Source organism: Furipterus horrens, unplaced genomic scaffold (assembly GCF_987537825.1).
Source record: "Furipterus horrens unplaced genomic scaffold, mFurHor1.1.pri manual_scaffold_36, whole genome shotgun sequence".
NCBI lineage: Eukaryota > Metazoa > Chordata > Mammalia > Chiroptera > Furipteridae > Furipterus > Furipterus horrens.
In genome coordinates, this window is record NW_028327206.1 from 95276 (window position 1) to 167364 (window position 72089).

General features: G+C 40.2%; 1 pseudogene; it reads right to left on the minus strand.

Moving 5' to 3' along the window:
- Positions 1–10672: 10672 nt before the first annotated feature.
- On the minus strand, positions 10673–50651 carry LOC149990031 (ribosome biogenesis protein NSA2 homolog pseudogene; annotated as a pseudogene).
- Positions 50652–72089: the final 21438 nt, after the last annotated feature.

A 72089-nucleotide genomic window follows, 5' to 3' on the forward strand; every position in this document is an offset into this window, starting at 1 on the left:
CTCTTAATATGGGTACTACGTTCTAGGTGACAGTTGGAGATAGTTGACTTACAGTGGGACCCAGGGGGCTTCAATAGTGGTGTACAGATCCGGCCAGGCACAGGTCCTGCTTGCCCACACTGCTGCGAGATGGCAGGAAGAGCAGGGGCTCTCAAGGCCTCAACAGTCGTGCCTGCCGGGTGGTCATTTTTCGAGATGTTGTTAGGTGGTCCGTTGTCAAGCCGGTGATTTTGGGTTTGCTCTGGAGCTGCGAGAGGAGAAAGTGACACAGACGTTTGGAATGACCCGCCACCACAGGTAAACAGCCAGCACTGCCAGAGAAGCCACACTCAAAACCAATCCCAGAAACCATCCCTGCAGACATGCCAGCAGACAGTTGATCAGAGGCCATTCCCCGCTCCAGGCCAGCCACACTTGGTGCTCCCTGCATGTCTGGCATGCAACTCTCCATGTCAGCTGGTTGTAACTACTCCCCAAATTTGTCCCAGTCTCCCTCAACTCCTCAGCCTTGGACACAGACTCCATAGATGTTAGGTCATCTAATGGGGTTCTCTTACTGTGGCGGCCACTTTCCCGGTGACCACCTGAGTTCATCGACTTGTATTGGAACGTCGCCGGCTTCAATATAGGTGTTCTCTCCTGGGCAGACACACAGCCTGGTCGCCCAAACGGATGGCGGGTGGCAGGCACCGCAGGGGCGATCAGGACCTCAAAACTGGTACCCACCAGGAGATCATTGTTTATGTCATCTCCAGGTTGTCCATCGTTCCGACAGAGCTTTTGGGCTCTAGCTGGCGCTGTGAGAGGACAAAGTGCACACACAGACATCTCGAATGACCCGCCACCAAAAGTAAACCACCAGCACTGCCAGTGAAGCCAAACTAACAACCCTACCTGGAACCCTCCCAGCAGACATTCCAGCACATGTGTGTTCAGAGGGCATTCCTCCACCCAGGCCAGCCACACTTCGTGCTCCCTGTCTGCCTGGCACGCAACTCTCTAGGTACGCTGGTTGTAACTACTCCAACAATTTATCCCAATCTCCCTCCATTCCTCACCGTTGGACACAGACTCCTTATAGTGCAGGCCAGGCCATCTGACTGGGTTCTCTTAATATGGGTACTACGTTCTAGGTGACAGTTGGAGATAGTTGACTTACAGTGGGACCCAGGTGGCTTCAATAGTGGTGTACAGATCCGGCCAGGCACAGGTCCTGGTTGCCCACACTGCTGTGAGATGGCAGGAAGAGCAGGGGCTCTCAGGGCCTCAACAGTCGTGCCTGCCGGGTGGTCATTTTTCGAGATGTTGTTAGGTGGTCCGTTGTCAAGCCGGTGATTTTGGGTTTGCTCTGGAGCTGCGAGAGGAGAAAGTGACACAGACGTTTGGAATGACCCGCCAGCACAAGTAAACAGCCAGCACTGCCAGAGAAGCAACACTCAAAACCAATCCCAGAAACCATCCCTGTAGACATGCCAGCAGACAGTTGATCAGAGGCCATTCCCCGCTCCAGCCCAGCCACACTTGGTGCTCCCTGCATGTCTGGCATGCAACTCTCCATGTCAGCTGGTTGTAACTACTCCCCAAATTTGTCCCAGTCTCCCTCAACTCCTCACCCTTGGACACAGACTCCATAGATGTTAGGTCATCTAATGGGGTTCTCTTACTGTGGCGGCCACTTTCCCGGTGACCACCTGAGTTCATCGACTTGTATTGGAACGTCGCCGGCTTCAATATAGGTGTTCTCTTCTGGGCAGGCACACAGCCTGGTTGCCCAAACGGATGGCGGGTGGCAGGCACCGCAGGGGCGATCAGGACCTCAAAACTGGTACCCACCAGGAGATCATTGTTTATGTCATCTCCAGGTTGTCCATCGTCCCGACGGAGCTTTTGGGCTCTAGCTGGTGCTGTGATAGGACAAAGTGCACACACAGACATCTCGAATGACCTGCCACCAAAAGTAAACCACCAGCACTGCCAGTGAAGCCAAACTAACAACCCTACGTGGAACCCTCCCAGCAGACATTCCAGCACATGTGTGTTCAGAGGGCATTCCTCCACCCAGGCCAGCCACACTTCGTGCTCCCTGTCTGCCTGGCACGCAACTCTCTAGGTAGGCTGGTTGCAACTACTCCCACAATTTATCCCAATCTCCCTCCATTCCTCACCCTTGGACACAGACTCCTTACAGTGCAGACCATCTGACTGGGTTCTCTTAATATGGGTACTACGTTCTAGGTGACAGTTGGAGATAGTTGACTTACTGTGGGACCCAGTTGGCTTCAATAGTGGTGTACAGATCCGGCCAGGCACAGGTCCTGGTTGCCCACACTGCTGCGAGATGGCAGGAAGAGCAGGGGCTCTCAGGGCCGCAACAGTGGTGCCTTCCAGGTGGTCATTGTTCTAGATGTTGTTACGTTGTCCATTGTCAAGCCGGTGATTTTGGGTTTTCTCTGGAGCTGAGAGAGGAGAAAGTGACACAGACGTTTGGAATGACCCGCCACCACAAGTAAACAGCCAGCACTGCCAGAGAAGCCACACTCAAAACCAATCCCAGAAACCATGCCTGCAGACATGCCAGCAGACAGTTGATCAGAGGCCATTCCCCGCTCCAGGCCAGCCACACTTGGTGCTCACTGCATGTCTGTCATGCAACTCTCCATGTCAGCTGGTTGTAACTACTCCCCAAATTTGTCCTGGTCTCCCTCAACTCCTCAGCCTTGGACACAGACTCCATAGATGTTAGGTCATCTAATGGGGTTCTCTTACTGTGGCGGCCACTTTCCCGGTGACCACCTGAGTTCATCGACTTGTATTGGAACGTCGCCGGCTTCAATATAGGTGTTCTCTTCTGGGCAGGCACACACCCTGGTCGCCCAAACGGATGGCGGGTGGGAGGCACCGCAGGGGCGATCAGGACCTCAAAACTGGTACCCACCAGGAGATCATTGTTTAGGTCATCTCCAGGTTGTCCATCGTCCCGACGGAGCTTTTGGGCTCTAGCTGGCGCTGTGAGAGGACAAAGTGCACACACAGACATCTCGTATGACCCGCCACCAAAAGTAAACCACCAGCACTGCCAGTGAAGCCAAACTAACAACCCTACCTGGAACCCTCCCAGCAGACATTCCAGCACATGTGTGTTCAGAGGGCATTCCTCCACCCAGGCCAGCCACACTTCGTGCTCCCTGTCTGCCTGGCACGCAACTCTCTAGGTACGCTGGTTGTAACTACTCCAACAATTTATCCCAATCTCCCTCCATTCCTCACCGTTGGACACAGACTCCTTACAGTGCAGGCCATCTGACTGGGTTCTCTTAATATGGGTACTACGTTCTAGGTGACAGTTGGAGATAGTTGACTTACAGTGGGACCCAGGTGGCTTCAATAGTGGTGTACAGATCCGGCCAGGCACAGGTCCTGCTTGCCCACACTGCTGCGAGATGGCAGGAAGAGCAGGGGCTCTCAGGGCCTCAACAGTCGTGCCTGCCGGGTGGTCATTTTTCGAGATGTTGTTAGGTGGTCCGTTGTCAAGCCGGTGATTTTGGGTTTGCTCTGGAGCTGCGAGAGGAGAAAGTGACACAGACGTTTGGAATGACCCGCCACCACAAGTAAACAGCCAGCACTGCCAGAGAAGCCACACTCAAAACCAATCCCAGAAACCATCCCTGCAGACATGCCAGCAGACAGTTGATCAGAGGCCATTCCCCGCTCCAGCCCAGCCACACTTGGTGCTCCCTGCATGTCTGGCATACAACTCTCCATGTCAGCTGGTTGTAACTACTCCCCAAATTTGTCCCAGTCTCCCTCAACTCCTCAGCCTTGGACACAGACTCCATAGATGTTAGGTCATCTAATGGGGTTCTCTTACTGTGGCGGCCACTTTCCCGGTGACCACCTGAGTTCATCGACTTGTATTGGAACGTCGCCGGCTTCAATATAGGTGTTCTCTTCTGGGCAGGCACACAGCCTGGTCGCCCAAACGGATGGTGGGTGGCAGGCACCGCAGGGGCGATCAGGACCTCAAAACTGGTACCCACCAGGAGATCATTGTTTAGGTCATCTCCAGGTTGTCCATCGTCCCGACGGAGCTTTTGGGCTCTAGCTGGCGCTGTGATAGGACAAAGTGCACACACAGACATCTCGAATGACCCGCCACCAAAAGTAAACCACCAGCACTGCCAGTGAAGCCAAATTAACAACCCTACCTGGAACCCTCCCAGCAGACATTCCAGCACATGTGTGTTCAGAGGGCATTCCTCCACCCAGGCCAGCCACACTTCGTGCTACCTGTCTGCCTGGCACGCAACTCTCTAGGTAGGCTGGTTGTAACTACTCCCACAATTTATCCCAATCTCCCTCCATTCCTCACCCTTGGACACAGACTCCTTACAGTGCAGACCATCTGACTGGGTTCTCTTAATATGGGTACTACTTTCTAGGTGACAGTTGGAGATAGTTGACTTACAGTGGGACCCAGGTGGCTTCAATAGTGGTGTACAGATCCGGCCAGGCACAGGTCCTGCTTGCCCACACTGCTGCGAGATGGCAGGAAGAGCAGGGGCTCTCAGGGCCTCAACAGTGGTGCCAGCCAGGTGGTCATTGTTCTAGATGTTGCTACGTTGTCCGTTGTCAAGCCGGCGATTTTGGGTTTGCTCTGGAGCTGCGAGAGGAGAAAGTGACACAGACGTTTGGAATGACCCGCCACCACAAGTAAACAGCCAGCACTGCCAGAGAAGCCACACTCAAAACCAATCCCAGAAACCATCCCTGCAGACATGCCAGCAGACAGTTGATCAGAGGCCATTCCCCGCTCCAGGCCAGCCACACTTGGTGCTCCCTGCATGTCTGGCATGCAACTCTCCATGTCAGCTGGTTGTAACTACTCCCCAAATTTGTCCCAGTCTCCCTCAACTCCTCACCCTTGGACACAGACTCCATAGATGTTAGGTCATCTAATGGGGTTCTCTTACTGTGGCGGCCACTTTCCCGGTGACCACCTGAGTTCATCGACTTGTATTGGAACGTCGCCGGCTTCAATATAGGTGTTCTCTTCTGGGCAGGCACACAGCCTGGTCGCCCAAACGGATGGCGGGTGGCAGGCACCGCAGGGGCGATCAGGACCTCAAAACTGGTACCCACCAGGAGATCATTGTTTAGGTCATCTCCAGGTTGTCCATCGTCCCGACGGAGCTTTTGAGCTCTAGCTGGCGCTGTGAGAGGACAAAGTGCACACACAGACATCTCGAATGACCCGCCACCAAAAGTAAACCACCAGCACTGCCAGTGAAGCCAAACTAACAACCCTACCTGGAACCCTCCCAGCAGACATTCCAGCACATGTGTGTTAAGAGGGCATTCCTCCACCCAGGCCAGCCACACTTCGTGCTCCCTGTCTGCCTGGCACGCAACTCTCTAGGTAGGCTGGTTGTAACTACTCCCACAATTTATCCCAATCTCCCTCCATTCCTCACCGTTGGACACAGACTCCTTACAGTGCAGGCCATCTGACTGGGTTCTCTTAATACGAATACTACGTTCTAAGTTACAGTTGGAGATAGTTGACTTACAGTGGGACCCAGGTGGCTTCAATAGTGGTGTACAGATCCGGCCAGGCACAGGTGCTGCTTGCCCACACTGCTGCGAGATGGCAGGAAGAGCAGGGGCTCTCAGGGCCTCAACAGTCGTGCCTGCCGGGTGGTCATTTTTCGAGATGTTGTTAGGTGGTCCGTTGTCAAGCCGGTGATTTTGGGTTTGCTCTGGAGCTGCGAGAGGAGAAAGTGACACAGACGTTTGGAATGACCCGCCACCACAAGTAAACAGCCAGCACTGCCAGAGAAGCCACACTCAAAACCAATCCCAGAAACCATCCCTGCAGACATGCCAGCAGACAGTTGATCAGAGGCCATTCCCTGCTCCAACCCAGCCACACTTGGTGCTCCCTGCATGTCTGGCATACAACTCTCCATGTCAGCTGGTTGTAACTACTCCCCAAATTTGTCCCAGTCTCCCTCAACTCCTCAGCCTTGGACACAGACTCCATAGATGTTAGGTCATCTAATGGGGTTCTCTTACTGTGGCGGCCACTTTCCCGGTGACCACCTGAGTTCATCGACTTGTATTGGAACGTCGCCCGCTTCAATATAGGTGTTCTCTCTTGGGCAGGCACACACCCTGGTCACCCAAACGGATGGCAGGTGGCAGGCACCGCAGGGGCGATCAGGACCTCAAAACTGGTACCCACCAGGAGATCATTGTTTAGGTCATCTCCAGGTTGTCCATCGTCCCGACGGAGCTTTTGGGCTCTAGCTGGCGCTGTGAGAGGACAAAGTGCACACACAGACATCTCGTATGACCCGCCACCAAAAGTAAACCTCCAGCACTGCCAGTGAAGCCAAACTAACAACCCTACCTGGAACCCTCCCAGCAGACATTCCAGCACATGTGTGTTCAGAGGGCATTCCTCCACCCAGGCCAGCCACACTTCGTGCTCCCTGTCTGCCTGGCACGCAACTCTCTAGGTAGGCTGGTTGTAACTACTCCCACAATTTATCCCAATCTCCCTCCATTCCTCACCGTTGGACACAGACTCCTTACAGTGCAGGCCATCTGACTGGGTTCTCTTAATATGGGTACTACGTTCTAGGTGACAGTTGGAGATAGTTGACTTACAGTGGGACCCAGGTGGCTTCAATAGTGGTGTACAGATCCGGCCAGGCACAGGTCCTGCTTGCCCACACTGCTGCGAGATGGCAGGAAGAGCAGGGGCTCTCAGGGCCTCAACAGTCGTGCCTGCCGGGTGGTCATTTTTCGAGATGTTGTTAGGTGGTCCGTTGTCAAGCCGGTGATTTTGGGTTTGCTCTGGAGCTGCGAGAGGAGAAAGTGACACAGACGTTTGGAATGACCCGCCACCACAAGTAAACAGCCAGCACTGCCAGAGAAGCCACACTCAAAACCAATCCCAGAAACCATCCCTGCAGACATGCCAGCAGACAGTTGATCAGAGGCCATTCCCTGCTCCAACCCAGCCACACTTGGTGCTCCCTGCATGTCTGGCATACAACTCTCCATGTCAGCTGGTTGTAACTACTCCCCAAATTTGTCCCAGTCTCCCTCAACTCCTCAGCCTTGGACACAGACTCCATAGATGTTAGGTCATCTAATGGGGTTCTCTTACTGTGGCGGCCACTTTCCCGGTGACCACCTGAGTTCATCGACTTGTATTGGAACGTCGCCCGCTTCAATATAGGTGTTCTCTCTTGGGCAGGCACACACCCTGGTCACCCAAACGGATGGCAGGTGGCAGGCACCGCAGGGGCGATCAGGACCTCAAAACTGGTACCCACCAGGAGATCATTGTTTAGGTCATCTCCAGGTTGTCCATCGTCCCGACGGAGCTTTTGGGCTCTAGCTGGCGCTGTGAGAGGACAAAGTGCACACACAGACATCTCGAATGACCCGCCACCAAAAGTAAACCACCAGCACTGCCAGTGAAGCCAAACTAACAACCCTACCTGGAACCCTCCCAGCAGATATTCCAGCACATGTGTGTTCAGAGAGCATTCCTCCACCCAGGCCAGCCACAGTTCGTGCTCCCTGTCTGCCTGGCACTCAACTCTCTAGGTAGGCGGGTTGTAACTACTCCCACAATTTATCCCAATCTCCCTCCATTCCTCACCGTTGGACACAGACTCCTTACAGTGCAGCCCATCTGCCTGGGTTCTCTTAATATGGGTACTACATTCTAGGTGACAGTTGGAGATAGTTGACTTACAGTGGGACCCAGGTGGCTTCAATAGTGGTGTACAGATCCGGCCAGGCACAGGTCCTGGTTGCCCACACTGCTGCGAGATGACAGGAAGAGCAGGGGCTCTCAGGGCCTCAACAGTGGTGCCTGCCGGGTGGTCATTTTTCGAGATGTTGTTAGGTGGTCCATTGTCAAGCCGGAGAGTACTTGACGTCTAAAATTATACCTAGTGTAGGCTAAACACCATCAAACCTATCATAGGGGGATTTGACTTCCTAATGTAGGAATAACTTTAGATAAACAAACTCATTGTGACACTTTTAGTACTGTACTCAACTCACTTTAGATAAATTCCATTAGAATAAATTATTTATTGAAACCCATCTGTGTACTTGACTCTGAACAGCCATAAATGAAAACCTAGGCCTTCCTCATGGGCCCCCAAGCTAGGTTCTGTTGGTTAATATCCTGGTATTATTGGACAATGGATTGGTCTACAGCTCAAAAAAAAAAAAAGAAAGAAAGAAAGAAAAGAAAACCAACTCTGAAGTTCACATTAATCAAAAACCTCGAAAAGTTATAATTTTTGTATTAGCTCTAAGCCAAAATTAGAATCACTTGTTTTTAAGTACCTACTATGGTTGATGGTAAAGCTCTTAGGTTATGCTTCAGAGTAATAATATACGGATAGTCTTGCTTTACTGATTAATGATTGATGATTAAATGAAAGTCATTTGCCTTCCCAAAGGACAACCACATTAGTGCTATGTCTATACTTTCAATGTATGCAATAAACTGGGCCACCAAGGACGTTTTGGTCAGTGTATCAATACTATAAAGCAAAACATTCCAAGTTCAAATGTGTTAACTTTGGCTTTGTGTCCCATCACCTGCAAAGCCACAGCACAGCAGTGTTCTGGGACTTGGCTATGAAAGTGTGGTCTGATTCACCAGCAACTTCAGCACCATCTGGGAGCTTGTGCAGGCCACCCCAGACCTGCTGAATCAGAATCTGTATTTTTAACAAGATCCCTAGATGATTCATATATACTTTCAAGTCTGAGAGATGGTGTGTCCAGTCAAACCTCAAACTGTTAGAGCTGCAAGAGCATGGAGGTCTCTCACCCTCGCTGCGTAGAAAACGAGGCCCAGAAGGCTTAAGATGTTTACTCAGTTACTATAGGCAGGTAATAAGTGGCAGATACATAGTCCAATCAAGTTCTGTGCCCTGTGCTGCTGACATCTGCTTTAATTGTCTGCCCTCGCAGGTCTTTCTCATCCCTCTGTAAGAGCCTCAGCCCTGCCTCTTTGGGGGAGGTCCCATCTGCATTGTCAGTCAAAGGAGACTTCCTCTCATCTCTCCGCTCCACCACCACCCACAGGGTGTGTGGCTTAAGATGGGTCAATCAATTTTTTTGTCTCCAGAGCATGAAATCTTGAGCCAGGACACAACAGGCTTCAAGGAGCTTGGAGTAAAAAAATCTCATGGCAACTCTGCAGAGAAAGGCTCAGGAGCTCTCTCCTCTTCCCCGGGCCCCAGAGGATGAGCTGGTTCCATCGATAATAGAGTTGTTCTACTCCTTAGAAATAATCAATGTAAATTCTTTCTTTATAAAACACATATATTCCTTTCAGAATTTCCAGTCATAAACCAGCATGGGTCTTCTTAAATTGTGCAAACTGGATCATCTTAACAGACCCTATTTTGCATCTTGTATGTTCACTTAGTGTAGACCATGATTCCTTGATGAGGGTCAGTTGAGTTTAGTAATTCAGAATCTTTTGGGTTTTAGAGTAGTGATGCCGTGCACATACCAAATATCACATAACACAGCTGGTGGAATCTGAGGCAGCTCTCCATAATTAAACACATTAAATTGTTTTTCACTGGAAGGAATGAATATTCTATTCACACCAAGTGAGATCAATTAAGACTACATATTTCATGCCAGGACAGGTAGATAGTTGCTGTCACACGAGTTTAGGACTGGTCAGGCTTTTCCACCAATTATGTCTCAAAAGAAGCTTTTAGTAGTTTCTGGAATGTTTTGGTTTTCGAATTGTGGATAAGAAACAGTAGAACATGTAATATATCTTGGAGAAATGACTTCAAAATTAGTACTTATAAACTTACTTCAATCTTTTTCATGTCTGCAGAAGTATTTCATTTTATGGATGCAGCATAATTTGATTTAGCTGTCTTTCCTTGGGTGAAAATTTGTTTGATCCTGTCATATCATTTAGAAAAGTCATAGCATGCAAATTTTATGCATTCTTGTAAAGTTCAAACACATTACCTTTTGTTGGCAGGTACTACTTTGTAGGAGGAAGGCAAAGGAAAAATGGATTCAAGTTACTTAAGTTCAGAAGCATTCTAATTAGTAGATCTCTAATTGGTTTTCCTTTTTTTCTTTCACTTTTGCCCTAGGTCTGTTGATTAGTTACAATTGCTTTGTTAAAGCGCATCTGAAGACGTATTATTGACCTGGGGGAGGAGAACTTGGTTTTGGGGTTTGGTCTTACAAGATGTGAAAACAGCACCATCTAATAGAAATGTAATGGGAGCCACACATGAAACTTTATTTTCTAGTAGTCACACTGAAAAAAAGTAAAAAGAAGTTACGGCAGAGATCACAGTGAGGAGCGGAGTGCGGCCTTCTCCTCTGAGCTCCTCTGGGCCCTCCAGGCCCTCTGGCCTCTGGCCGGCGGGTGAGCTGGGGGGCCCGGGGACAGGCAGCAGACTCTGTGCTGCCAAGACCCAGAGCCCTCCCTGCGGTTGCCCACTGGCTGGGCCCAGGCTTTGAAGCAGCAGCAGCGAACATCTCCCCCCCAACCCCCTCCTCCATCTCCACGACCTGATGACGGTGGCCTCCGAGCCCGCATCCTGCCGTGCGGACCACTGGGTGTCCAGGTCTACCCCTGCAGGGCCTAAGGGAAGCGGCCTCCCTGGCCAGCCACCGAGGGCTGGACCGCACTGCCTTTGAGCACAGGGCGTGGCGGAGCCGGAAGAATGGCAGCCCCTGGAATGCCGCGGAGGGCCCTTAGGGCCTTCCCGGGCGGCGGAGAAGGCGAGTCTACTTGGACGAAAGCTTGCCCACCCTTAGGCCTTGGAACCGCGGGGATGCGGCACCTGGGGTGACCCTTATGCCCCAGTTGGACGAGACCACCTGGTCCTGACAACGATGGACAAAGCCCTTAACAGGCCCGGAAGGTGAGCGGAGCCCCAGTCAGCGACTGGTGGAATGTTAGCCGGACATCGTGCGGTTGGTCTTCGTTCTACTACAGACCTTGATTTCGGAAGAGAGAAATGGCAGAAGAACATACCACATTTGGCTGAATAGGAAGCGCCCACCACCCTTTGGGAAGATTTACTGGCCATTTGTAGAAGGCCTGTGTATATAATATGAAAAAGCTGCTCTCAACTTTCCCCCTAACCTTTGAGAAGAAAACTTTGCTACATCTAGGCCTTCTAGATGTAAAAAGGTTGCCAACGTATGATAAAGTAGAGTTAGGAAACCACACGTCTTGCAAATGCTCATTTAAAAAAAAAAAAGGCAAAAGAAATGTCTTCTGGAAATGACTTTCAAATGGAATCGTTAGAAATCACATGATCATAGCAATAGATGCAGAAAAAGCATTTGATAAAGTACAACACCCATTTATGATGAAAACACTCAGCAAAATGGGAATAGAGGGAGCATACCTTAACATAATCAAGGCTATATATGAGAAGCCTGAGGCCAACATCATACTCAATGGACAAAGACTAAAAGCATTCCCCCTGAATTCAGGAACTAGACAAGGTTGTCCACTCTCTCCACTCCTATTCAACATAGTGTTGGAAGTCCTAGACACAGCAATGAGACAAGAAAAAGAAATAAAAGGCATCCAAATTGGGAAAGAAAAAGTAAAACTATCATTATATGCAGATGACATGATAGTATACCAAGAAAATCCTATAAACTCAACTAAAAGACTACTCGATATAATAAGTGAATTTGGCAAAATAGCAGGGTACAAAATAAATATACAGAAATCTAAGGCATTTCTGTACACCAACAGTAAAATATCAGAGACAGAGACAAAAAAGAAAATACCATTTACTATAGCAACAAGAAAAATAAAGTACCTAGGAGTAAACTTAACCAAAGAGATAAAAGACCTGTACTCTGAAAATTACATAACATTGAAGAAAGAAATTAAGGAAGATACAAATAAATGGAAGCAAATACCATGTTCTTGGATGGGAAGAATCAACATCATCAAAATGGCCATACTACCCAAAGCAATTTACAGATTCAATGCAATCCCTATTAAAATACCAATGACATATTTCACAGACCTAGAACAAATACTCCATAAATTCATATGGAACCAAAAAAGACCCTGAATAGCAAAAGCAATCTTGAGACAGAAGAACACAGCAGGAGGAATCACAACACCAGATGTCAAACAATACTACAAAGCCACTGTGATCAAAACAGTCTGGTACTGGCATAAGAACAGACATATAGATCAGTGGAACAGAATAGAGAGTCCAGAAATAAACCCAGGCCTCTATGGTCAACTAATATTTGATAAAGGAGGAAGGAACATAAAATGGAGTGAGCAGAGCCTCTTTAACAAATGGTGCTGGGAGAACTGGATTGGGACTTGCAAAAAAATGAAACTAGACCACCAACTTACACCACACACGAGAATAAACTCAAGATGGATCAAAGACTTAAATGTAAGCCATAACACCATAAAAGTCCTAGAGGAAAACATAGGCAAGAAAATTTCAGATATCTCATGTAACAATTTCTTCATGGATACATCTAAAGCAAGAGAAATAAAGGAAAAAATAAACAAATGGGATTACATCAAACTAAAGAGTTTCTGCTCAGCAAAAGAAAACATCAGCAAGATGAAAAGGAAACCAACCATATGGGAAAACATATTTGCCAATGACATCACAGACAGGGGACTGATTTCCAAAATATATAAAGAGCTTATACAACTCAACATCAAGAAAATAAACAACCCAATTAAAAAATGGGCAAAGGACCTGAACAAACACTTCTCCAAAGAGGACATACAGGAGGTCCATAGACACATGAAAAAATGCTCAACAACATTAGCCATCAGGGAGATGCAAATAAAAAACCACAATGAGATATCATTTTACACCAGTCAGAATGGCCATCATCAACAAATCAACAAACAACAAGTGCTGGCGAGGATGTGGAGAAACAGGAACCCTACTGCACTGTTGGTGGGAATGCAGACTGGTGCAGCCACTATGGAAAACAGTATGGAATTTCCTCAAAAAACTAAAAATGGAACTGCCTTTTGAACCAGCGATTCCACGACTAGGATTATACCCGAAGAATCTTGAAACACCAATTCAAAAGAACGTAAGCATCCCTATGTTCATTGCAGCACTGTTTACAATAGCTAAGTACTGGAAACAACCTAAGTGCCTGTCTGTAGATGAGTGGATCAAAAAACTGTGGTACATTTACACAATGGAATACTATGTAGCAGAAAGAAAGAAGGAACTCCTGCCATTTGCAACAACATGGATGGAACTAGAGAGAATTATGCTTAGTGAAATAAGCCAGTCAAAGAAAGAAAAATACCATATGATATCATCTAATACAGGAAACTAAACAACACAAACAAAAGAACTAAATAGAACAAAGAGCAGAATAGCAGTCAATAGGGGGGAGGGGGAGGGAGAGAAGGGGGATAAGTAAGGGAAGGGTTTAGTCAAAGAACGTGTATAAATGAGTCATGGATACGGACAACGGGGAGGGATATGATTGCGGGAGAGGGGGTGGGCTGGGTGGGGGAGAGAAATGGAAAAATGGGACAAGTGTAATTGAAAAACCAAAAAAAAAAAAAAAATTATTAAACAAAAAGAAAAGTAAAAAGAAATCAATTAGGTTAACTTTAATAATTGTATTTAAGCTGATATATCCAAAATATTTTATATGCAATCAACATAAGATTAATGAGATATTTAAAATTTTTAATACTGTCTTTGAAATCCAGTGTTTTACACTAACAGCGTAAATTCAATTCAGATGTTAATTTTTCAGTGATTAAAGAGAAATATAGTTCTTCCTAAATGATAAATTTATATTTAATGGAAACATTTTATACTATTTCAGTTTTTTAATTTAAATGTAAGTGAATTAAAATTAAGTGAAATAAAAATTCAGTTTCTCAGTCTGCACTAGCTCCATTGTGAGTGCTCGGTAGCCACCTGTGGCTAGTACTCATTGTATCAGAGAGGACAGCTTTAGACTGTAAGATTCATGAGACTTGAAACCAGGGTTCGATCTTCTGCCAAGGGAGTTCAACCTAACAGGGAATTTGATTATGAATAGCCCCACTCTGTTATTGCTTAAATGCCACTCAGGACTTTGCCTCTTGTGTCTCTCTCTTACCAGTGGTTATCTGGTCTGACCCTCCCACTGCAACTGGCCCCAGTCACCCTGCTGTAGTCTTCTCACCTGCACTAGGCTCTGCAGCTCTGCCCTGTGAGTCTATATCTTGCTCTGGTGCAGACTTCATTGTAGTTTGTTTCTCAGGCAATAATCCTGTGACATCCCCAAGGACCTTAAACTTGAAGATTAGCCTATTAAAGACTCTGAGAATTACTACAGCTAAGGCACTTGCTTTACGGTGCTTAACCCAATGTTTCCCAAATTTAGAAGACCTCAAGTTAAGCATCGTTCTGTCATTCAGACTGCAAAGGCCTTTGGACAATAATAGCCATGATTTCACTTCTGTCTCCCAAAACACAAGTTCTTTTAGTTCAGGCTAACTTGAAACCAAACAGGGCAAGAAATTCTGGAAAATGTAGTTTCTAGCTTCACTAGGTTGACTTTAGAACAACCCAACACAAGGTTCATCTCTGGGTGGTGATACCCAGGCCAACCATGAGCTTTCCACTAAAGGCAGCACCTAGTAACAAGGTACGATGTAGAAATGTCACAATTCTGTATTCTGACTCTTGGGGTCTTTAAGTAGATCCTCCATTTAGATTGTCACCACCACAAAGGAGTTTCTGATCCCACCTGTCACCTTGTTTTCTCTTTGTCATTGTATTGTTAAAGCTTGACATCTGGTTGCCTCCTTTTTGTAACAAAAAATTGTTCAGCAGTGATAACTTGCCCAAGCTCTAATCTAATCCTGTTGGTCCTAGTTGTTTAGTCTGGACCTAGAGAGGCTTGGGATTTCCAAGACTCCTGACAGTGGTTCGTGGCTAAATCCCAACCCCTTCCACAGCTATGACTATAGGGCTTTATCACCTCAGTTTCTGGGGAGGCCAGTCTTTCTTTAAGCTTACCCAATGAGTGTACCAACTTTGGTTTGTGTAGTAGCTTTGACATTGAAACCCTGGTATTATTAGTGATTTTTTCCTGTAGTTAGAACTAAGGAACAAAGGAGTATGAACTAAGTGGATTGATTTGAGGAACATTTGGAGCTGAGGAAAGTGTATGGATTTGGTGCCAACAGACTAACTTCCACATATGTATTATGGAAGTTAGGGAAACAAATAAACAAAAAATAAACAAAATGCAGGAACAATACTCAGCCTGGCTCTAGACCCACCCTTTAGATTATTAAGATATGAGTGAGAATTCAGGGGTGGGATTAGCCTTCTAATAGCAGAAGGTGAAGTAGGAAGGTTAAGGAGTAATATCTTGCTATCTTTCCAAGTAATTTGTACCTTCCTCACACACATTTTATTCAAACTAGACTAATGACTAGATTTGAATCACAATTCTAGCTTTTATTAGTATCACAATTTTGGATGCATCACTTAACCTCTCTAGTCTTAGTTTCTTTGTAGAAAATAAAAAGTTCTTACCTTTTGGCACTGTTGTAAATGTTAGATATTAGTACCAAAGCATCTGCAGTGCCAGGCTCCCAGTAGTTTGTGGCTAAGTTGAAGTCCTTATTGCACTGTCAAATTCTAGGGCCACATCCTTAGCTTGGCAAGTACTGAAACTTCATCACTCAATTTAAGGAAGCTTCTAAGACCTACAGCAACAAAAGTTAGTTCTGGCAGGTCTCTTGATTGTGTAGGCTTGTTTTTGTTGAATGTTCAGAGTCTGGAGTAGAATAAACTGCTCTAGTGAAACAAATAACAGAACTCAAAGCCCCATTTTGACATGAATACTCAAGACTTCATTTGAGCTAGTAAACCAAAGTCTAAGAATTAAATGTCATGATCTGGGGTCTCAGGACTTCCCATGTAAAAAACTCAACTATACTCAGAGTATTTCTCCCCACACTTAGCATGGATTGAGCAAAAGAGTCCCAGAGGACTTAATGACACTACAGTACCAACCCTAAAGGGTTACGTCTGGACTTCCTACAAGGAACTGGCTTAAGCCACTGTTTCCTCAAATTTTATTACAAGCAGCTGCACACAAATCCCACATACAAGATGCATGCTGCTGTGATCCTATATAAATTCTCTTATAGCAGCATTCTGGAGCTGAATTCTCCCATGTGGAAGAAATATCATTGCAACTGAACAACATCTGGATCCCAAAGGCTAAGAAAGAACCAGGCTCTGTAATAAATAGTCTACCATACCTATGTGGAACTTTGAGCATCTGTGTACCGTGTGCAAACTCACCCAGCCCTGACCAGTGTGGCTCATTTGGTTGGATGTCATCCTGCAAAGTGAAAGGTCACTGGTTCAATTCCTGGTCAGGGCACGTGCCTGGGTTGTGGGTTTGGTCCCCTGCTGGGGCACATGCAAAAGGCAACCAATTGATGTTTATCTCACGCATCAATGTTTCTCTTTTTCTTTCTCCCTCCTTTCCCCTCTCTCTAAAAATAAATAAATAAAACCTTAAAAAAAAAAAAAAAGCCTCAGTCAGTGTCAGGGTGACCTGTCCTCTGCCTTCAGAATCCAAATAAAAGTGGAATTCTTAACTTGGCCTGGAGAAACTCTGGCTTGATAATTTGGGCATCATCTAACACCTGCAGTACTGGGCAATTTCTCTAAAGGGATGATAGCAGAATGGCATTTATTCATGCCTAGTATTACTGCTTGATCTCATTGTCATTGAATTTTCAATTAATGCTAACTTTTTCTGCAGGACTATCAGAGGATTTTATTATAGGTGGATTGGCCATAAAATTATAAACTGTCATTTTTAGCTTTCAGTTACTCTTTTATGGTTGATACAATTAACTATAAAACAACTTAAAAATATATGACCTTCAAGTGATGGTGTATATGTCAGAAGGTTAGTAATAACTAATATCTAAAATATATATGTCTGTGGAAAATCTTTCAAATGAACACAGTTTCAATATCATGTTTAATAGATTTAAATTATATTCATTCTGGAACTAACAACAGCATTCTTGATAGGGGCTCACTATAAGATACTGTATTGGAAATTTGTAAATGAAGCAACTGTTTCTTATGATATGCATGATTTTCCTAGTTTGCATATTCATCCAGAGATTTCCTAATACAGTTCTTTCACCTGTCAATTTCTTCTCCAGTAATTTCAGTGATAGGGATGATAATGTTGGAACTACATTGTTTTCTCTGGAATCATGTTTTTTTTTTGTTGTTGTTTGTTTTTCAAATAAATGCAGAGAACATTTAGGACTCTGGAGTTGGTTCATCAGTACATGAAACTTATTTTGGGCATCTGTCAAATATACATAATTGTTCCAAGTTAAGGGTTTAATGTTATAAATGCATAATCTGCTATTGTAAGTTTTGCATAAGAAATTTGACCTAGCAAATAGGATTTTCCAGCATTTGAAAATTCCACTAGGTCTACATCAGCTATAAGTTTTAGATCAAGGTGAACTATTCATTTCTGGCTTTTCAATGGTAAGAAATTTGTAAGAAATTTTCCATAACAAAAATTTAAGGTTCTGGAACATTCTGTTTTCTCATTCTAAAGCAAGGTCTATTGACCTGGTTTAATCTGTCTTCCCATTGTCTGATGATGATTCTGTTGACAAAATCAATAGAAATTATCAGGTTAAGTAGTAGGGCTCTTTCCTTTCTTTCTCTAAATAAAATTATAGTGTACTTGTCAGACTTCAAAGATATGATGGAACATGATATAAGTGTTCCCTAGATAATTGTACTGTGGAAAATAAAAGGTCTAGACAATCAAAGGTAAGAGCCAGAAATATTTTGAACCCAAAATGGATAGGGATATTTTTATAATGTAGGTAGTAGCTAGAAACGGATGGGAAGGAACTCCAGGCATAGCCTAGAATTGGGCTGGCCTGGCAGAGGGTGGCAAATTTATTCTTTGGGTATTCTAGAGGGAACAGGCTCTGAGGCAGGAGCCTGCCATTCTTCCAAAACTGTGTAGCTTTTGTATCTTATGATGTTTCAGTTTATAAACTAACTATTGAAATAAGATAATTAAAACTAACAGGGGGGAAATGCTAGGAGAACCCGGGTGTTAGAGTTTCACCTTAATTGATAGGCTTAAGTAATTAAAGTTGTATCTAAACAGAGTTTTGCCTTAATTATAGGCCTAAGTGACTAATTCATGTGGAAAGCTATTATTCCAAAACTTCACAGTGTTGTAAGGACTCCTTTCCTTTATCACCAAACCTTTGCCTCTGGAATTCTGCCTAGAGGGTGGAGGCAGGCAACGGGACCCCAATTTCTGTTTGGTAACATGGAACAACGCTCCAACCCACTGAGCAACATGGCCAGGGCTGATGTTATCCTCTTGAGCCTCATCACTTAGATCAAATTATGTTCCCACACAAACATATTTATTGATTACCCATTGCCCTCAAGATGAAACCCAAACTTGGTCTGACATCAGGGTATATACCATTATTGTGAGCATTATATAAGATAACATAAATTGATTCATTAATTCACTCATTCTGTATAGATTTATTGACATCTTGCTGGCCCATTCCTTGTGCTAAACTTTAGGCATACATAGAGTTCATGGTTCCTGCCCACCAAGCAAAGTGTTCACTTTTTACAGAGGGAGAGAGATGAGCAAAACATTGTTCCCAATACAATGTGGTAAGGATGTAATAAAAGTTAACTGAGGATACTGTGGCAGTTCAGAGGAAAGATACCAGCTTTTCTAACTTAACTCCCATTACTTCTTTATTCAAACTCTCTGTGCTACATCAATCTATTTGCAGTTCTCCTAAACACTATGCACACTCCCACCTCTCTGACTTTGATAATACTGTGTTTTTCACACTCCAGCTCTCCATTTTCTGTTTATTCAGTCAACCAACATGGACTGAAAGTGCCTTGCATGCTAGAACCTGTGTGCTATGTGCTCTGCTCTCAGTATTGCCAATGGGAGAAGCACAGCCCTGCCCTTACACAGCTGGCAGTGCTGCCTTTCCCAGCCTTTCCCTCCCCCTCTCCACCCTCCTCCCCGGACCACTCACTCAGCCATGTGAACTCTTTCTTCCTGAGCGCCAGTAAACTTACTGTCTGTCACACATCAAATCTTATAGTTATGGGCAGATCAATCAGTATTTACTAGTTGATTGTGCGTAGTAATAGAAGATGCAAGTATCATGGGGGTAATGAAAATTTTAGATTACTTAAAAACTCTGTTTTTATTCCTTTAGTTGAATGATGGTTGTCAATACTTGTGAGACTCAGCCTTCTCATCTGTTAATGAGTGGAATGAACTGGAAATTTAAGTTCTCTTTCAAGTATGCAATTAAATATTTTTTAATCTACAATTTTTGTATGGAGTTAATAAACTAGATTGAATTTCTTTCCTTTTTATTTTTAACGCTCATGGGGAAGAGCAAGGGGAAGGAGGCCAAGGTGGATGAGAAAGAAGATGAAAAAAAGGAGAAGCAGCAAGGGCTCCATCAGGAAGAGGGTTGGGAACTTACTGAAAAAAGAGACTATTTCCTTTTCAGGGTTTTCTTTTTCGTATTCCTCATGTCATATCCTGATAAACAGCTGTATTTGTAGAAGCTCCCAGTCAAGATGGCAGCATTGGTAAATGCAGTACTTAGAACTTCCCACAACCATATCAGAATTACAGAATGAAGAAGCCACATGGAGACTAGTGAGAGGGGCAGAGACTTGGGATGGGCTGGTACCAAGCCCATGTGTGGCAGATAAAAATGGGAGAAATATGATGGCTGCTGAGGTCCCCTTGAGCAAGGAGGGGTCCCAGTCTAACACCAGAACATCCAGCCCAAGGCTCCAGTGCTGGGAAGAGAAGTCCCCATAACTTCTAGCTGTGAAAATGAGTCAGAATTGTGGCAAGTGAAAACATAGGGCTGTGGGAGTCCAAGGCGTTCCTCTTATATGGTCCATGCAGGGACATACTAGGACTCACTCACTCTGAGCTCCCATGCTTGGACAGCAACTCTAAAGGTGTCTGGGACACTGGGGGTGGGGGTAGGGACTGAATTGTCTGGCTTCAGGTTAAGAGCTGGAGGGGCAGCTTTCTCCCAGACTGAAGTACTGGCTGAATTCATTGTTCCGTTTTGAGCCCTCTTTCCACAGAGCCAGCAGGTGGGTGCTATATCTGAGTCTCCATTAACCTGGCTATCACTGTTATCCCTGCCTTGGTGATTCCCTGAGACTCACCCCTCTCCAACTTGCCGGCCCACCTGAACTGTTTCCAGTGGTTTTCATACAAATGGCCTCTCTTGGATTATGCTTTGGACTTCCCTAAAATCTCTCAGACAAGCAGCATCTGGCCTCAGCATACCCCATATCTCTTGCCAAGTGGCCCCAGCCATGGCACTAGTGGCAGCCAGCCCCAGTTTATAGCTTAGCCTCTCCTAGGCATCTCTAAACCCAGCACAAGTATCAGCCATCTGCAGATCTCTGTAGCTCATGCTACAGTGGCTGACTTTGCACCTCTCAGGAGGCCCCAGAGCCAGGGTACCCAGTGGACAGCTTCAGATCATGCCAGATCACAATTCAACCACCTCCATGAGCAACACACTCAAAGGGTTAACTCAGTGGGCATTTAAACCCCACTGAAGCAAGTCCTACTCCACAGGGTTGGCCTCTGCAGAGCAGTTCCTCCACAGTAGTCACAGTTGGTCCTCTAAATCAATTGGTCTTGGGTGACATGCCAACAGCAATCAAGGCTCAGCTGCAACAGGACAGTGCACATAGCTGACACAGGGATGTATCTTGGAGCACTTAGTTCAGTTGACAGGGAAGGCTGTACACTGGGCCCTACAGAACACCTGCTATATAAGGTCACTATACCAAGCCCAGGAGATGTAGAAGCTCTACCTAGTACATAGAAACCAACACAGAGAGGCTGCCAAAATTAGAAGACAAAGAAACATGCCCCATACAAAAGAACAGGAGAAGTCTCCAGAAAAAAAATGAAATGAAATGGAGGCAAGCAAACAACCAGGTACAGAATGAGAAACAATGGTTATAAGGATGCCCAAAGAAATTTGTGAGAACTTCAGCATAAAAAAGGACATAAAAACCATACAAAGGGACCAGTCAGAAATTAAGGATACACTAACTAGCATGAAGAATAATTTACAGGGATTCAACAATAGAGCAGACAAAGCTGAGAATCAAATCAGTTATTTGGAATATAAGGAAGCAGCAAAAACCCAATCAGAAATGCAAGAAGAAAAAGAATCTGAAAAAAGGAAGATAGTTTAAGGACCCTCTAGAACAATTTCAAGCATACCAACATTCACATCATGGGAATGCTGGAAGGAAAACATAGAGAAGAAATTGAAAACCTATTTTAAAAAAATAATGACAGAAAACTTTCCCAACCTGGTGAAGGAAATAGATACACAAGTTCAGGAAGCACAGAGAGTCCCAAACAACATGAACCTGAAGAGGACCACACCAAGACACATCATAATTAAAATGCAAAAGGTAAAAGGCAAAGAGAGTATTTTCAAAGTAGCAAAAGAAAAGCAGTTATTTACCTACAAGGGAGCTCCCATAAGGCCATTGGCTGATTTCTCAACAGAAACTTTGCAGGGTAGAAGGAAGTGGCAAGAAATATTCAAAGTGATTGAGAAAACAAGGGCCTACAACCAAGATTACTGTACCCAGCAAAGCTATCATTTAGAATTGAAGGATAGATAAAGAGCTTCCCAAATCAAGGAAAAGCTAAAGGAGTTAATCACCACCAAACCAGCACAGTATTACAAAAAATGTTAAAGGGTCATGTTAAAGAATAAATAGAAAAAGAAGATTTAAAAAAATGAATAATAAAATGGCAATAAATACACATCTATCAACAATTACTTTATTTTTTTTTGATAGTTCATTTTTTATTTGCATTTTATAATACATGTGAGATTGATTTTTATACGTTAATTAGCTATTCAAAAATGCTATTCTATGATTGGTTGGTACATATTAGTATTTTCTGTTTTTCTATTTCAACATTTTTCCTTAATCTTTTTTTTTTTTTTTGGTTTTTCAATTACAGTTGTCCCCTTTTTCCCCTAATTTCTCTCCCCCACCCAACCCACCCCCTCAACAATTACTTTAAATGCAAATGAATTAAATCCTTTAATTGAAAGATATATGGTGAATGCATGGATAACACAACAAGACACACACATAAGCTGTCTACAAGTCTCACTTCAGATTGAAAGGCATACAGACTGAAAATAAAGGGATGGAAAAAGATATTTCATGAAAATGGAAATCGAACTAAGATAGCTGGGTTACCAATACTTATACCATACAAAATGGACTTTAAAACAAAGGCTGTAACAAGAGATAAAGAAGAACCCAGAAACTCTACTGGGTATTGATCCAAAGGAACCCAAAACAATAAATCTAAAAGACTTATATATCCATATATTTAGTGCAACATTATTTACAAAAGCCAGGATATGAAAGCAACTTAAGTGCCCATCAATAGATGACTATATAAAGAAGTGGTGCATATATACAGTGGAATATGACTCAGCCATTTAAAAAAAATGAAACCTTGCCATCTGCAACAACATGGATGGACCTAGAGGATATTGTGTTGAATGAAATAAGTCAGACAGAGAAAGACAAATGCCAGATGATTTTACTTATATGTGGAACCTAAAAAACAAAATAAACCAACAAGCAGAACAGAAACAAATTCATAGATACAGAGAACATTTTTATGGTTATCAGATGGGAGAGGGGTTGGGGAATGGGTGAAGAAGATGAAGGATTAAGAAATAAAATTGGTAGTTAAAGAATAGTCATAGGGAATACAGGTACTAATATTGTAATGACTATATGGTGTCAGATGGGTACTAGATTTATTGGGATGATCACTTCATATGTTATATAAATGTTTAATCATCTAAAAGTAAAATAATATTGTATGTCAATGGTAATTTAAAATTAAAAATAAAAACAATGGACTTCCGGCCAAGATGGAGGCTTAGACGGACACGCTAGGTCTCCCTCTACAACTAGAGAGGAATACAACTACTTCAAAACAAAGGATAACTAGAAATTCCAGAAAATAAAACTACACGGAAGCCCAACATATGAAGTTATAAACCAGCGGTGCCATTTGGGCAGGTAAGAGTTAAAGAGGGCAGCGCTGTTTGCGGTCGCACCTGGGACAGTGGTGGGGCGGCGAAAAATCCCGGCTGCAGTCAAGCCCCTGGCAGTGCGCGACCCCAGCGCTGGGGAAAGCAGCCACTGCATCGCCTTGAACAGTGAGGCCCAGGGGGGCGGGAGGACGGATCCCGGTCTCCTAGCTGAATAACTGTGTGAATCCATCTTGGACCCCCGCCCCCAAAGAAAGCACCACAGGGCTGCGAAATAGGTCGCGGACAGGCGCCGGTCGCTGAATTGTGACGCATACACAGGCACTGCCCCGGACAGCCGGCCCAAGAAAACAAAACGCATCTGTCAAAATGAGGCAGACAACTATAGAAATCCCGGTGGCACAGCTCACCAGGCAGCAGATAGAGAACCTGACAGATGAACAGATAAGAAACCTGTCAGAGGCTCAGTTCTGGGCCATTGTTATCAGGTGGCTTACAGAATTCACAAAAGAGCAGGAAAAAGATAAGAAAGAAGCGAAAAACTTTCATAACGAAAGGAACAAAGCCACATACGAGACAGATGGTGAGGAAAAAAAATCCAGAGTTCATTTCAACAAACTGGAATATGGAGAAGGAACAAGCAGTCAACCAATGCAGAGAGAGGAAATGGGAAGCAACAATGAGAGGATCAGAAACCTCTGGGACAGCTATAAAAGGCCCAACATAAGAATCATTGGTTTGCCAGAGAGTGAGGAAGATGAACTAGAACTTGAAAAATTGAGTGAAAATATAATAAAGGAGAACTTCCCAGACTTGGGGAAGGGAATAGACTTGCAGGTCCAGGAAGCAAGGAGAGTTCCCAAGAGACTGGACCCAGGGAGAACCACTCCAAGACACATTATAATCAAAATGTCAAAAATTAAAGATAAAGAGAGAATCTTAAAAGCAGCAAGAGAGAAGAAAAGAATTATGTACAAAGGGGTCCCAATTAGACTATCAGCTGACTTCTCAAGGGAGACCCTACAGGCAAGAAATATTCAAAGTAATGAAAATCCAAAACCTACAACCACGAATACTCTATCCAGCGAAATTGTCATTCAGAATAGAAGGACAGAGAAAGTGTTTCCAGGACAAAATAAAACTGAAAGAGTTCATTAGATCCAAACCACTGTTATATGAGATGTTAAAGGGACTGGTTTAAAAAACAGAAGCTAGGGAGATGAAACAAAGGCAAACTAAACAGGCAGCGAGAGTGGAAAAGGAACTGTGGGTACGGGAAGCATATTGGGGGAGGTCAACAGGGAGGGGGAGTGGGGAGAGGGAGGGAGATGATATAGGAATTGGGGATCATGGTAGGAGGGAATGGAATAGACAGAGAGAGGTTGGGAGGAACTGTATGCACAACTAATGGACATAATCTAAAAGGGGGGGACAACGGGAGGGAGGGGGGCCACCAGGTGGAGGGGAGCAGAGGGAAGGGAAATTGGCACAAATGTAATATTTTAATCAATAAAACACATTAAATCTGAAAAAAAAATAAAATAAAAACAATAAATGTTTAAGAAGCTGTATTTGTTGTTAACCCTTTGTACAGAGTTAATATATTGAAAAGCGATGCCTGGATTGTGGAGTGGTAATTGTATGACTGATCTCCTAAGTCATCCCGCATTTCCCATGCGGCTAAGTGAAAGGCGGCTTTTAAGAGACACCCAGAGTATAGCTTTATAAATATATTTCAATAAGATTCCATTGTAAAACCCTTAAAAACAAATAAACAAAATGTTTTGTGTTCTAACATGTTTCTGATATTAAAATAAAAGTTGCCTTCCATCACCATTTATCCCTGCTATATCCTCCTCCACCGCTTTCCACTCTCCTCCCCAGCAATCACCACAGTGTTGTCCATGTCCATGAGTGCCTTTCTTTTTCTTTTTCTTTTTTCTTTTATGCTCAAACCCTCCCTCTCATCTCCTCACCCAGCCTCCCTAACCCCACCCCTGACTTGGGGTGATGAACACACAATACAGGGCACAGATGATGTCTTGTGGGATGGTGCACCTGAAACCTGTATAATTTAGTTAACCAGTGTTACCCCCAAAATTCTATAAAAAGGAAAAATAAATAAAATCAAAGGATCATGAACAAATTCCATTTTTTCTTAGATGTATTATTTTAGACGGGATCTACTGGGTAATTCATTTTATTTTAAAGTTTATTTTATTGAGCACTATTTGCTAGGCAAGGTGTTTATATAACTGGCAAATGAAATGTACTTTCTGTTCTCAAGATGTTTATAATCATTGGGAGGACCTATTAGTCATAAAAACAAGAATGTTATAATTTTATATGTCACGCATATTTACAATTATTTTAAATTTCTTCACGTTTCATGTGTATATATATGCACATACTCACATAGACATATACTCATACATGCATAACATTCTAGTGTACATATGCATACACACATATAAGCATGGAGAAAAAGATTTATTTGTGTATATTTATAAACACCATTCTACATGCCACACAAAAAGACAATTTTCATACTTGAGAGATTATATCAGCGAGGAAAGTTCTGAAAGTTATAAATGGTGTTATTCAAGATTCTATGTATTTTGAATTATGCCCTCTTTGCAAATTTGATGACAGCTATGAAACCTCTCCTAAGAAAGTACCTAATGATGGGAAAATTTAGAAGGTTGTGGACACCTTGAAGTCTACCTTTGTACTCTGGGTTTGCGACCTCAGACAGAGGCAAGAGCAGTTTCCTAGAAGAAATTTTGAAATTGAAAGGTATTGTCCTGTACAACAGCTCGATGCCAGCTTTTAAAAATAAAATGTTCTCAAATCCCTATTAAAATACAGATGGAACACCTAAACCCTGCACAGTTTTAAAGTTCTGGATGTAAATAGCCTAATAAATTGATCATTCACAGGTATATTTAATATTATGTAGATCAGTACATGTAAATCTTATTTTTTCCTGTAGCAAATCAGGTGGACTCATATAGTTGGAAAAATTTGTCTCCTTAGGGGAGAGGTAATTTCACTTGATGGAATTTTGAGAAGTTGATTTATTGCTTGCTATTTTACAGACCCCTTTCTCATAAATTTCCCTGTATCAGATCTAAGCCCTGGAAATCAAGTAGTTTGTCTTCTGTTTTTGATAGCAGCAACTGCTTTTTTGAACTGTCATTTTAGCAGCTTCGTCCTGGTCTCTGATGTTATGCAAAACACACCTGCCTTTTAACTTGCTTGATCTAAACCTCACTTGCCATATTCATTTTCTACTCTTTGATCCCCCTCTGCATTGCTATTTATCAGTATCAAAAAGCTGGAGCTGACTTGTGGGCAAATTCAAAGGCGCCCAAGATTGCTTTGGGCCCTGGATGCACAAAATCAAGTCAGTCACGCGTCTGGTGTGTTTTCTGTACTTACACTTCATGCATCACAAAAGCATAGCTTTCCTCTTTATTTACTGAGTCAGGTAAAGGATTGAATGTGAGTTTTACCTTTAAGATAATACGTAACTTTCCCCTACTCATAGCACACAGCAACTTAGTCTTATATATGAGATTCTTTTCAAAATATCACTGTATAAGTTTCCTTAACAATTATCACGGTTTTAATTTTACATTATATTTGTGCAATTATTTCAGTAATAACTGTCTGTAAGCATCATGTGTTGGGAAGCACGTCTAGATGGCTCATCTTTACATTCCTAGCACTGAGCACAGTGCTGGCATAGAATAGGACAATAGGTGATGATTATTATGTGCTGAATGAATTTAGCTTTACTCAAATATTTTGGAAGTTTCTCCTCTGGAATTTTCTTCAGAGCCTGTATCCCAGAAACAAAAGAACGGCTTTCTTGATTTTCTTTGAAGAACATCAAAGCATCCTGGTCTGCCTGCTGTTTTCTCTCTCTTTTTCCTTTGCTCCACTTGGCTCCTCCCATTGGCCTCCTTTCCCTCCCCTTGCAGTGTTGTTGAATCAACCACTGCTGCTTACCTGGCACAGCTGTGCTGATGCTGACCGGGACCCCAGTGAGGGAGGGACCCTGGGCCAGACTGATGGATGCAGGTCACATAAAGCCCTCGGTGAAATGCTCATTGCACTGACTGAATTCATCTGCGTGCTGCCTACCTGCTGTCATTGCTGAAAAGCCTTAAGGGGGTGCAATTAGCCAAACATTGTAAATGTGCATTGCTGAAGGTTTAGGACTCAAATTTAAGTGAGTTCATTATAATTGAGATTGTTTAAAATGAGTTGATGGTGTTAATAGTAATTATGGCGCAGAGTGGCTGAATTTACTCAGGACTGTACAGTAATTGTCTTTTTTATATATTTATATGCCTCATGTATATTTAATGTTAATTTTTTTACACCAGGGTTATGTTCGCTTTAGTAATTAAAAAGATATATAACTATTTTTTAAATGTTATAGGGACTTGATGCCCTTAAGCCATTTAAAGAATTTATCAATTAAAAACATCTTTAATGGCATAATATAAAGTTGAATAAATTTATAATAAAATATATACAGATAATTAAAGTTACTGAGCTGTCACTATGTTACTATTGTTATTGGTTATTTTATATTTCAAACTATATATGCATAGAGATTTCAAAATGTTAATTATCTCTCATAGCTTATTTCTTATATATACACTTTATAGTTGAAAATAAGGAATGATAACTTTCTTGATATCTATAAAGTTTGTCCTTGTCCCATGATTATAGACATCCTTTATTAAGTAGTACTTCAACATATATATTTAATTGTGGTGTCTACAAATATTTGATCAAAGGAATGGCATAGAGGTTAATCATGTACTCAGAGAAAAAATAGTGGTCTGGCATGATGATGATCACAATGATGATGGCAATGATGACATGAGAGGTTAGATGCCACCTCTACTACTTCTGTACTAGCTGTGTGACCTTGGGCAGATCACTCAGTCTCTCTGAGCCCCTTTTCTCATCTCTGAGACCAAGATATTCTCTATTTCATTCAGCTGCTGTGAAGCGATGTCTGTAAAAGTGCTTTGTGAAGTTTTTATTTCTTAGATTCAGTATGCCTATTCCACCTTAGGAGCCACGTGCCCCCTGTTTTTCTCTAGTCCTGTCACCTACATGTCGCCTTTCCCTTTTCTCCCCTAACCTTTCCCTACTTGTCCTTGTCCTCTTTGAAGTTGTATATTTATTTCAGCCCAAGGCATACAATCATGTATTGATGTAATTTGTCCCAATTTTCTTTCTTACTGGTTCTACCACTAGTTTAAGATGTCAAAAGCCAGGGAAGAAGAAACCGTTTAAAAATTCATTGAAACACACCTTTAGACAAGATGACCTATCTTGTTAACTGGAAAACAATCATGGCAACAATCACTTCTTTATGAGCTAAATGTAACAGTGTTCTCTTTAAGTGAAAGCAATATGCAAACATGGATCTTTAAGAGTTATGAACATCTGTGGGCTTTTCAATATTGACATTAGTTTTATTATTCAGGAAATATTTATCCAACAGTCATGATGGTTCCAGGCAGGGGGATCAAATAGAGAAAACTTAGTCATTTGTGCCTTTTAGTATCCTATATTCAGGTGTAATATTTAGAGACACAAATTCGGGTTCACTGTAGAAAGGGCTGTTAGCATATCAGTACACACAGACACACACACTCATATTATTGTTTTTGGAAAACAAAGCCATGTGAACATGTGGCGATGCTTTTGAGTTCTATAAATATTGTTTAACTCCTTGAACTGGTGGTTTACTTTGCATGCAGTACATAGTACAGGTAAAATGAGTCCAAGTTAAAATGCAAAAGAACGTTTTAAAATAGAAAATACTAACTTTGAAAACCTCATATACAGTTTTCTCATTGTCACAACTTAGTCATTAAGATTGCTTAGACTGTATTCCCAAAATAACCTACTTCACAGGCACTTCTTTTACTTAAAAAAACGTTTATAAATTAAAGGTCCTTGCTCTCTGAGCCTCTGGCCGTACTTACTTACCATTCAAACATAAAGACCCTGAATTTTTTAAATAGTCCATCACAAACGAGACACATAATATTTAAGCTTTCTAACACACACACACATACACACATATTTTCAGAATTCTAAAACCCATCAGAACACCCAGAAGTAATGTCCCATTGCACATTTCCAACTTAAAGGGTCTTATAGTTCATTCTCTTGTAAAGTATGCACCACATTATGTGGCTCACTAGTTTCGCTATTTCGTTTCTTTTTTTAGGTGACCAGGAGTCCACACACATTGTTTCTCTGCATCTCCTTAATCAGCCTTAGAGACTGAAATGACCTGGGGCCCAAGAACACCCAGAGACTGCTTGTGACTTGTCCCGTGGTTTGTGAGTTCCGGTTAATAGATTGTCTTCCTCTTTTTAGTAGATATTCAGAAATTTTTTGCTTAGTAAATTGACAATCCTTGAGGAAATAAGTATAGTTTAGATCAAAATCCAGGCTAAGATGATAAAGAAACACTCCCTGACCAGGAGAGCTAGCTAAGAGATAATAGTTGTGTTAGTGAAGTAAAAGAATGGTTTAAAAAATTCTCTCAAATGATACTGGCAAATGTGTCAAGTTTCAAAAGGATTGGTTTAATTCTACTACTTGGTGGGAGCTATAGATATCTGGTTAAAGGCTGAGTCTGTTAGCGTTGCTGGACAAGCAGCTGTGGTTGGATATTTTTTAGCTCATCTGAGTCAGTATTATGAAGAATAAAAAGAACCATTAATGTGAAGTGTACTTTCTAAGAAACTCTTCAGAAGCAGGGGGGAGGGGGGGACAGGGGGGGGAGAGAGAGAGAGTGAGAGAGAGAGAGAGAGAGAGAGAGAAGGGGCACGAATCAATGAGTGCTCCATGGCTGAAAATGGATAGAGTAAAAGCAGTTGCTCCTTAAGATGACAGCATCTAAATGAGCTTCTAAATGTTGATTTCTCTTTGTGTGGTTAGTGAGCTGATGAATCAGGACACATTGCTATTACTACTAGTGTTCTATTTTTCCAGCTCAAGGTATCTAGTCTGGTTATTCATGCTTTCTTCTTCTCACTTTTTTATTTTTATTTTTATTTTTGGCCTGTAACAATGGAAATGAAGGTCAAAATCAATACATTTTTTTTTTCATTGTTAGCAAGCTTGTAAATATTTGCAGAGGAGGAGATAAAAACTAACTAAAATAAGGTTTTTCAATTATATCTGACATTATTTGCCAATATATTTTCCAATTATAAACTAGTGGATCACTGTAAGTAGTAGTTTGTGGTTTAATATTTGAGTATATGATATTGGTGTGTCCCAATCATACTACTTACTATTGCTTCAGAGGATCACACAACCCTGCAAAATAGTCTCAAAACAAAATTTAAATTAAACTTATTGAATTACTGTACAACCTAAAAGGCATGGCCTATATCTTATAGTACCTTCCCAACCCCTCTGGTTCTTTTGGAATGGGGCTGAATGAAAGAAGACTGTCATGATGTGAACTCAATTTTGTTTTTCCTTCTAGACCATAGAAACCCTTTATTGAAAATCTCCCATGTGCCTGGCAATGTAAGTACATGAGAGATACAGTAACCCTATAACAGAATTTATAAATGAAGAATCTGACACTATGAAACATCCAGACCTCTGGCCCAGGTCATGTAGCTTTAAAGAGCAGTTCTAGAATTTTAACCTAGTTTCTACAATAAAAGTCTTTACTTTTTTTCTAGTACACCATATTCATTCTCTAGCAACTTAAGTTCAGGGACTATGTATATCCCACAGTATAGAAGTGGAAACCCAGATTCAAAGGCAATTTTAAGTAACTGCTTGAGTAAATCACATGGCATCTCTGGGTCTCATATGCTTCATTTATGGCCAGATCACAATAGTTAACATCTATAGACTACTTACTACTCTACAGCATGTATTGTTAAGCACATTACATACATTAGCTTAATTAACCCTCCTGACACTCAATATGTGTCACAGATATAATTAAACTTTTTATACAGAAGACGAATAAAAGACTGGGAGAGCTAATAGTTTGGACAAATTTGCAGAACTAAAATTGTGGGATTTTAATTCAAGTGTAGGCTCTGTGGCCCTAGTCTAGAGCATGGACCCTTAACCACTGTCTCTTACAGCTTTTTGTTTAAGACAGTCTGTGGCCTCTTCCAGCTCTTCAATCTATGGCTACATAGCTGAAGGCACTCTCATCTTTTGATTCCCTAACCCTTGCTTTTTCAAAACATTTAACTGCAATAATTTTAGAGTGTGGAATCCTCTACAATTAAAAGAATTCTCCACAGGTTAACCCCTAGTGCTGCTCTTACATGGCTATCTCATAGTTCCTATCTAGCACAATTTGCTGTTCTCTCCAAATGACCCACACAAGCTGAGTCTTATATTTGTACCATGTTTCTCAGTCTGCAATGCCCCTTTGAAACACATGACACCTGTACCTCCTATCTTTAAAAAAATATGACCCATTGCAGCACAAAGTGTTGCTTTATATCATATCGAGAGACCACATCAGAACTCCTGTTTTTACATTGACAGGCTGTGACACTGCACCATTAGATTATGCTTTAAAGGTGAGGAGTAAGCACTAGGAAAAGATGATGACTTAACAAACAACAGTCCTGTTTTTATTCCATCTGTGTTAAAATCATCTGTCTTAAGAGCAAAAGCAACTGAAAAAATGATAAAAAATAAAAGACTATGCAAGCCAAATATTTATTCCTTCCCTTTAGTGACTGTAAATATACATACTAATTAGCATTTTAAATATTGAAGACACTTGGCAAATAATACTTTATATTGATGTTTCCAACTAAATGTCTGGTCTTAATTTCCAGGATAAGTACAATTATCTAATTAGAGATGATGAAAACACAGACAAATAGTGGAAGAGAAAAACAATAAAACAGTGGGTAGATGATGAAAAATCGTTTTTGTCGAACTAAATGTTCTATATAATTTATTGAGATTCCTTATTAAACAATTGAACATCATTTCTTACATTTAGGATGTTTATTTTAATGGTTAAAATTTAAAAGATGAAAATTTACAAGTATATTCATAAATATACTACATTATGTTTTATGGCTCATTTTGTTAAATGCTGCCTTTTTCTAGCAACGTATCTGAAGTCAAGGAATTTATGGGGAAAAATACAAGCAAAATTAGAGCATTTACATTTGTAAAAGACAAACAATACTAGGAAATAATGTTTTTCATATTCAATATTTGTCCTTATTTACTATTTATCAACTTAGCTCTTGCTGGTGTGGCTCAGTGGATTGAGTGCCTGCCTGCAAATTCAAAGGTCGTTCATTTGGTTCCCAGTCAGGGCACATGCCTGCATTGCAGGCCAGGTCCCCAGTTGGGGGCATGTGAGTGGCAATGGATCAATTATCTCTTGTATGTTTCCCTCTCTCTCTTTCTCACTCCATTCCCCTCTCTCTAAAAATAAATAAATAACACAATTTAATACTATTTATCAACTTAAAAATAATACTGAGAAACTGACAACCTCGTTTAGTTTCTAAATATTTCATATTGTTTAAAACTGGTCTTTTTCTTTTTACTGGAGCATCTGGTAACGTTCATTTTATATGATCAAACATTTAAAAAAGAAATATCATGGAGAATATTTTTCAGGAGAGCAACAAATTATTAGAATGGGAGAGTCAAGTCCAGGTGAGAAGTGATGTTGTCTTACCCAGGGCTTTGGTTAGAGGAAAAGCAGAAAAATGGATGCTCTGGAAATGATTTGATAGAGAAGACAGGATCAGCAGATAGTGGACACGGAGGGTAATTTTTGGCTGGAGAAACTAGAAGGATGATGGTGCCTTTTGCTGGGATGGGTAAAACTGGAGGAAAATTGGTTTGGGGAAGAGCTGTGGAGTCAAGGGTTGTTTTAATCATGTTGTTTCTGAGACAGCTAAGTGGAGATGTCCAGCAGGCCATTGGATGTGTAAATCTAAGAACTTGAATTTCATGACTAAGACAAACCTAGAGATTTGTTTTGGTTTTCATTATCTTGCAGGTGTAATTTGAGCTGTTGGATTGGATGAGATCTAAGGGGGTTTGATATATAGCCCTAGTGCATGCCAGTATTTAATGTTGGGGAGAAGAGGAATAGTCAGCAAAGGTGTCTAAAATATAGTGGCAAAGTGAGATAAAAGGAGAACCAGAAGGGTGTGATGTCATGGAAGCCAAGAAAGGAGGTATTTCAAGGATGGAGTGGGCAACTGTGTGGACTGCTGCTGAAAAGGAAGGAGACGTGACCTACGGCTTTGGCAAAGTATAGATCGCAGTGGAACCATCTTTGTGATATGGTGCAAGCTAGGCCTACTAGAGTAGGTTAAGAATGTGGAAGTAGAGTTCTTAACTAGAGGCAACTCTCCTAGGAGGTTTAAACTCAAAGGAGTTGTTCATTTTACAAAAAGATTATTTTGCTATTTACTTTTAGAGAGAGGGGAAGGGAGGGAGAAAGAGAGGGAAAGAAACACCAGTGTGCGGTTGCCTCCCACACGACCCCAGCTGGGGACCTGGCCTGCAACCCAGGCATGTGTCCTGACTTGGAACCAGACCGGAGGCCCTTTGGTTCACAGGCCACAGCACTCAGTCTGCTGAGCCACACCAGCCGGGGGGAGTTGTTCATGTTTAAATTAGGAGATTAGCAGTACAGTCGTGCCCCATTTTCCAATGTTTTGCTTACCTTGATTTCAGTTACCTGCCGACATTCACGGTCCAAAATTATTAAATGGAAAATTCTGGAAATAAATAATTTATAATTTTAAATTGCACATTTTCCTGAGTAGTGTGATAAAATATCACACTGTTTTGCTCCTCCCGGACCAGGGCATGAATTATCCCTTTGTCAGCATCTCTAGGCTGTAGAGGCTCCTCCCCTACCCCTAGTTACTCAATAGCTGTCTGGGTTATCAGATTTATTGTTGCTGTATTGCAGTGCTTGTGTTCAAGTAACCCTTATAGTAATCTAACCTAACACTACGTCACAATGCCTGTGTCACCTACCTCACGTCTTCTCATCATGTAGGCATTGTATCATCTCATAGCATCACAAGCAGGGGGAATACAGTACAGTAAGATGTTTTGAGAGAGAGATACCACATTCATATAACCTTTATTATAATATAGTGTTATAAATGTTCTATTTTATTATTGGTTATTGCTGTTAATCTCTACTGTGCCTAATTTATAAATTAAACGTTATCCTAGGTATGTAAGTATAGCAAAAAACATTATATGTGGAGTTTGGTACTATCTGAGGTTTCAGGTATCCACTGGGGTTCTTGGGAACATATCCCCTTCAGATACGTTTATTTGTACATTTGTAAACCAATGGCTGTGTAAAGTAAAATTCAGTACAGCAGACCCTCGAGTAACGTTTTGTTCAAAGTTGTTCCTTTGTAATGTTCATAAGAGAAAAAAATGACTCCCAGCTGGGGCCACCGTCTGTATGGAATTTGCACATTCCCTCTGTGTTTGTGTGGGATTATTCCATGTACATGGTTTCCTTGTGTTTCCCAAAGATATGCACGCAAGGTGAACTGGTGTGTCTACATATTCCGTGTCTGCGTGTGCGTGTGTGTGTGTGTGTGTGTGTGTGTGTGTGTGTATGAATACACCCCGTGGTAGAAGGGCATTCTGTCCAGGGTTGGTTTCCACCTTGTGCCCCAGCTGCCGGGATTGACTCTGGTTACCGCCATGATCCTGAACTGGGACAAGTGGGTTGAAAATAATAATCTTACTTATTTTTAGTTATCTTTCTTAAATGCTTGTGGAGCTCACATTACTTCAATCTTTAACATTACAAGTGTTTGGGGTCTTATTTGGTGGCACTTTTGTGCCCAGAAATATGTCCTAGGAATTTAACTCTTATTTATATCAATCAGCCTATGGTAAAATTGGTTCATTATATGTTGTTTTGCTTAAAGTTGCAGTTTTCAAGAACCTATTGATGACGTTAAGTGAGGACTTACAATATTTGGAAACATAGCTTTTGTAGAAATACTTGGACATTTAAAATTCCACTTGATCTCCAGTGAATTAACATTTTTTGGTGGAATTTGTCTCTTTTCAGATGTAAAGAGTTTATTAGTTCTCAAGAAGGTTGAAGCCAAAAAAATACCTTGTGAGAGTATATTTGAAGGATGAGGCTTGGAAGTTCACAGTAGAAAGTAGTTTTTTACACAGATAACAGAAAGAATGGAAGGCTCTAATACTTTTTAAAGATTATGCAGAACTGTAGACACTGAAAAAAGAAAGACGACATTTTCACAAGCAAATCTCTAAAGAGGTTTCCAATTCAAAACCTGGGAAAAGGTACAAATAAATCTAACTTATTTATTTATTTATTTTATTTTTTGGTGGGGAGGGGGCATTTGCTGGCTCATTTACTAATTTATTTTGCTTTCATTTTTTTTCCCCACTAAAAATTTTTGTTTTTCTATTACAGTTGTCCCACTTTTTCCCCCATTGCTTCCCTGCACCCTGCCCACCCCTTCTCCCACAGTCAGTCCCCATCCTGTTGTTCACGTCCATGGGTCATTTATATATGTGCTTTGACTAGACCCTTCCCCTCCTTCCCCTCCTCCCCCCCCCCCTTGTCAGTGTTAGTCTACTCCTTGTTTATGTGCCTCTGGTTCAATTTTGCTCATTTGTTTGTGTTGTTCATTAGTCTCCTGTAATAGGTGATAGCATAAGGTAGTTTCCTTTCTGGTTTATTTCGCTAAGCATAATTCTCTCTAGTTGCATCCATGTTGCTGCAAATGGTAGAAGTTCCTTCTTTCTTTCTGCTACATAGTACTCCATTGTGTAAATGTACCATAGTTTTTTGATCCACTCATCTACAGATGGGCACTTAGGTTGTTTCCAGCACTTAGCTATTGTAAATAGTGCTGCTATGAACATAGGGGTGCATGGGTTCTTTCGAATTGGTGTTTCAGAGTTCTTTGGATATAATCCTAGCAATGGAATTGCTGGTTCAAAAGGCAGCTCCATTTTTAGTTTTTTGAGGAAATTCCATACTGTTCTCCATAGTGGCTGCACCAGTCTGCATTCCCACCAACAGTGCAGTAGGGTTCCCATTTCTCCACATCCTCGCCTGCACTTGTTTTTTGTTGATTTGTTGATGATGGCCATTCTGACTGGTGTGAGGTGGTATCTCATTGTAGTTTTTTATTTGCATCTCTCTGATGGCTAGTGATGTTGAGCATTCTTTCATATGTCTTTGGATCCTCTGTATGTCCTCTTCGGAGAAGTGTTTGTTCAGGTCCTTTGCCCATTTTTTGGTTGGGTTGTGTGTCTTCTTGATGTTGAGTTATATAAGTTCTTTATATATTTTGGAGATCAATCCCTTGCCTGAGGTATCATTGGCAAATATATTTTCCCATATGGTTGGTTCCCTTTTTATCTTGCTGATGTTTTCTTTTGCTGAGCAGAAACTCTTTAGTTTGATGTAGTCCCATTTGTTTGTTCTTTCCTTTATTTCTCTTGCCTTAGGAGATGTATCCATGAAGATATTGTTATGTGGGATATCTGAAATTTTCCTGCTTATGTTTTCCTCTAGGACTTTTATGGTGTCACGGCTTACATTTAAGTCTTTGATTCATCTTGAGTGTCCCAGTCCAGTTCTCCCAACACCATTTGTTGAAGAGGCTCTTTTCACTCCATTTTATGTTCCTTAACTTATTTGTTTTTAAAAAATGAACATATATGTTAAATCTTCTCGATAGATGAGGGAAGGCAAAAGTGAGGCACTGAAGAAGCAGATATTACAGACAGGTGCAGAGAATCAATAGACCTTGGAAAGTGATGAATGAGGGTAAGTCAAATATCTAGGCGGCATGACCAAAACCAGAAAACCATTAGTATTGCATTATTTAGGAGAATGGTGGGTTGTCAAGATTGACTGCAGCATAGGGACTGTTAGGAAGTATGTATAGGAAAATAAGTTTGGGCAGTGGTGTAGTTGGTTTAAATGCCAAGGCAAGAATTTAATTTTGCAAGAATTTTGCACAGCTGAAAGTTTTTGAACAGAGAAGTAGCTTTTTTGATATTAAAATACATACTCTGGCTTAGACTCTCTCTAAGCATTTCATAATACAAGCCTTTAAAGTGATCAAACTCACAAGTGTCTTGGAGAATATAAAAGCTAAAATAATAATAATACTGGCCACCATCTGTTTTTAGAATTATTATATGGAAGGTACTGTGCTTGGTGGTTTACATGTAGCCATCATATCAATCCTGTGATATAAGCATTGCTTTTTTCATTTTAGAGATAAGGAGAAAGGCTCAGTGATGTATAGTAGCTTGCCTATTAAACATAGAGAAGCCAGTATGAAAATTTAGCTGGCCCTGCCTAAAAAGCTGACCCTGTCCTTGAAAAGTTTATACTTTTGTTGGGGAGGTAAGAGATACCTGTATGAAATGGTAATAACTTCCACACTTACTGTTTTTGTTTATTTTTTAATTTGTTTGTAACTTAACAGGCACTACCTGTGTCTCTACTGAGTCAAACTGTGTATTTACTGTTGGCCTTTCTACTTGATTTTGGTCTTAATTTTTAGTTTAAGACTGTTTCTTTATGGACTGAGATACCACCTTAAAATTAGCACACTCTGCTAGGATCTTAATATCTTGTCCAGGCTCATTAGATTCCTCTTGTTCCTTATCAACTCTGTGTGTCTGATCACAGGCAACCACAATGCTCAGGCCAGGCCACTACTTTACAAATCCAGGGAGCATCAGTCACATGGTGGTCAATGCAGTTGATACCAAATTGTTCAGTTTGTTGGCCCCACTTCAGGTATCTTGTGCAGAGATTGGACCCCCACAGATACTGAGGCCCAGAAGCCCCAACCCAAGTTTTCTGTGATCTTTTGGGACCCTTACTTTGTACTGTTGACTTCATATTGGAGCCCCTATGGCCCAGTTTTTCCCCCTTTTTAGGTCATTTCTATGTCCTTGAGCTACTGAGAGCTTAGTATGCCTCCCACCTGAATGTAATTTAATGAATAAGAAAATGCTTTAGGAACCTGAGCAGCTCATTCATATGGAAGTAATCAGAAAGCAATTCAAAGAGATGCATTCACTCACTCAGTCACTCACTCATTCATTAAATATTTATTGAGCACCTAGGTGGGCTAGACAGACCCAGCATCATGGGTAGGTGACCTGTCTTGTTATAGAGGCTCCCATGCTCAGGAGGACTTGCACTTAATTTAATGCTTCGCTATTGTCATCCTGAAGTTCTTAATAATTTTATGGTTGAATATGTGTTTTGTAAGTGAAGTCTGATGGGATAATAAAGCACACACATGAGAAGAAAAAATATACACACACAACATGTGTGTCTCCCTCATTCCTTACTTCCCTGTTTCTACACAGCATACATGATGCCCATGAGTACAGAATTCCAGGAGACCCATATTGAATAGGAGTTCAGTGAGACTTGAAGCAAGTGCAAGGGAAGCATGTTACATCCAGGATAAAGTATGCACAGTGCTCACAGCTCCAAGAGGCCATACATTCAAACCAGAACTTTCAAAGACACATAGACGATCCAGGAAACTTATCATATTCTTTATGAGTTTTGTTTCACTGAAAATGATGATATAGAAAGAGAAAGATAGACCTTTTTCCTTTCAGCCATTCCCTACTCTTCAGTAAACTCAGGTTAGATGGTGTTAGTAGGATGGGCATATATAAAGGAGTGAATTAAGAGTTGAGTTAGTTGTGTGCAGCATTTCTACTATTCTGGAAAGAATATACATTTGTACTTGGGAGCTACAAAATACAATTGTTGCTTTGATGATTCCACATATGCCTCAGATGAATTTATATTTGCATTTAAAGCTGGCAACGCATGATATAAAGATGAATGGTAAAAATTTATCCTAACAAATTCCAGTTTGAATTTTTCTTTGAACAATCATAAATAGCAAATAAAAACACCATGACAAGTTGAGAGAGGGAGAACATGGAAAGAAAACACTTTATAATTTAATACTTTTAATAGTACTTCTGTCCTGCATTTTGAACAAGGAGCCCTGCTTGCCATTTTGCATGGGTCCTACAAATTATGTAGCTGGGCCTGGGGCCAGGCATTGTGCTAAGAAGCAGAAGTATAATGATGGACAAGTAAGATAGACTTTGCCTTCATGAAGTTTACATTTCAAAGAGGTTAATTACATAATAGCAGTTGTTATAAGAAGTACGAAGGAGAGGTACAGGGTATTATCATAAGGACATATAAATGGAAGAACCTGCTGTGGTGGGCATTGTTGATTGCCTGCTCAACAGCCCTTCTCCTTTGCTAAAAACATTGGCCTACTTTGGAGACTAAAACTGCCAGACCCCCACTTCCCTGGCATATAGGGTGTGGGCATATGATTACATCCTGTTCAATGCTGTCTGAGTGGAAGTTTGCAGGGACAGAGACACTTTGGGGAAAGATTTTCTTGCCTGATAAAGAGAGAAACACGTGAGAGAAAACCCTTCCCTTTTTTCCTACTTTAGATATTGTTGTGTGAGAACATGATGCTTGGAGCTGTGGTAGCCACCTGTAACAACGAGGGAAAAGTGAAGAAAATGGCAGAAGCTCACCCCTGGCTCTAACATAACTTGGAACCTCTGAGTCCATCCAGAACTACATGCCTATGGAATATTGTTAGGTAAGGAAAGTCAGTTCTCATTGTTAAGGACACTTTTACTCGGGCATTCTGTTGCCTGCAGCCAAGACTTCCTAGATGCTCAGAAATTAAGTTTTCATGGATTTGAGAAGATCAAGTTCCAGGCAGACAGAAAATAAGCATTTTGGAAGGACCTGAATTAGGAAGGTACTTGGCATGTTTGAGATGTGAAGATCCCAGAGTAGGTGTTCAGCATCCTGGACATCAGTTTCTAGGATACTCCAGTGGTTACATGACTCCACCCCTGACTTCTGACAGATGGTGATCAGTGTGCTGCTGCTACTCTATAAACTGTCTGAAAAACCTCAGGCTCCGGCACTCACTGTATTAGCTTTCCCACAACTGACTGGTAGCAAAGTTTTCATTTTCACTGACCGTCCCACTTGTGGGAAGTGGATGCCTTGTCTGAATAGCTACTGTGAGGAGTGCACAGAAGTTATCAGAATTTTTAGCAAACTGAAAACCCTTTGGCACATACCCTTCCTTGTTCTGGTAAATAAGCCAAACAACGTGGAGGCGACAGAAAGCAGAGTAAAATCTGTGGAGGTATGCATCAGCAGATATACTTACAATATTTTAACAAAACACTTGAATGAGTCCCCATATGATAAAAATAATGAGAATAACCAAGTCATCAGGAGTGTTTGTATAACTGCAGTGTTAACGGTTAGAATGCAATCAGCCTCTGTGACTAAGGTGTGGCCTGGGTGCCTGCTGATTCCTGCAGTAATGACACCTAACAGAATAGGCTCTTGGAGCCATTATCATTATCGTGCTTACCAACATATCCCTTAGTTCAGTGTCAGGAGACAGGGAGAGCTGTGGTTTACAAAACAGGCACTTACCTCCAAGACCCATTGACATTGCAATTATATAATGGTGGTGATTTTCTGTCATTTGTGGGAGGGAGGAGATGAAACCCTGGACCCTGTATTAGAAACAATAACAAAGAAGAAAAAAAAAACAAACAAGAAGAAAAGAAAACAATATTTTCATTATGTTTTAAAAAATTATATGGTACCTGTCAGCATTATAGAAACATGATGTCATTAACACTCTTAATAGCCGTATCAATGCTACAACTTGAGAAGAAGAAAGTGGAGTAGTGGGGTGTCTAAGAGGCTGGTCTGCGGCATGAATGGACTAGACAACAGGGAAATAAAACTGGAACTGTTGATTTAATGAGTGGTCTCTCTCATCTTTTCTTCTGGTTTTTCAACCTTGACCCAGATTGGGCAGGAAATAAAAGAGAATGCACTGAGGCAAAAACTGCTGTTGGCCTTGTGATATTCCAGTAGAAAAATCCAGCATGATTTAGTCACTTAATAATCTTTAAAAGAATAGAATACTGAGTCTATTCCAGTATTTCAGTGAATTTTCAAAGAAAATTCCATGGAAGTGTCTAACTTGAGCTTCAACAGGCATTTTCAGTCTTTCTATGTTAGTGTTCTCTCTCTCTCTCTCTCATTCATTCATTCATTCATTCATTCAACAAATATTGATTGAGTGCCTGTTGTGTGCCGGGCAAAGTGCTAGGCACTAATAGCAGTGACTGAACAAGGCAAGGTTCTGTTCTCATGGAGCTCACCATCTACAGGGAAGGAGACAGTCAATATACAAGTAAAAAATAAATGAAAAAGAGAATACCAGGGAGTGATGTATGCTAAAGGAAATGGAACAAGAAAAAACTAAAGAATGTGAGTCTGGAAGGTGGGGTTTCTTTGGATAAGGGAGCCAGGGAAGGAAATTTTAAAATGCGAAATAGTGAGTGGAGACCTGTGGGCAAATTGGGAACAGATTTTTGGTGCAGAGTCTGGAAGTGCAAAGGCCCTGAGGGAGGAACATGAAAGGCCAAAAGAAACCAGTGTGACTGGATTGTAAGGAGAAAGGGTGAGTTGTAGAAAAATCAGTTGGAGAACCATTCATTCATTCATTCATTCATTCAAAAAAGGTTGAATACTACATGTCAGTGCACTAGGTGGTGCTTCAGAGGAAAGTTCTACACCTTTTTGTAGGCTCTTTTTGCAAGATTCCCAGAATTATAAAATTGAAGAGAGACAATGCCCTGCCCAGTGGGCCTTAGTCTCTTGTTTCTCGCCTGCCTGTTTTGCAGTGAGGTGCTTAATGCCCTTCTTTTGCCTTAATGTACTTTCATAGGAAAAAACATATTCCATGTCTGTTTTTAAGGTAGTTTATGAAATAGGAATAAATACCAGCACACTTTGTTCCAGTGAGTCTCTAATAATCAAATGTTCCCTTACTTGGGATATTTTGGTTTCTACACGAGGATTTTAATTGGGAGGATTTTTTTGCCAAATCAGATTTGATGTTCTAAAATACTCATTCAGCAAATGCTTTATTAGTATAATAGACTTCGATGTATAAAGTAATTTGAAGAGTGGTTCTGGAAAAAGACTCCAACCACTCTCTGTGTGAATCCTGAGAAATGATACTGCAGAAAGTGTCCATCCAAATGGAATCAGCATATACTTGTGCATTTATGGAATTAGTTTCTGTGTATAAATTCAAACCACTTAACTTAAATCTTGGATCAAAGGATACATATGACGTCTTATTTTTGCTATGGTCAAAGCATTGGTCATGTACTAAAATTCAGAAATCTCAAAAAAGCTGACAAATCAAATATTTGCTTCTTGTTCCATTCCTTTTTGGTTTAGATTTTATGTTCGCTTGAGCCCATGGGGGTAATGCTAGCTGCACCTATATTATTTTAGCCTAGCTGCATGGGAAGGTTTGCTAGGAGGAGGTGAGGAAGGTTAGCATAGCTGATTGATTATCACACTGGATTTGCAGATATCAATGTGCACTTAATTAATTTTTTTAGTGCTACTTGAAAACAAATTATGTCTGTCTTGTTGGGATTACAGATGTGTGGAGAGTCACATTACTTCATTGTATAGCACATTTGCTAGTCTCCATTTCCCACTACTGTCAATGCCTTGGGTAGACAGAGGCCATATCTTATTCACAGCATGTAGTATACTGCCTGGCATACAGTAGGTGCTCCTTAAATATTTGTTAAATGAGTGAAATGTCAATAAAAATAGGAACCGTGGCGAATTCATTATAATTATGACAATTTTCTCTTTGTGTGGGATTAAACAGTTTAAAATTTTTCTGGTATATTCTTTAGTATTTATTTATTTTTACTAGTAAAAATGGCTTTATATACATACACTAATATTACAAATGTGTAAATTTGATGATATTATAATATTTTCTTCATTCAGCCATTTTTTTCTAAATTCATTTAACTTCTTCCTCCTTCCACCCTCCAGCTCTCTGCTTTCACCTCCAAATCATATTAATAACCTAGTCATGTGTATAATTTAGAGCATGAATATAAGAGGCAATATCAGCTGTGTGATGTTGGGGGAGTTTTATAAGCTTTCTGTGACTCAGTTTTTTATCTATAAAAAGAAGATCATCAAACTTATCTCAAAGAGGTATGAGAATTAGATGAACTGAAGTAGGTAAAGCTCTTAGAAGAGCGTCTGTCACCTGCTCACATACATATGTATGAACTGGCTGGGTGGAAGTCTGCAGTTCCTCTCCATGTGGGTCTCTCACAGCGTGGCAGCGAAGGCCCTCAGAGTGAGTGACCTGAGAGATGGAGAGGAGGAAGTTGCAGAATATTTAATGACCCAGTCTCTAATCTTTATAACATTAAAGTTTTAAATTTTCTCATATTTACTTGTAATTGGCTACATTTAAAATATCTTCAGAGTTTCAAGTCTTGATTAAAAAGTAAATTTGCGTATATACTCACCAACACTTCTTACAAGATTTGTTGCTTTAAAACCAACTCTTTAATCCACCTGCAATTCACTACTGTGTATGACATAAGGGTCTAATTTTATTTCTCCTTAATGGCTAGACAGTTAAATAGCCAAAATTAATTTTATAATCTATTCATTTTTCTTTTTTGGCAAAAAAAAAATCACATCATTAATTTATATTAATCATAGAGATTATTTGAACATATTTATTGAACACAGTACCTGTTAGACACTGTAAAGCTAATCACTTTACATATATTAATTGCCTCATTAATTTCTTTTTATTTTTTAAATATATTTTATTGACTATATTGTTAGAGTAGTCCCAATTTTTTTCCCTTTGCTCCCCTCTGCCCAGTACCCCTCTTCCCTCTAGCAACCCCACCCCCGTAGTTCATGTCCATGTGTTGTGCATATGAGTTCTTTGGCTTCACCCTTTCCTATATTATTCTTACCACTTTGAGTGCCATGTGTAATTTGAAATTTGGATCAACATGAGAAAAAGTTATATCAATATATAACCTGAGGTACAAAAAAAAGAGAACAAAACATAAAATATGAATTATTCCATTGTTATTTACATTTATAGGCACTGAAAAAAGAGTCGCTGGAAGCAACGCTGGCACTTTTGGGAAAATTTGTTAGCACTGTTCACAGCGATGTTGGCACTGAAAGGGTTAACTCCCTCCTGTCTATTTTGTATTAACCAATTATGCTTCTTAATCCCTGTACCATTGCCCCATTTCTTCCTCTTCCCCCTCCCAGCTGATAACCCTCTAAATGATCCCCATACCTATGAATCTGTTCCTAGTCTGGTTTGCTTAGTTGGATTTCATTTTTATTTTTTAGATTCAGTTATTGATAATTGTGACTATGTTGTCATTTTAATGTTCATAATTTTGATCTTCTTTTTCTTAAGTAAGTTCCTTTGACATTTCATATAATAATAACTTGGTGATGATGAACTCCTTTAGCTTTACCTTGCCTAGGAAGCACTTCACCTGCCCTTCCATTCTAAATGATAGTTTTGATGGATAGGGTAATCTTGGTTGTAGGCCCCTGCTTTTCACCACTTTGAATACTTCTTGCCAGTCCCTTCTTGCCTGCAAAGTTTCTTTTGAGAAATTAGCTGACAGTCTTATAGGCACCCCTTTGTAGGTAACTCTCTGCTTTTTTCTTGCTGCTTTTAAGTTTCTCTCTTTATCTTAACCTTTGGCATTTTAATTATGATGTGTCTTGGTGTGGTCCTCTTTGGGTCTAGCTTGTTTGGGACTCTGTGCTTCTGGGACTTGTATGTCTATTTCCTTTACCAAATTTAGGAAGCTTTCCTTCATTATTTTTTCACTTAAGCTTTCAATTTCTTGCTCTTCCTCTTCTCCTTCTGGCACCCCTATGATTCGGATATTGGTATGTTTAAAGTTGTCCCAGAGGTTCCTAAGCCTCTCATTTTTTTCAATTTTTGTTTCCTCACTCTGTACTGTTTGACTCGTTTTTTCTTCCTTATGTTCCAAATCATTGATTTGAACCTTGGTTTTCTTCCCTTCACCATTGGTTTTGTGTGGATTTTCCTTCATTTCATTTAGCATAGCCTTCACTTCTTCCTTTATGCATCTGCCATACTTAAGCATATCTGTCAAGCCTGTGAGCATCTTTATCAGCAGTGTTTTGAACTCTACATCTGTTAGGTTGGCTATCTTCTTGTTGCTTAGTTCTCCCACTGGAATCTTGATCTGTTCCCCCTTTTGGGCCATACTTCTCTGTCTCCTCATCTTGACAGGCTACTGTGTTTGTTTGCCTCTGTGTTTTAGATAGAGCTGTGTGCACCTGATACAGTTAAGGGGGGAAGAGCCTTAGGTATTCGTCAGTACTGGGTGACCCATTTCACCATGTTGTGGCACTGTGTGTGGGAGTGGTCTGAGGAAACAATGCCACTTGCTCAGCACTTGCCCCTATTCCAGGAGCTTCTCCCACTTTTGTATGGGACTGGTGCCCCTCTAGTTGTTGCCCTGGCTTTTGTTCCCAGGGTGGGTGGGTCTGCAGATGTTCTAGGACATGGGGGCCCTTTAAACAAGTGGACTCTGCTGAGAGACCAGCATTTTCTTCCTCCACTCCAACCCCCACTGGTTTTCACAGTCAGAAGCAATGAGGTTTTTTTTTCTCCAGAGCTGAACTGTGAGCTGTGGGGTCTGGTCTGGCACTGGGAGTGCTCCCCAGGTGTCTCTTCCCACTTTTTAAAATGTGTGACTGCACTTTCCACTAGCCTGCCGCTGCTGTGCTGCTGCCACTACCACACCGCATCCTCTCTGCCCTGGCTCGATCCCTCTTACCTGCCTGGATGACTATTTCTCTTTATATCTTTGTTTGTTGGTCTTCCATACAGCTCAATTTTCTGGAACTTCTGATTGTCTCTAGTTTTGAGGTAGTTGTATTCCTTCTTAGTTGTGGAGTATAATCTATACTTCATTCTCAATTGCATTTGTATCTTTATCACTAACTGCTGTAAAATATACATATCCCCCAATTTCAAAGGCTTAAAATTATAAAAGATTATTTCCTCCTTGCTAAACTCCCTAACGGGGGTGTTTCTGGGTGGAAGCTCTCATGGATTGCCTCTTTCAAGCAATGATTTAGGGACCCAGAGTCCTTCCATTTTGTGGCCTCTCCATCTTTAACCTTAGGCTTCTAAGTCTGCCTTAGATTTTTATTTCTTAATCTTGCCTAATCGCTGTGTCTAGAACCTCTGGTGTAATGGCAAATAGAAGTGTTAAGATGGAACATTCTTGTCTTTGATCTTAGGGAGAGAATTTTCAATCTTTCACCCTTAAATACAGTGTTAGCTGTGGGATTTTTGTACATGCCTTTGATCAGGTTGAGAAAACTCTCTTCTCTTACAAGTTGGCTGAGTGTTTTTTATGATGAAAGAGTGTTGGAGTTCATCAAGTGCATTTTCTATGACTATTGATACAATAATGTAATTTTTGTTCTTTATTCTACTAACATTGTATATTATTATACATTGATTGGTTTTTGAATGTTGTCCCAATCTTACATTCCTGGGTAAGTTCTACTTGTCATTATTTTTATTATTATTTAAAATATTTTAAATTTTATTTTAAAATTACAGTTTATGTTGAATATTATTTTATGTTAGTTTCAGGTGTATAAAATAGTGGTTAGATAATCATATACTTTACAAAGTGTTCCCCTTGATATTTTCAGTACCTACCTGGCACCATACATAGTTATTACAAAATTATTGAGTATATTCCTTATGCTGTACTTTATCACCCCATGACTATTTTGTAAGTACCAATACTTGTCACTGTTTTAAAACATAGGTTTTATTATTCAGGGTGATAAGACCAATAGACCAGGAGACAATTGCCATTGAAAAGGTAGTTTTCCCAGTTAGAAGCAGCGTGCTATGCCATGGGGGGAGGGATGGCACATGGGGGAAGCACCACGGTGAGTCAGGAGATAGAAAAAGGGGAAAATGTGGGCAAGACTCTATATTGAGGTTTCCATGGGAAGGAATGGAAAAGGCAGGGCAAGCAGGTTTAGGGCTGGCTAATTTGAATAATTTAGTGGGCCTGGGGTGTAGAGTCTATTGTTAGTACCAGGCTGAGTATTTGGGGTAGGTGAATAGTGGCCCAGAGTACAGAGCCCTGTGAGAGCTGGATAAAGGAGGTGGTAGACATGTAGCCTGGGTTCCTTGGTTTGTATGTCAAAGGAGCACTAACAGATGTGTTGTTTACTATCTCTAGGATTTGGCTAGCTCTGGGAAGGACAGCCTTTCCAGAGTCAGCAAATCCTCAGATGTCAAAGAATCAGGATAAAAAGGCATACTTCATACAGTTATGGTGCATCATTCTTTTCATATGTTGCTGGATTCATTTTGCTAGTGATATGATATGGGTTTTTGCGTCTATATTCATAGGGGATATTGGACTATATATTTTTTTCTTGTGTTCCCCCTTCTATTTTTGGGAAGAATTTGTAAAAAAAAAAAAAGGTGTTACTTACTTTTTAAAAGTTTGTTAAAATTCACTAGTAAATCCAACTGGTCCTGGACTTTTATTTCCGGTGAATTTTTTGATTATTAATTTAATCTCTTTACCTATTAAAGGTCAATTCAAATTTTCTTTTACTTCTTTAGTCCATTTCAGTAGTTTTTTTCTTTCTAGGAATTTACAGTATTCCTTTCATCCAGGTATCTAATATTTTGGCATACAATTTTTACATTTTATTATTTAGATACAACTTTTTATCAACACACATTTTATAAAATGAATCAAAATCACATGAAAGTCCATGGGCTGTCATCGCAAAATAAATCCTACTGTTTGTGAGGACAAAAACAAAAAAATTAAATTATCACAGTTGATCTGTTTTTTAAGGATCATTTGGTTATCAGAAACCCACTAAAACTGACTCAAGTGAAAAGATGAGACATTGCAAATATAACAGTAAATTAAAATAAAAATTCCAAACACTACAGGATATAAAGTTTAAGGTGCTGAAAATTCAGGAGCCAGAATTTGTGAAAAGTGTTCCTTAGAGCTGTGCTATGTGCTTTGTTCCTCTTGCCCCACTAAGGATAGAAGTAGGTGGTTTCTGCTTCTCCCTTCAAGCCTAGGACAGGCAGTTTCAACAGGATTAACTGATAGAGCAGGACACTGACCATTGGTGTCTGGACTGACTAGTGCCAGAGCAGAATGAGAGGCAGTTAGTTGTTCTGGTGTTAGTCTGCACTCTACAAATTTGCCAGGGCAAAGGTGCACACATGTCTTCTGAGGGTCAAGGGTGAACCCTACACAGACGAGAGGCAGTGTGATGTTGGATTAGGTTCTGTTCAGCAGGACCATCACAATGGGAGATAGGATTGCAGTGGGTAGAGGCTAAAGGTGGACAACAGGATACTTTGGAGCTGAGAAAAAAAAGTAGTGGTGTAATCCTGTTGAGAGATGCATTTATCTGAATCAGAGAAACTGCAGGAAGAGCTGTCTAACTGTCCAGCTTTTTTTTTTTTTTTTTTGGTAAAACCGGGCCATTTTAATGCTCTCTACAATACAATAAATAGTTCTCTTGATAACTGCAGATACGTAAGCTGCTTGATAGCACTCAGAAACATCACAGTAAAGGAGTTTTCCTGATCGATGTGTAGTCTTCAATAATTATAAGGAGTTACTTGTATGAAACTGCTGTCTAACCAGTAAGACTGCATTTATGCATCTACCATTTTCAGAATTAGTAAGCTGGGCACATTTTCCCCAAATAACCTTGCCTCCTTGTGTCACAAGGCCCAACTTGTTAGTACCTTTGGTAATAACCCATGAAGTTGTATAAAGTGGGGGTTGGGGGCTCTCCTTTACACCAAGTCTTGGCAGGAAAAGGTGGCTTTTAGTTCAGGATGTGTGACATGGGCCTTCTTGAAATGTAAGCCCAGTCTTCTAATGAATCTTATTTAGGTGGGTTTCCAGTAGAACAGACTTTAGTAACCATCTCTTCCATACTTCTCTTCCTTCTCTTCCCTGTTTGAATAACTTTTAGTACCTCTATTTCTCCCTGGGCATGAACTTTGGGCAGAGGGACTTGCCATTTTCATGCTTTCTCTTTTTGTTTGTGTTTAATCATATTGGAAAGTACTTCAGCTCAGGACTGGCCCTCTCTGTCCAATAGATATGCAGGTACTGCTCCCTGTGGAGTCTTTTCATTGTTCTTTTGATTTTCATGCATCTTGGTCTTTTTCATTTGCATTTTCTCAGCATGGTGTTGTTTATGGTAGAGCTTAGCCTTCAAACCGATCATCTTTTTTGCCTTCTTTGAATGTTCATGAGCCTCTCAACTTTCCTTCTTTCTGTTTTTCTCGTGGTAATCTAAACAATATCCATAGCACCAAAGGTGACACACAACTTACTCTTTACAGTAATGGTACTTTTATGATAGTTCGCTGAGCCTTAGTTTCCACAGGGTGATGCAAAGAGGGCCGATTTCACCTGAACATGTAGTAGATTATAGAAGAAAAACTCTAAATTGAAGGAGCCTGAATATTTTCTCATAGGCAGCAAACATGCCTGCCCTTTTCTCCAGAGGTAGACATTATCTTTATTATACTGGATAGCCATCAGTCTGCTCTTCTTCAGGGAGACACTATCTCAGTCTTTGAAGTCTGTTCACTAGACAAAGATTCTTGAAAAGATAGTACAGAACAAAGGAAAGTCAGTGCCCCTCTAGCAAGATATGCAGAAACATGGGAGGCCCACGGAGAAGAACCATTTCCTCATCACACAGGAGGCAGCTATAAAACTTTGAGTGAGTTGGAAGCTTTGTCCCTCACTTGGAACAGGACTTTCTAAATAGCAATATTTGAGACTTTTGTTTACTATTTGAGTTGACTATAAGATGTTATATTATATAAAAAGGAGCAGGAAAGATATTTCAAACTGAGATAGTAAGGAACTCTCCCACCCCAAATAAAATGTAGGGGGGAAGCAGGAGAAAAAAATTAAGTTACAATTAATTCCTGAGAGTTATGTTTGATTAGTACACGCATTGCATATAAGACCTTGATAAATAATCCTAAAGTCATCTGTGATCTAGAAATCTGAAAATAACATATAGCCAAACATTTTGCAAACTAAAAAGAATTGCAATGTCAGGATTAGATCAATTCTACCTTCTCTCTTATTTCTTTTTCTCCTTCTGTTTGGTCTCTTATCTCTGTTTTGTTTTACTTTTGGTAGGTTACCCTCCTCTGCTCACTCATATTTTGCAAACTTTCATAATGTCAGTGTGTGACATTGCCCTAAATCTGGCTTTACCTCTACATGAGCTTTCAGTGCTAGATCTCTGTACCATTTTCCAATAGGCATTTTGCTTCTTGATTCAAATTCTCTGGAGAGGGAATCATAGTTATTGTTCAGCCAATGGATTAAATTCCTCTAGTCAAGTGTCTAATTTTATCCAATAACTTGGTGATGAGGCTGGAACTGGGCTCTGGAGAGGTCATGAGGCAACAATAAGGCCACAGCAGCTGCAAACATGGGTATGTCCTGAGAAAAGATAGCTGAGGGAGGGGCAAGAGGCCCAAAACACATTTCTAAATTCTGCCTTGAATATGATATGGATTCAGAAGAACTTCTAGGTGTATTATATACAATATAATCTTAAATAGAAAGTCTAAATTCTTTGTTGATGATACCTATAAAATTTGTAATTGAATTGTAAGTGAATTCTATAAATGACTGATACTTGTCATAAGAGCTTGGTGAGTAGAACTGGGTCAAGTCAAAGTCATCCAACTCATAGAAAACCCAGAAAAGCACATGTGCAATTGATGGGAGTTATGTTATCCCTCATAACAAAGAGCAAATGGCCTAAAACAAGTGAGATGGACATTTAGCCACCATGCCTAAAATGTACACCAAGGACATTTAAAAAATATATATATATTTTATTTATTTCACTACTACAGTTGTCCCAATATTTTGCTCCCCTCCACCTGGTACTCTCAGTTCCCTCCAGAATTCCCACTTAGTTCACGTCCATGGGTTGTACATATGTTTTTTGGCTAGTTCCTTTCCTATACTGTCTTTTAAAAAAAGTATATTTTATTGATTATGTTGTTACAGTATTTCCATTTTTTCCCAATTGCTCCCCTCTACCCAGTACCCCCCTTCCCTCCAGCAGTCCCACCACCCTTAGTTCATGTCCATGGGTTGTGCATATAAGTTCTTTGGCTTCAACCTTTCCTATATTATTCTTAACTTCCCCCTGTCTATTTTGTACCAACCGATTGTACTTCTTAATTCCTGCACAATATCGTCATTTCTCCCACTCCCCCTCCCAGCTGATAACCCTCCAAATGATCCCCATACCTATGATTCTGTTCCTATTCTGGTTTGCTTAGTTGAGTTTTGTTTTTATTTTTTAGATTCAGTTGTTGATAGTTGTGAGTGTGTTGTCATTTCAGTGTTCATAGTTTTGATCTTCTATTTCGTTAAGTGAGTCCCTCAGACATTTCATATAATAATGGCTTGGTGACGATGAACTCCTTTAGCTTTACCTTGTCTGGGAAGCGCTTCATCTGCCCTTCCACTTCAAATGATAGCCTCGCTGGATAGAGTAGTCCTGGTTGTAGGTTGCTTTTCATCACATTGAATACTTCTTGCCAGTCCCTTCCTGCCTGCAAAGTGTCCTCTGAGAAATCAGCTGATAGTCCTATAGGCACCCCCCTGTAGGCAACTCTCTGCCTCTCTCTTGCTGCCCTTAGGACTCTCTCCTTATCTTTCCCCTTTGGACTTGCAATCATGATGCTTCCTATTGTGGTTCCCTCTGGGTCCAGCTCGCCTGGGACCTTCCGTGCTTCATAGACCTGTATGTCCATCTCCTTCCCAAAATTTGGGAAGTTTTCCTCACTTTTTTTCAGTTCTTGCTTTCTCATTTTGCACTGGTTGACTGTTTTATTTTCTTCCTTATGTTCCAAATTATTGATTTGAACCCCAGTTTCCTTCCCTTCACCATTGGTTTTGTGTAGATTTTCCTCCATTTCACTTAGCATAGCCTTCACTTCTCTTATGTTTTTCCCATACTCAAGCATATCTGTCAAGCCTGTGAGCATCTTCATCACTAGTGTTTTGAATTCTGCATCTGTTAGGTTGTCTGTCTCATCTGTGAGGTTGGCTATTTCCTCGTTGCTTAGTTCTGCCCCTGGAACCTTGATGCATTCCCCCTTTTGGGCCATACTTCTCTGTCTCCTCATTCTGACAGGCTCCTGTGTTTGTTTGCCTTCATGTCCCAGGTAGAACTGTCGCTCCTGTTACGTGATAAGGGGCGAAGCCTTAGGGAATCGTTAGTACAGGGCGACTTGTTTCACCACATTGTGGCGCCGTGTGGGGGAGGGGTCCAAGTGGTAACAACGCTGCCTGCCCAGCACTTGCCCCTTTTTCAGGCACCTCTTCCACTTCTGTATGGGACTGGCGCCTCTCTAGCTGCTGCCCTGGCCGTTGTTCCCAGAGTGGGTGGGACTGGGGACACTCCAGGACCATGGGTACCCTTTAAACAAGCAGACTCTGCTGAGAGACCGGCAGGTTCTGCCTCTACCCCAACCCCCCACTGGTTTGCACAGTCAGAAGCAATGAGGCTTGATTTTCCCTGGTGCTGGGACCATGAGCTTCAAGGTCCAGTGAGGAGCTGGGAACACTCCCCAGGTGTCCCTCCTGACTTTTAAAAATGTGTGACTGTGCTTTCTGCCAGCCTTCTGCTGCCACTGCTGGTGCCACCACCATACCGTGTCCTCTCCACCCCAGCTCCATCCCGCCTATCTGTGTGGATGAGTATTTCTTCTTTATATCTTTGTTTGCTGGACTTCCATGTAGTTTGATTTTTTGGAACTTCTGGTTGTTTCCAGTTTTGAGGTAGTTGTATTCCTTCTTCGTTGTGGAGGGAGAGGCAGCCTGTCTGGCTATGCCTCCGTCTTGGCTGGAAGTCTCCTATTAAGGACATTTTTCAAGGTAGTTTACTTATTGTGGATTAATCTAATATGATTATGTCATTAATGTTACTTTTATAATAATCTAAATCTCTTTAAAAGCTATCAAACACGAAAAGACAGGCATGTTTTTATTCTTGGGTAAGAATTGAAAATTTGGGGTAATCCTAAATTCTCTTATTAACAAAATAAATTTTTATTAGCACATGTTACTATTGGCTTAAGGAAGATTGTAGCTTCTTAAATAACATAAGACAGAACTAGGAGTAAAGATCAGGCTAAAGGTAAAGTAATAGAATGAGACAGGGTGCCAGTTTTGCTAATTCTTCTTAGAATTCTTTTTTATCCCCTATGATTCCCATCTAGTTTTTAAAAATAGTGTAGCAAATCAAACTCGCAGATTGATCTAAAAGAGAAAAAAAAGCTTTGAGAAGCTCATAAATTTGCAAATGTTGGCTTGTATATTCCTATTTTAATCTTTCTTCCAGAGAAAAGCCTTTTTATTGTAAGAGACTATGGTTGAAATTGTTATATTTATTATTATATAAAGGAACAAGCATTTCTTAAAACATTAGGAATCCATTCTCTTGCTTTGGGGTGAATGTTTGTCAGTTCAATATTCTTTTTCATGTCTGTCTGAAGAGTCTACAAGACAGTTTTTCAGGAGAATGACAATCAGTTATGAAGGCATTTTCTAAAATGGTGAAATGTGTAGTTAGCGAATATTTTCTCCAGAGGAAGAATTCTTTTGTTGTTTTGTTTTCTCTCTTCTTGAAAAGAGCTTCTTCTCTGGTATCATATTGTGGTTCACATAAGACCAAGCTGCTTCAGGCCATTTTCCATTTTCTTATAGATTTGTTGGCTATTTTATTTGTTTGTCCAGAAAGAGATTTTGTTCTTTGTCCTAGGGCTGAGTCTGCAAAGGAAGCTAATCACATAAGTAAGAATAATCAATTATACTCATTGGCTAAATCCAATATATTGTTCATTTCTCCACTGCTTAGACTGGCTGTAATACTCCAAATCAAGAGCAGATGTGTGTAAGGAATTTTTGCATGGCTCTGCTGTGTGTGCATATGTGTGAATGTGTGCGTGTGTATGTGAGAGAGAGAGAGAGAGAGAGAGAGAGAGAAAGACTGAGAAGCAGACTCTCAGAAAAATTACAGAATGCAGAACAGCTCCAAATGTAGAATTTCATTTATAAACAAACAATAAATAAAGACAATTAAAATATGCTGAATTAAAAATTAGTCTAGTAATGCAAAATGCTACAGTCACTTAGAAAAGTTTAGCAGTTTTCTTAAAAAGGTAAACATAAGGCTCCCATAATCCAGCCATTCCCTAACTTAGTGTCTACCTAAGAGAAATAAAAACATATGTCTACATATACACTGGTAGGTATTTGTGGATGTTCATGGCGGTATTATTCATAATGTTATCAGACAGGAGACCTGGCCCTGAGTGAGTCTGCCTAGGGCCAGCTAGTGGTATTGGGTTCTTGACTTCATGTAGGAAAGATTTTACAACATGAGTCTAGGTGACTATGAAGGTACATTATTAAAGCAACAGGAAAGCCTAGGCTGGGCTGCCTTAGCTCACTGGGGAGTCAGAGACAAGGTCAGGGGTTAGCCTGAGATGAGTTGCCACTGCCCATTGCTCCCCTGACTGCAAGTCTGCAGGGACCCTTAGAGTTTAGGTGATGCATGCCTGTGAGGGAGGAAAAGGGTAAAGGAAAAGAAATTACGTTGTTTCCTCCCAGAGGGAGAGCATATGGTGTTTGAGGCTTTTATTTCTCTCCTATACGCAGGAATTTCAGGGGAGGACTTAGGGGAAGGTTTCAGTAGAATATTCAATAGTTCTTCAGAAGTGCCCTTTCAGGTTGTGGTCTCCACAGGGTTAGTGACAGGGCGGGGGGATCATCAGTTGCTGCAGTTGGTCCAGGTTTTGCTGTTTTTCTGGGCCTGGAGCTGAAATACAACTGAGGCCTAGATGTTTTCTCTGGGGAGGTGACCTTTTGTATCTGACTGTAAATTGCTCTGCCAGTTTGTGTAGCGATCTGTTTCAGTTTCCCGATTCCACTTGTTAAGAAATTTTTCTAGCTTCTTACTATCCTGCCTTAATAATAGCCTTGAATTAGTAACAACTGAATGCCCATCAACTGATAAATGGACTAATAAAATCTAGGCATTCTTATTCAATAATAAAAGTAAACTACTGATACATACAACATGCATGATCTCAGAAACAGCACACTAAAAGAACGACATCAGATACAAAAGAGTACTTAACAATATTTCTTAGTCCATTTGGGCTCTTACAATATGCAAAAACCTGACTGGTATTTCTCACAGTTCTGGAAGCTCGGAGGTCCACAGTGGCGCCAGCAAGGCCAGGGGCTGGCAGAGTCCCTTGTCTGCATTGCTAACTTCTTGCTGCATCCTCACATGGAGGAAGTGAATGAACGAGATCCTTGGAGCCTCCTTTATAAGGGCACCAATTCCATTCATGAGAGTGGAGCCTCAGAACTCAAGAAGTAATTTTATTTATTTGTTTGTGTCTTTGCTTGTTTAATTATTTTTCTTGGCTCCTTCACCATCATTGAAATACATTTTGCAGTCAGGTTAGCATCTTATATGGTACATTTTTCAGAGTGCATGGAAAAAAGGTTGGAAAATGTCCCTTTAATGATGTAAGGAATAGGAAGAGCTTATTTGTTAAGCTGTAAATATTTTTGCCACAAAATTATTCATTCTTATGCAGAATGTTTGTTCTTAAAATCTGGACTATTCCACATAGTTTCTCTGTAACACTTTTGAGTATGTTACCTTTATTTTTTTGATGTTTTTGGAATCATATTCTACCTTACTTATACTTATAGATAGATCTGTATTTCATTTTGGAAGTTAAAATAAAACATAAGCCTCTAAAATTGAGATATTTCTTTTGGCTTTATTACCTTTCCTTGAAGAAAGTTGGCAGCTGCCTCTCAAATTCTGGATTGTTTATAGGTGAGGGAAGAGAACTTCAGAAAAGGAAACAGACTAGCTCAATACCCCCTGCTGTTGGCTCAGCTAGATCTCCATCCACCCTGTTCTGGGTCTGTCCTTGTCTCCCACTGTATCTTGCAAGGCACTGCTTTCTCCAACTCCCTCAAATTGAATAGATTACTTGGTTTTGAAAAGATGCACTTATTCTTATATGTATGTATTGTTTTGGCCCCAGATTGTAGGACAGAGCAACAAACAGAAATTTCTTCTAATGAACTGAAACTCACTGTGAGATAGTGTATATAGCAGAACAGCTGTAATCGATAAAAGCTATAGAAACTGTCAAGAAGAAGGAAAACCACCTGCTGCCGGATTTATGTTTTAGAACTGGCAGAGACCAGCTGCATCCAACATGGCAACTAATTTCACCTACCAGTAAACATAAGCATGCCAAATGACACACCTGTGCCACTATGACTGGAAATGGAAAGTACACACAGAATGGCTGCAGGAGTGCCTCTGAGAAATCTCCACCCTTTTCCTGGGAAGATCCTGAATATTCCTTCCCTTCATTGCACACCCTACCCTTCAATTAAATGAACTTCAATAAAGGAAGCAAATTTCCCTGAAGGGGGGCTGCTCTGTCTGTGGAGTAGCACACCCGGCCTCACTGCTTCACCAATGAATTCGAACCTTAAACTCTCTGCTGGCTCACGTGTGTCTGAATTCTTCCTTGTGCAAAGCCAGGAAGTTACAGTGGATTATGGACACTCTGGGCCCTGGATCAACACCTGCATCAATTGGACCATTCTGTGAACACGGTGGTTCTCCACACCACTGTCCTCAATGAGTGAGAATGCTCAACAGCTCTGTACCAGAAAGCAGGGCAGCTTCTAGTACTGATGGTAGGGCTGGAGCTGGAGTGTAGGGAGGGAAAGGTGTTAGGGAGCATGACCTTGTGATTCCTTGCAATGTGGTCTTCCCGTCTACCGTTGTTGCTGTTTCTGCTATGTATTGAATTGACTTATTTTTCCTCTCACAGTTCTTCTCTAACACTTTTATGTTTCCACATGTGGTGTTCTTTACACCTTCTTTTTGCTTCCTCACTTCAACATTTCATTCATTTTTCAAGTCTCAGCTCTGAGAAGTTTTTTCTTACCTGCACACATAGGGTTCATGAGTTCCTCTTCTGTAATCCCACCAAATCCTATGTAATGCTCTAAGTATTAATTTTTATTACCTCTTATAAGTGTATATTGACTTGTCTCCCCATTCTTTGAGTATTTGTATTTGTAACACCTGGAGTAATGATGGGCAAATTGTTGGCGCCTGAATGAGCAGACAGATGAAAACCTAGCAAAATGTATTTAGTGGTTGCTCCAAAAATGTTTATGTAATTCAGTTTCTGAATTGATACATAAACACAGAAAAACAGAGTAAGTATTATTATCAGAAACTAAATCTAGGCATTAAGAGTATAATTGAGATGTCTTCCTTTACTAGTTTGAGGGCAGGGAATATGTTACTTTGTCTTTAGTATTCATCATCGTCGGCAGCCGTCCGTCTTGAGAGACGATGGTGTAGCTTCTTAAGAGTCTATCTGCACCGCCGAGAATGGCTGTGCAGTCTGACTCGGGAGTGACACGGTATCTGTCTCCTCCCGTGTTGAATCGACATCTTGCGATGACGCTGGAGTGTCCTCTCCAGTGAAGCTGAAGCTACAGAGCCTGGGCAGGGTGATATGGAGGGTCTGCTGTTGCCCATGCAGCAGACCCCCCCTCTCTTCACAGCTGAAGGGTCCAAGGGAAAGACGGAGTCAATACAGCTTGGCTTCAGGTGCGCCGCAGGAGTTGCCGGTGTTGACTACAACGTCAAACCGCCTTAGGGACTCCGGCTCCGGATTTTCTGTCGGGGTTTACTCCCTTAGCCTTTCCCCTGAAGAGGTATGCCGCAAGGCAGTGGAAGTTTTTTGGAGTCAGAGTTTTCCTTCTCTGATGTACCCTGACTGGAAGATCGAACCAGCGACACTTAGCTCGCAGGCCGACGCTCAATCCACTGAGCCAAACCAGCCAGGGCTTTTAGTATTCAAATGGCAATGATTTATAAATCCTCAAGTTCTTGCTAAGCCCAGCAGTTGGAAGTCTATAAATCATTAGTATTCAAATGGCAATGATTTATAGACTTCCAACTGCTGGGCTTAGCAAGAACTTGAGGATTTCCTCAGGGTTTTCCTCTCCAAATATTCCTAAGGAGCCATGAACCAGTCTTCTATTTGTTTGCCTTTGCTCCTTGGTCTGAACTGTTGAATTTAGAAACACCCTGGAGGTCAGTTTCCTGAGCTGTAGCCTCTGGAAGAGCCTGGGCCCTGGCTTCCATTGTTTTCAGCCACATCTCAGGGCTCGGGAGAGAAGAGGCCTGGGTTACCTCTAGGGTGACCACGGTGGTCCAGCTATTCTGAAGAAATGCCTGGAACATCATTCTGTGCCAAAGATTGCTTATATGCCTAACGAGGATGATTGTTCCAGTGTAATGCTCATTCAGGGGTGTTCTCCAGCCAAAATGATCTGACACTTACGACAGTGTTTCCCAAAGTTCACTCTGGGGACCAGGATGGTGGAGGGAGGAGCAGCTGAAGCACCGGTTCTCACTACCCCGGGATGAGCTCATCCCCTTCAGCTTTGGAACGAGATTCTGCTCTCCCACCTCCAAAGGCTCACATGTTGTTCCTTCAACACTTGCCAATGAAGTTAGAACTCAGACGTGTCCCTTGAAACTGGAGGTCTTTGATGAAAAATGGAGTTTTTTCAATGACAGAAATGTGGTTGCTAATAAAGTTCCATAATAACCGAGCCTTTCTGTGTTAAGTAAGCAAATGTGAATACAGCTCCTTATTACAAAAAGCAAAGGAAAGAAGCTGGCTTTTTGAAGTTGAAAGGTGGATGTATTTAAAGACAGTGACCTGCCAGGAGGCTGCCTGGAAAGGAGAGAGATGGTAGAAAGCTTGTCTGTGAATGATCCAGGCCACAGAGAGCAGGGAAGAGGCAGAAAGAAGAGATGCTTCTTAAAACTTTAAGTAGTGGATGAAGGCTGGCTCCAATTCTCAGAGCCTTCATGGCTCCAGAGAAGGGAGCCTTTCCAGTAATAATGATCATTGTGAGCTTATCAGTGAGATGCCTGTGGCCTTGGGTACTGATTACTTTTTCCATTATTAGAAAGACTTAACTGTGAATCAAAAGTGACATATCTTTTCCCTGTCATTTTCATTTTATAATAAAAAATCTTCCCGGAATTTCTGTGAAAAATACCTTTGATGATGACAACCATCTTTAAAGATGAATATTTTAGGCCTGGCTATAATTTTCAATACCTTCTAAACTTATTTCTTTGTATTTTACAGTGAGAGTGCTATTTAAAACACTAAATAACTCATAAAGATTCATTTTTAAAAATGGGTAATTGTTTTTATTCTGTAGTTTGTAGGTAAAGAGACTAAAGATCAGAGAGGCAGCATATCTGAAGTCATATAGCTGTTAAATTATGGGCACAGGACTTAAATCCAGGTCTGTGTCACTCGAATATTTGCTCTTTCCAATTATCTTATGCACACCATAAGTATTAAAAATAAAACCAAAACATATATACCTCAGAAAAGTTTTAAGCCACATGGGTAGAAACAGAAATAATTTTCCAACAACTAAACAAGTGGGAGAAGATATGTACAAATAATACCTTCAATAAGGGGCTAATATTCCAAAATATATAAAGAACTAGTACAACTCAACAGCAAAGAAAAAAAAACAAACAACAAAAACAACCACCAAATAATCCAATTTAAAAATGGGCAGAGGACCTGAACAGATACTTTTTCCAAGAAGACATACAAATGGCCAACAGATATATGAAAAAATGTTTGACTTCACTAGCTATAAGGGAAATGAAAATCAAAACCACAATGAGGTACCTACCACCTCACGCATGTTAGAATGGCTAGTATCAATAAGACAAGAAATAAGTGTTGGAGAAGATGTGGACAAAAAGGAACCCTCATACACTGCTGGTGGGAATGTAAATTGGTACAATCACTATAAAAACCAGTATGGAGGTTTCTCAAAAACTTAAGAATAGAGTTACCATATGACCCAGCAATCCTTCTTCTGGGTATCTACCTGAAAAATATGAAAACACTCATTTGTAAAGATATATATACCCTTATGTTCATTGCAACATTATTCACAGTAGCCAAGACATCCTAAATGTCCTTTGATGGATGATTGGATAAAGAAGGCGTGGTACATATATAAAATGGAATACTACCCACACATAAGTCATAATGAAATGTTGCCATTTGCAACATCTTGCTAAGTGAAATAAGTCAGAGGGAAAAGGACAAGAACCATATGATTTCACTCATATATGGGACATAAAACAGAAAGCAACAAACTAAAAACCAAAGCAAAGAAAATCATAGACACAGCAATAGTACCAGAGTCTACCAGAGGGGAAATGGGTGTGGGGAGGTTGAAGAGGGTAAAGGGGGTCAAACATATGATGAAAGGAGACTAGACTTTAAATGGTGAGCACACAATGCAACGTATAGATGATGTAGTATAGAATTGTGTACTTGAAACTTATATAAGCTTATTAACAATGTCACCCAAATAAATTTAATTTAAAAAGGAAATAATTTTTCCAGATGAGAAAATTTAATTCACTATATTACAGTCACTAAGGATCCTATTTTACCAATTATTGTTCAAAGCCCACAGACAAAGCACACCTTCAGTAATGAATAAGGCTATGATTTTGGAGTCAGAACACATTAACTGAAGAAGAGTCTGAATGAAGGATATGTACTCTGAGCATCTCACAGAACCTACAATAGATTTAACTGAAAGAGAAATAAAGTCAGAATCTTTTGGTAATTTTTCTCAAATGATTAATCATAATGGCTAATATACTAAGTGCAGACATTATATTAGGCCATGTACATGGAGGATTTTGTTTAATCCTCATTTGAACTTAATGCATTAAAAATATTCTTCATCATCAAGATCCCATTTTACAGATGGGTAAAGTGAATCTTACCTAATGTCATGCACACCCTAGTGAGTCCAGGATTTGACACCAGAACCTGCTCTTTCAATAAAAAATTTACTACAAAAATTTACTGGCAACAAAGTCAACTGATAATATATTATTCATCTTTCAAGTGCAATAATATTTTACAGTGAAAATTTGTTGTTACCAACACTATAGCACTAGGATACATGCTTAAGTTGAAATAAAAATGTCTTTATTTAATACACAGTTGTTTCCATACACCCCTTTTTCCAACTGAAATTGGAAGATTGGTGCATTTTGTGCATAAATGGAAAGTGGCAAACAGAACTTGATTTTGAGTAAAAAGATAGGTCAGACATATGCTATTCAGTGCTTGAAAAAGAAGAGTCTCCAGATACTGCAACCAGAAACTTTCAAAGAGAGCAGAATACCTCAATCATTTCCATATAAAAGACACAGGGGTTGGAATTCAATAGCTATTTTTCTTCTTTGGATAAAAAGAATATAGCTTTTGCCAGCTGATAAAAAGAAGAGGGGCCCCTGTGTTTCTTCCAAGTGGAAAATAGGTTCTGTGACTGTTGCTTTGTCTTCAAGTTTTTCCCATGTCATTCTGTATGTCTAGAAGATGATGTCATTGGCCTCCAGAGTGAAACAACTAAGGGCACCCTAGAGTTGCGTGGGTGTCTTCTAAATTTGCAATACTGAGGTAGAAGCCAAGTTCTTAGATTGTTAGCTGGATGTAGGTTGACGCATAAGATTTGGGAGTTAGAAGTTACTAAGAATGATAAGGCAAAACACTATGGCAGGAAGCTCCCTTAGAGTGTGAGTTCAAGTCCCCGACTTCAACGGTTTGTATCCCAGCTCTCCCTCTTTGAGGATGTTGGTGTTGAAAGGGTTTTAAAATATATGTTGGATGTGTTATATATAAAGCATCAGAATTAATACAAAACTCATTTTAGCTTCATACACACACTCTAGCCCAATTCAATGCAGGGTTTTTGCTGTTCTCCTAGATTTTCATAAAAGGAGTACATCTTTCATGATAGATTCTGTGTAAAAGTTTATCTTCAACTCTCAAGCCAACTGATGCTCCTTATTCTGCCCTCTCTCCAGGCTGCCTCCTACCATGTCAGTCAGGAATAATACAAAGAATATGGCATTTCTCCACCTGAGATTATTTTTTGACCATGTTCTGAGATGTGGGGTTTTATTTTGGTTTGGATCCTTTAGCTTTCTGGGCATATTTATTTATTAGGGCTAGCATTTATTAAGCACTTACTATAAACTAGACAGTATGTTAAGTACTCTAAATACATTTATAGTAATGTGGGTAGTATTATATCTACATCACCAAGGCCTCAACTGATTAAAAACCTATCAGGGGTCATAGGACTAGAAAGTGGTAGCATGCGAGTTCAAATTTAGGCTGGTATGGCTACAAATCCTATACTCTTAGTCAAAAAACCCTATCATGAATCAGCTTTATTTTTGTTCATTGTGAAGGATGAAAGCCCCAACCTTGCACTGGTACCCCTGTAAATACAGTCTACTGCTCACATGGAAAATAAAGAAATAAATATACTTGTGAATGGGTGTAGCTCATGACCACTACCAGAGACACAATTTGAAATCTATCTGTGTTTGGTTAGAATTCCAGAGTGGGCCTTAGAGGAAACGGATTTACAAGTTACGGGTGAAACAAAAGCAAGCCGTAGCGCTGTCCTCTTATCCTCTCTAGGCTTGTGGGGAGGAAAGAGCAAGGATTTAGCAATAGGAGTAAAGGGCTGTGGTTCCTCCTCCTTAGATACCACCACCTGCACACAGTGGAAGAGGGGATGTTGGAAAGGTTCCTGGTAGGGGTCCAAGGAAGACCGTCAGTCCTCATTTTGTCAGGAAAAGCAGCTCTTCTTCCAGTGGGTCTTGGGTCTTATAGTAGGTACAACAGCAGCCACAAGCCCTGAGTATGTGCCCTGTTGCCCCAGGCTGCTCTGGAAAGATTTCTATTTCGGGTAAGCTCGCATAGTCCTGACATATCAAGAGCAGTCTGGCATTTAGAATCTGGGCTGCCCAGGCAAACATGAACCATCCATCTTTTAAATTATAGAGCTAAAAACCCAATCTTGTTCTTTCGTTTCAAAATCTTGGTGCTTGAAATCAGATTGTTGGGTTACTATCAGATTGCATCAAACAGCTTTACAAGTAAGGCTTAAAAGTTAAGCCAATTTGGTGAACAGCCAGATGACAAAGGTGAAGGCAAGCATCATTACAAGGTTGTTTTTGTTTGGTGGAGCTTAAGTGCTAATAAGAATTTTTCCAGAAACCAGAAATGCCTCCTAACACGATACCATTTTGGATGATATGTCAATAACCTTATCTTGTATATAAAGTATGCACATGTATACTTCTACATATATTTGATTGGAGCCAATGGAATCAGATATTGGCTAGCTTACTATACAGTGGCAGTGCATAGTGTCTACTTTGGAAATATTTGTAGCAAGTAAAAATTTCAAAGAATAGGCTTAGGTATTAGAACTATAACTATTTCTTTCCAGCTATGCTTCAGTTATGTAAACACACAGTCTTAGTCAATCTGTGGTTCCTACCTTCCTCCTAGAATATACCTAGTAAGTACCAGGGGGCTTATATAATGAGGTTCAAGGCACTGAAAAGAGAGAAAGGAGAACAATGAATCCTCCATATCATGCAGGTGTCCACTGTCCCTTCAGTTCTTGCATTGATCTGTGCTGGCAGGGCCTTCCTTAGAAGTCTCTAAGGCCTAGGACAACTCAACCAGTCTATCTTGGGCAGACAGGCCCAAGATAATCGCAGTTGAAGTGAAACTACATTGCTGGCATCTTCTAGGGTCTTGGGGATATTATTAAGCACCTACAAAAAACAGAGAGCAGTAAACCCACAAGTATTCATTATCCAGGTACAATAATCATACATTTTTATTTTACCTATATTCCCACTACACCAGATTATTTTGAAGCAAATCCCAGACAATAGACAATAACACTGCATTTTAATGCTGTTCAGAAAACGGGTAAGAGGCAGTGTCCCATGACTCCCTCCTAGTGCAAGGTCCAGGCAGTTGCCCAAGAGATGGGCCTGGTTGCATGTTGGTCTCCACCAGGAAGTTCCTTCTCTGTCCCCTTTAGGACCAAAGTCTCTCTTTCCTTTAGAACTTTGAGGTGTTCATCATCCTCTGGGGCACAGTATTTTTTCCCAAAATTCTCTGTGGTCTATGTGTTACTTATATAGGCACCTAATTCACTCGCCCCACCTCCAACCTGGGAAGTGGAATGTAGGGCCAGTCCCAGATACCCACCGAGGTCACTGCTCTCCGTGCTTCTGTCCAGAGGCTCCTTCCTCGGTTCCCTTTGTTAAAACATGGGAGAGTGGGTGCATAGGGTTGCTGATGGAGGATAGACCTGCTCTTTTTCACAAAGCCTCTCGCAGACGTCTTGTGTATCCTGGACCCCTCAGAAATCACAGTCAGGAAGAGCCTCTTTAGCTCTATTCTACTCTTGCATCTACCATATCCCACCCAGTGTCAAGGGGCTCAGAACTTAGTATATTGCAAATGGGATGGGAAATACTGGGAGGAAGAAAAATATTTTCAAAAATATTGTCCTGCCTAATATTCTGTTTCTGAAACTAAGTGAAGCCAGCACAGCATTCTTTATAGTCTTGCAGGATATCATAGGTAATATAGGGATATGGGTTCTGGAGTAGACAAACCTTGATTGTAATCTCTTTTGCAGTTCAAGGTATTTTGTATTTCTTCCTTATTGTTCTCATCTGTCTACTGGGGATGATAATACCTACTTAAATTAGTTTGTTAATTTTAGTACTAGCTACATATGAATTACCTAATAACAGTAAGTGTTATTATTCTTATTACAGATGCTGTGAATGAGAATGAGAATAATTCTCACTGAGGTTATACAGGAAGATTTCCTAGGGAAGTTGAGCTCAAATTTGGTCTCAAAGAGTGTGTGCATCTTCTGTAGACAAATGTGGGAGTGTGTGGTAGGGAGAGTATTCTGGGAAAAGAAAATATGTTTAGCAGAAATAATGACCAAAATCCCTAATTATTGTCACACAAAATTGTTAGCCACTAAAAACAATATTAACTAAAATAGAATGAGTTTTCCTTTCTTAATATAATTAGGCCCCCCCTTTATTATAAACAAAATACATTTATAGAAAATATTTAGAAATTGCAGACAGTTTAATAAAGAAAATGAAACTACTCCTAATACCTTAATAAAAATTTTAACTGTGGTAAATATACATAATATAAAAATTTACCACCTTGACCATCTGTCTCTAAGTGTACAGTTCAGTAGTGGTGCGTACATTCACATTATTGTGCAACCCATCTCCAGGACATTTTCATCTTTCCTAATGGAACCTGTGCCCATTAAACATCAACTCTCCCGTCCTGCCTCCCCTTGGCCTCTCACAACCACCATTCTACTGTTCCTCCATGGGTTTTACTACCTTTGGTACCTCATATAAATGAATCATTTACTATTTGTCTTTTTGTTTCTGGATTATTTTACTTACAATTTATATTTTAATACAGTTTTATTACCTGTTTTTATATAAAAATATTTGGCTCCATTGTTGTTTATTTAACTATATCCATGCAGTGAGATAGTTAGGGGTTTATAATAAACTAACTGCAATTATTATTCTTATAGTAAATCTTTAGGCACATTCATTGTCAATTCTTTAGAATAAATTTCTAGAAGTCAATTTGCTATGTATGTACATAAGGTATATACCTGCCCTTTCTCTGTCATGTGAACATTGGTTTTCTTCTCCCTTTCGCTTTTCATTTTCAATTCAAATTGGAACCAGTTTTTGATCCCTCAGCGGAGTTCACTTCACAATGAGTATACCAAACAGCTCACTTGCTGTAGCCCAAAGAGTGAGGGAATCAAACTGAGAACTTCATGCTTTAAGAAGTTCAGGGCAGTTTACCTAAATCTGCTTAACCTCAAAACCCCAGACTCCTGGTTTAGGATTCTCTGGGTCTTTGAAAGCACAGAGAATCATGTAATTTCTGGCCTAGGGGTATAGCTGGCATTGACTGAATCTACCTTTGTCATTGTTCTTGAAATTTAAATCCTAGCAATTGCTGTTGTTGGAAAACCTAATTTAATTCAAGTTAAAATGCCAGGATAAGAGAAAACCATGTCTAACTCAACAGATGATCAGCCTACCAAAAAAACCAGTCTACAACAAATTTTCTTGAAATGTGATCTCAGAATGTGCTTTAATCATTTTATCAAGAAAATTAGAGTATAGGCACACTACTTACCTATGGTTAGGTCTTTTATTATATCATGAGATAATTATATTTTCAAATATATATATGTACTGAATTTTCTTGATTATGTAAGTGCAAATTTAGCATATCTTTGGAGGTTTTACTCATTATGTCATTTCTTCAATGTTTCAGAGATTTAGCAAGGTAATAAATTAATAAGCTTGAAAATTAAAAAAATTTATTCTGGAAATTAGATTGATTGGAGCTTATTATTGGGTGAGTTTAATAAAGTAAAAGATACCAGAAGGATTTGAAACACTCATCAGGAGGAAATACCAACTAATACCTAAATTATGCTTAATTGCTTCAAAATGCCCACAACACTGGCACACATACATTAAAAAGAAAAAAAAATCAGGAAAATGTGGAATAGTATTGGTTTGGAATCTATCTCCTTTGCAATTCTTACCTTGAGTTTCTGTAAAGGTGGGCATGGATTTTGTTTTGGGGTTTGATAGTTTGGACGGTGATTCCGTCCGCAGTCATAACTGGTGATTTTTTCCCCTTTGGCTTGTGCCTGTCAGTTAAAACCTTATTTATGAAATTCCACTTGACTTTTTCTTCTATCTTCCTCTTTTTATTTTTTGTCATGTGAAGACAGATTCACTGCTGTCAGCATCTCCTGACTTATGATTAAAGCTGAATATGGGCCAATCCTGCCTTGACTCAGGGGTGGTTGAGAACTAAAGAAACTTTTCTGAAAACTTGGAGTATGTATTCCTAAGGAGGGCAGTCTTGTCCCAAGTGGGGCACAGCTGGCTGATAAAACTTGGGGCCCCAAAATACCATACTGTGTTTATGTGTGAGGCACAAATATACAGTGTATCTGTGGTAGTAAAATTTCATGAAGGTGAAAATTAAGAGAAAAAAAATCTAAGAAAGCTGGATGGAGCATAATAAAAAAGGGTTGAGAAATAATGACTTAGAAGAATAGTAATAGTTCTTTACAAGACACTCAGCCACCTAGGAATGACTACATCTGAGAACCTGCTTTTTTTAAGGGAAATATATTCACCTTTATAGAATAGCTCCAATGATTGTATTTGAAGTGGAGGGTATAGATTAAGGTTCTCTTAATTTCTTGTTTATTTCCACCTTTCTAGGGTTCCCAGTGCAGAGAATAGCACAAGATAAGAGTCAGAATCAGAAATTATAGCCTGCCTATATTTGTCAAAACTTGAATTCCTTCAAAATGATGACCAAAAGGATTGGTAAGAGACAGCATATTCACTGACTTTGTACAATGTGTTCCTGTAAAGTAGTGCCACATCCAGCTTCTCTTTTATTGTTACTTCTCGTCCAGTTAAGTATTCCAGTGTTCATTTCACTCCACATCATCGCTGCTCTGCGTTAGCTGAGCCTCACACCAGAGGCATCAATTGTATTTTTCTAATTGAAGTGTCAGAAGGTTAAGAAATCAAGTACTCAATAGCTACATCCTTTTTGTAATACATATTCTTTTATTTAAGAGGCAATATGTTAGTCATCCTAAGAAAAAAACAGGCTGCTTTTTCCATCTTCAACCATATTTTTCATTATTTTTCAGCTGTGGTGGCCTCTTTTATTTATTTTTGTTTTTTATTTTTATGTAGCAACTGAGAATAGAGTTAGCTAGAGGCTCTTTGAGAAAAGATTTATATACAGTGGGAGACCCTCCCTACTTTTTAAAAGATGGTAAAATAGTTTTCCTGGATATCCACAGCATTTTGTTATTTTAAAAGAAAAATAAATTTTGCAAATATATAAATGAATTCTCTCTCAAACACAATGCTTTGATCCCCAAAAAGTATGATAAAATAAACCAATTATGAACTTCGTAAAATTATGCCTCTTAAATTTTACTTTTCTGCAGCTATCAAAGAAATAAGTGGTTAAATTAAAAGACACATTCAGATATTTTAAAGTATATTATTTAGCTTCATTGAGGCATAATTGACGAATAAAATAAAGTATATAGCACAAGGATTTGATATACATATACTTGTGAAAGGATTCTCCCAATCAAGTTAATTAGCATATTCATCAGTTACTTTTCTGTTTTCTTTTGGTGATAACACAAGCTATACTCTTCGAGCAAATTTTAATTATACAATATAGTATTTTCAACTATAGTCGCCATATTATACATTAGATTTTCAGAACTTACTCATTTTGTAATTGAACGTTTGTATTCTATGGGTAACATCTCCCTCCCCTCCTCCTCCCAGTCTCTTCTATTCTCTGTTTCTATAAGTCAACTTAAAGAAAAAAGTCACATATAAGTGATACCACACAGCATTTCTCTTTTTCCCTCTGGCTTATTTCACTTAGCATAATGCCCCACAGGAGGCTTACCCATGTTGTGAATGGCAAGATTTCCTTCTTTTTATGGCATGTATGTAAATATATATAATCACATCTTTATCCACTCATCCATTGATGGATACTTAGGTTGTTTCCATACTTTGATTATTGTGAATAATGATGTGATGAACAATGGGAGAGCGGATGTCTCTTCAAAATAATGATTTTATTTTCTTTGAATATATATCCAGAAATGGGGTTGCTGGATCATATGGCAATTCTACTTTTAATTTCTGAGAAACCTCCATATAGTTCTCGATAGTGGCATACCAGTTTACATTCCCAACAACAGTGCCCAAGGGTTCTGTTTTTCTACATCCTGGCCAGCATTATCTCTTGTCCTTTTGATAATATCCAGTCTAATAATTGCTTGTTGTGGTTCTGATGTGCATTGCTCTAATTTTTAGTGATAGTGAGCACCTTTTCATGTGTCTGTTGGCCATTTTGCCTACCTTCTTTGGAAAATGTATATTACCAGGCCCTTTGCTTATTTTTAATCAGGTTATTATATTTACCTTATTTTTTGCCATTGAGTTGTATAGGTTTCTTATATATTTTGGATATCAACCCCTATTGGATATGTGACTTGCAAATTTTTTTCATATTCCATAGGTTGTCCTTTCAATTTGTTAATGGTTTCTTTTGCTGTGTAGGAACCTTTTAGTTTGAAGTGGTCTCACTCATTTGTTTCTGGTCTTGTTGCCTTTGTTTTTGATATCAAATCTAAAAAATCATCACCAAGATCAATATCAAGGAGATTACACCTTATGTTTTCTTCTAGGAGTTTTACAGTTTTAGGTCTTATGTTCAAGTTTTTAATGCATTTTGAATTGATTTTTGTGTGTGATGTTAGATACATGTCTAGTTCTTTTTTTTTAAATGTAGATATCTAGTTTTCCTACACCATTTATTGAAGACACTGTCATTTCCCATTGCATAGTCTTTGTTCCTTTGTTATAAGTTAATTGACGATATGTGTGGATTTATTGCTGGGCTCTCTATTCTGTTTCATTGATTCATGTGCCTGTTTTTATGCCAATATCATACTGTTGTGATTACTATAGGTTTGTAAGATAGCTTGGAACCAGGAAGTGTGATGTCTCCAGCTTTATTCTTCTTGCTGAAGAGTGCTTTGGTTATTCAGGATTGTTTATAGTTCTATATGAATTTTAAGATTGTTGTTTCTATTTCCTTGAAAATATAATTGGCATTTCGATAGGGATTTTATTGAATCTATTATTACTCTGGGTAGTATGGACATTTTAACATTACTAATGCTTCTGATTAACTTGGGATATTTTTCTATTTATTTGTGTCTTCTTCAATTTCTTTCACCAATGTTTTATAGTTTTTAGTGTACAGATCTTTCACCTCCTTGGTTAAATGTTTTTCTACATAATTTATTCTTTTTGATGCAATTTTAAATTAAATTGTATTTCTAATTTCTCTTTCTAGTAGCTCATTGTTAGTATGTAGAAGCACAACTGATTTTTTGTATATTGATTTTGTGTACTGCAACTTTACCAAATTCATTTATTAGTTCTAACAGTGCTTTGGTGGAATATTTGCAAACAGAAAATTTTATTCTTAGTTTCTGACTAGGATGTCTTTTATTTCTTTTTCTTGTTTAATTTCTCTGGCTAGGACTTTCAGAGCAGTCCAATGAGAATGGTAAGAATGGGCATCCTTGTCTTGTTCCTGAGCTTAAATGAAGCTTTCAGCTTTTTGCTATTGAATATAATATAGCTGTGAGTTTACCAAATAGGACCTTTATTATGTTGAGGTAGGTTCCATCCATATGTAATTTCTTGAGCTTTTATTATGAAAGGATGTTGAATTTTGTCAAATACTATCTCTGTATCTATTGAGATTATATAATTTTTATCTTTCATTTTGTTAGTCTGGTATATCACATTGATTGATTTGTGTATATTGAACTATTATTGCATCCCAGGAATAAATCCTACATGATTTTGGTGTGTGATCCTTCTAATGTACTGTTGAATTTGGTTTGCTAATATTTTATTAAGGATTTTTGCATTTGAGTTCATGAGGAATATTGGACTGTAATTTTTCTTTCAGCGTTCTTGTCTGGCTTTGCTATCGAAGTAATGCTGGCCTCATAAAATTACTTTGGGACATCTCTTTCTCTTCAGTGTTTTCAAAACATTTGAAAAATTTTGGTGTTAATTCTTTAAATGTTTGACAGAATTCACCAGTGAAGCAATCTGGTCCAATGCTTTCTTTGTTGGGAAGTTTCTGAATACCCATTCATCCCTTAGTAGCAGCTGGTCTGTTCAGAATTTCTATATGTTTATGATTCAGCCTTGGTAGGTTGTTTGTATGCATCTATGAACTTATCTATGTCTTATAGGTTATTTTTGTTGTTTTTAAAACACATTGAATAAAATGGATTCTCATGGCTTAGATGAGAGTAAGAAATAGGCCAAATTTTATTCCAGAGCTTAGATTTATCTACCTCCAATGTCAGTGCTCTTTCCTTGATGCAAAAAAACACCCAAACAAAACAAAAACAGTACCAAAAACAAAACTTTCTATTTCCAGTTAAGACGGAGGCATAGGTAAACATACCTCACCTCCTTGCACAACTATAGCAAAAATTACAGCTAGACTACAGAACAAGTGTCACCCAGAATCATCATAAAATTGAGCTGTATGGAAGTCAGATAACCAAGGATTTAAAGAAGTTATATTCATCCAGAGAGATGGTAGGAGGGGCGGAGATGCAGAGACACCTGGAGACATAGAGTGGAGTGGAGAAGCGTGGAGACCCAGAATGGGTGGTCCCACTTCCATGTGTGGTGCATAAAAAATGGGAGAGATACCTTGGGAGTGAAGGAACCCAGCCCCACACCAGACCACCAAGCCCAGGGTTCCAGTGCCAGTAAAATAAGTCACCATAACTTCTGGACATAAAAACCAATGGAGGTTGGGCAGCGGAAAAAAATGCAGGATTCTCATGAGACTCTTCTTAAAGGTCCTGCCATCGACTTAGGACTTACATAGGCTCATACCCTCTGGGATCCAGAACAGTGAAAAAGCTGGAA